Source organism: Sciurus vulgaris, assembly GCF_902686455.1.
Source record: "Sciurus vulgaris genome assembly, chromosome: 2".
NCBI classification, from domain to species: domain Eukaryota; kingdom Metazoa; phylum Chordata; class Mammalia; order Rodentia; family Sciuridae; genus Sciurus; species Sciurus vulgaris.
In genome coordinates, this window is record NC_136462.1 from 63,898,964 (window position 1) to 63,971,052 (window position 72,089).

The window sequence follows — 72,089 nt, forward strand, 5'->3', positions numbered from 1 at the left end:
AAACTTATTGGGGCTGGAGATGTAGTTCAGCCATAGGTCACTTGCCTAAAATCCATGAGGCCCTGTGTGTTTCCCCAGCACTACGACAAACAAACAAATATGTTGTTATATGTACACATGAACTAAAATATAATAGATGTTATAACAGACGTTTCAGTAAAATGATGTAAGGCATGGAGAAAATATGGCATCTGTAATCAGGTAAACCTCTGTGGAAGTGAGACCGCTGGAAGGCGATGTCAAAGGACATTGGCTATTGGAGACATGAGGTACGTGTTCCAAGTAGAGAACAGGATAAACAAAGTCCAGGACAGAAGCATGGGTATATGTGTGACAGCATGACTGGACAAAGGATCAGGCATGGGTATTGATGGAGATTATTGTAGGGAACCTTGGTAAGAAGCTGCTGTTAGGAGGCTTAAGTTCTGGAGTTTCATTGCACAGCAGGGTGACAATAACTACTAACAACATTGAATGTGACATTTCAGAATAGCTGGAAGAGAGGATTTTTGAATGTTCTTACCACAAAGAAATGATAATGTATAACATGATGGAGGTTTTAAATGCCTTGATTTGATAATTATACAATATACACACAATGAAACATCTCACTGTACCTCACAAACATATACAATTATATATCAATTAAAAACAAACAAAACTAAGGAGAATAAAACCTTTTTTTCCCTTCAGTCACCTTGAGCCTTAGAAAAGCTTAGAGCAGAGGAGTTATGTCCCTTTGAAAGAGTTATCTGGTGGTAGCGGAGGCTGGATTGAAGCAAAGAGAGACTGGGATTGGTAGAAACCTGCAGAGAAGTCTTCCTGATATAGAAAATGGAACAAAAGGGGGTATATATTTGTGAACAGAAGCTTTAGGTGCCAAAATCGTGCTGCCCACATGCTTTATTCTTCCACCTTATGGGTATTCAACACAGGTTTAAAAAAGCAATCCACAAAGGCTGTCCTCAAGACTGAGCCCAAATGCTTTGTTTGAGCATTCTTTTCCTCTGGCTGATCTGTAATTTCATTATCTCACATATTTTACATTTGCTGATTGAAAGTGACCAAAGTACCGGTTATTTTTAGCTTGTTACATAAAGGACTTGTTAATGAAGATTCACACAGGTTAAATTTGCTTAATATTCATTCTCACTTTTTTCCCCTGGACCTCACATGGTATTCCACTTTATTCCTTCTTCATATTTTTAAGTCTTAGAAAAATATATTTCTCTGAATTTAAAAACCTACTTCCAGTGACCTGAAAATTTTATTAAATGAAATAAAAAGGAGACATAAGAATTATATACAAGAACAAAAAAGGAATATTTGTTTAATGAATCTGAAACAAACTGAGGTAAACAGAGAACATGGTAAATAAATCATCATTTTCACAGTGTGTACAACATCGTACATATTTCTGTCACTTTGAGAAATGGCTTTTAAATTTGGCTAATAGTGTTTCCAAATTGTTAAATTGATTATAATTTAGTAAGAAAGTCATAATTATTTTCTCATTTTGCAATGCTTTCTTGATGCAAGAAAGGAAAGCAAAAGCTATGCAGACCAGTCCTGCAGACATACGGGGAATGACCAGGAAAAAAAAATGTGTCTACCCCTTAACAGCCTGACCTGAAAGGTATTGGTTTACAACATCTTTAAATAAAAATTAAAAACATGTTTTTGCTTAGTCATAAAATGCTAAATCAAACACTTACATATGAAGTTATAATGTGTATAATTCATGGAGAAGAAAATATACTCTGTGATTAAGTTAAAATGGGAAGGTACCCTGCCATATTTTATCAATTCTAACTACAAAGTTTCCACACTGCGTATCTCTGAAGTCAAGATTTAATGCCCAAAACTGTCTGAACAGATCAGATACAGAGTTAATTTCTTGCTTATCTGTGGTACTAAGAGACTACGATTAGACAAACACATAAAACAGGCAAATAACATAGGCTCTTCATTTCAGTCAAGATTTTCAGCTCTTTCCTATGAATTATATCGTGGCAACCAGTCAGTGACAGCAAATTGAAGAGATGTCAGTTTTATTCTCTGTATTTGTACTTCTTCTCCAGTGAAAATGCCAATGCTCCTGAAGTTCCTCCTTCCTGGAATTCTTTGTCCCTGCTTTTTAACTGCCCAAGGATCAGCAGAGACAGGATTTCAGGGCCTAACGAGGGCATACATAAACACTCATCTGTGACCTTTAGGGACTTGGGTCTTCATCTTTGCCTTCCTCACCATCACTTCTAGTGATCACACAGATGAACCACATAAATTCTTTCCAAATTTTTCTGCTTTTAGTCAAAATTCCAGTCACCAAAACTTATGCTGCCAAGATTGCCCTTTCCACACCTACATCCTTTTCTGTCAATCACCTCATATCCTTTCATTTCCTTATTTTCTTATACTATACCTATTATTTGACACCAATGCGTCCATTTGCTGTGTTGTTGTTTAGATGTGGTGTCCTGCAAAAGCTCATGTGTGAGACCATGCAAGAGGCTTTGGAGGAGAAATGATTGGGTTAGAACCTTAACCTAATCAGTTAATCATGGGATTAACTGAGGGGTAATTGGAGGCAGGTGGGGTGTGGGTGGAGGAAGTGGTTCATTGGGGATGGTGGCTATGGGGTATATATTTTGTATCTGGCAAGTGGATTCTCTCTCTGCTATCTGATCATCATGTGACTGCTTCCCTCTGCCACACTCTTCTACCATAATGTTCAGCCTCACCTGCAGCCCCTGGGGAGTGGAGATGGCTGTATATGGACTAAGACCTCTGAACCCTGAGCCCTTAAGTAAGCTTTTCCTCCTCTACCATTGTTCTGGTTGGGCCTTTTAGTCACAGTAGTAAAAATAAGGTGACTGAAATATGCTGATTATAAAATCATGATGGTAAAATTCATGTTTGATGTGTTTCCATGTATTCCAAAATGTCTTACATATATTTAGTGCTTAATAAATTTGGTGAATGAAACAATGAATGCATGATAGAAAATCTTTACTCTAGCAGGTCTTAGATTTCCCCTTTATCATCATTCACTTCTTTATTGTCTTCTAATTTATCATCCCTAAGCACAGATTTCTGGGTCTGTTTTTCTCTAACTCCAATAACTTCTTTTGGTTGCTTTCTGAAGAAAGCATCAGTGATTTAGATAGGGACTCTAGAATCAGGGCTTTAAGACTAAAAGTGGTAACAAAAGTGTGTGTGTGTGTGTGTGTGTGTGTGTGTGTGTGTGTGTGTGCATGCATGCGTGTGCACCTGTGTGCATGCGTGCTCATGGGAGATGTTTCAGAGCTGACAGCAGAGACTGGGATTTCAACAGCTTGGAACCACTGCTTTAAGGCACGCCAGGTTCTGAGTGCAGGCCACAAGTGCCTTTTCAGGGAATGCAAGTGTTTGTGAACTCTGCCCCTATATATGCACCTTGGATACAGCCTAGAAATGAATATTTTCCATACAGGAAATTACCTGAAAATCACATGATATGAAACTTCTCTGTGAGATAGGTGATACTGAAAATAATTTTAAATAGTCACATAGTGAAAACCCTAAGCTACTGACAAGATTAATATTTGTTATTTTTGTTTCTCAGGGAAATTGCCTTATTTAATGTGTAAGCCAGTATTCTCTGGAGAAACAGACTATATATATAAAGAACTTTATGATAAGGAATTGGCTCACAGGATTATGGAGGATGAGAAGTTCCAAGATCTATAATTGGCAAGCCAGAAACCAGAGCAAATGGTGTAGTTTCCATCTGAGTTTAAAAAACCAAGAATCAAGAGAGCCAGTGGTCTAAGTTCTCATCCAAAAGCCAGTAGGATAAAGACATAAGAGGAGTAATGTTTCAGTTGGAGTCCAAAGACAATAAAAGACTGATGTCCCTGCTCAAATAGTTACAAGAATTCCTTTTTGTTGTTGTATTAAGGATTTCCATTGATTGGATGACAACCGCCCATAGCAGGGAGAGAAATTCACTAAGCTTAGTCTCTTTTTTTTTTTTTTTTTTTTTTTTTTTTTGCGGTCCCGGGGATCAAACCCAGGGCCTTGTGCATGCAAGGCAAGCATTCTACCGACTGAGCTATCTCCCCAGCCCTAAGCTTAGTCTCTTGATTCAAATGTCAATCTCATTCAGAAGCACCTCACAGACACTGGCAGAAAAATGTTTGACAAAATTCCTGGCTACTCCATGGCCCAGCCAAGAGGATACATAAAATAAACCTTCACACTTAAGAAGGAAACCTGAATGTCTTTTTAGTATGGAAGTGTTACTTAAGGATTACATGGAAAATTGAGTTTTTGCTAATTGACTTTTTTTAAGCCATTTAAAAACTTATTATTTATATTTGAAATACTGTAAAATATCCTGTTATATAAAACCCCCTTTTTTTTAAACTTCAGGACCATTTACTGATAGAAAGGATATGGACATTGAAGCCTAATAGATCTAAGTTCACAATCCTGACTCTGCCCCACCTTAGTAACTATACCATTGGGCATTTTACTTAACACATATGAGATCAATTTTGTTTGTAAATTTGAGGAAATAACAAACTCTCCATAGGATTGAGGATAAGATTAAATGATAATGCATTTATGTTTCTTGTACATAGATAAACAATGAGTCAAAAGTCCTCACCCTCTGTCCTCTGCTGGTAATTATAAACCATACTTCTTGAAGTTTGGAACAATTTTAAATGCCACACACATCAAAATTCCTTAGCTTAGATTTTGAATAGAAGCTAGAAATAATGCTATTGCATCAAAGTAAATCACTCATGAATTTTGAATTATATGATTTTTTTCTTGACTTTCAATTAACTTTGTTTAATTGTACAACACAGGACAATGAGGTCTTACTCCACTTTGCTATAACAAAATAGCTGAGCTGGACAATTTATAAAGAGCAGAGATTTATGTCTTACAGTTCCACAGGTTGCAAATCCAAGGTCAAGTGACCTTCATTTGGCAAGAGCCTTCTTGCTGGTCATCTTATGGTGTGAGGTAGAAGGGAAAGAGTACATGTGTGAACACAATTGACAGAGGATGGCAGGTGGGCAGTGAGGGCATAGAAGGGAAGAGGATGGAGCTAAACTATTCCTTTTATTAGAAACCACTCCTGTGATAACGAACTCACCCACATGAGAACCACATTAACCAATTTATCAAAGCAGAGTCATCAAAACCTAATCACCTGCCCCCAAAAGTTCCATCTTTCAATATCATTGAATTGGTAGAGTGGTTTATATATGTATGAAGTGTCCCCCAAAAGCTTATGTGTGAGACAAAGTAAGAAAGTTCAAAGTAAAATGATTAGATTACGAGAGGTACAACCTAATCAGTGGATTGATCCACTAATTGATTAACTGGGCAGTAACCAAAGTTAGGTAGGATGTGACTGGAGGAGGTAGGTCACTGGCGGTATGACTTTGGGGTTTATATTTTGTCCCTGTCTCTCTCTCTTTCTCCTTCCTGATTGCCATGTCCTGAGCTGCTTTCCTCTGCCATACCTTTCAGCCATGGAATTCTGCCTCACCTTGAGCCCAGAGCTATGGAGTCAGTGGACCATGGACTGAACCTCTGAAGTGGTGAGCCAAAATAAATTTCTTCAATTCTGCTCTTGTCAGAAAAATCTAACTAAAACAATTGGGGATTAAGTTTCCAATACTTGAACTCTGAGGAACATGTTCAAATCATAGCAAGGTCTAAATCAAACTAAATCATCAGTTAATTCAAACTCTCTTGCAAGTTCCTTTCTTTATCTAGGGCTGATAAATTTCATGGATATTTTGGCTAATGTACCCATTGATTGCTTTTACCTTATAGATTAGAGTTTCTTATCCATACAGGACAGACAGATGCAAATGTGGGAACACAAGGTTAAGGAAATGATTCTATAATTGGAGCCTACTGTATTGACCCCCACATGCTTTCTTTTCTAAGAAGCAATTTACCTGTAGCCCTGGCTGGCTAAACTACCAAACTACCTGTTATCTGCAGGAGAAATGCAGGCCTGAAATATGTCTATAAGAGGAACCCAAATCCTGAACGGGGAGACTTTTGTGACCATTTTCACAGACCAGGTCCTGAGACTCAGGAGGTAAGGATAATTCCTCCTAATCTTACAATCAGTAAGAATTTATGGTTAAGAATCTAATTAGAACTGGTCGGCAGGGCCAAAGTGACCTGGAGTTGTCACAGCAGTGGGGAAATGAAAGTCAGATGTCATCCTGCTATCAGTCAGATGTCAAGAGGTGGACCTAGTGGGACTCTCTCCGGAAACTTCTCTGGGATCCTCACTAAAACGGGAGTGCAGGAGAGGCATGCTGTCCCTCTCCTCTCTGAGAGAACCTACTCTCTCTCTTGAAAGTGTATCCTATCCTTTTCCTATTCCTCCAATGAACTCATGCCTGCTACTCTGAATGTCATGTCTGAACTATTTCTGACTTGATAACAGAATCAGGGTTGGGACAGTCTTCATGCTGCCTCAGTTTCCCAGAAGACCTCAGTCCTGTAACATTATTATCAAATCATTTTAGTACTATATCTAAAATGTATTCCTATCACACATTCAGTATATCTTATTCACTGAAAAACAACCATTAGTGAATAACAACTTTTAGCACTCAATATCTACTCTGTTTGAAGCAAATTCAACATAATAGAATTTTTATTTTTCAAACAGAAAAGTGGCGAAGTTACTGAACTGACAATTACCATGTGTGTCTGATGTGACAAGCACCAATCAAGGCATTCCGATGTTATTTCAAGCTCCCATTCTGCCCAGCATCACATTCCCTCAGAGAACATCCTAGAGCCTATCTGATCTGACTGGTGGGAGGCCAAAACTGTGGAGTTGAAATTTGCAATCTGATAGAGGAGAATAGAGAAACTTTAGGGTCAGAAACATGTGATTTTCCCCTTGGGTTCCATTGGAGACCTGGTGAAGAGAGAGAGAGTTTGTTAAAGTAGATTCTATGGAAAGCTAAGTTCCAAAAGATTGTCCTTGAGAAAAAGAACTCTGTAGTCACAGTGGAAAGAGGTCATACCATTTTCCTTCCTGGATGCAAGTAACTTATTGAATACAAATTAGCAAATGGCAGTCTCTGAGTAGCACTGGGGGGTGGGGAACCCTGTTAATCTTAGATTTAATATTCCCTAAACTACTGGCTTTTGAAAACCTTTTAGTAAGTAACTCATATCTTCTGCAGATAAAATAGGTAATTCTTCAGTAAAATGTCTCAAAAAAAGAAAGTTTGGTGCATTTTATGCTTGAAATTCACATGTATAAAAGTATTCACATTATTTACCTCTTAACTCGTAGAATCTAATTAATTGACGCTATTAAAACATTCCAATAATTTAAGGTGTTTCTGCTAGATGTCCATCACTAAAAAATAAACAAGCAGATGAATAAATTAGTCTCCAAACCCACAAATTCTTTGGTTATTAACCTACTTGAAGAAAAACCTTGAAGAAGTTTTTTATAAGTGTCAGAATAAGAGCTGTGTTCAGGTCTCTAAAGTACTGGTAAGAACTCTGGTTTTGCAGGAGAAATTGGGCAGAGGCAAAATATGCTAGCACAAATCATGGTAGAATCTTTTGGCTAAAATGCCACAGCAAAACTAAATCACTTAGCATAAACTTAATGAAAACATAACTAATGTCTGATTGTACCATTTCCATTAAAACAGCTGTTCTTTGCTCTCTTTAAACTGCAGTCTGGATTATTCAACCACCTCCTCACCTTCTCACTAAATCTCTTTCCTCTAACCAATTGAATGGAACCAGAGAGAGTGTTCAACACAGGATGCGTTTTTTTAAAATGTTAACTTTTGTCCTAGAAGGAAATGACAAGTCTCGTTTTCTGTTAACTGCTGCAGAGGTCATGGCTTAGAGAGGCTGCAGGGTGAGTAGCTGGTTCTGTGTGATATTTTCTTAAACAGAAGGAATCTATTGGTACAAAATCAGTCAATTTACCATTTTATAGGACATTCACCATACATTTGTTGGAAACTCGTTGAATGCTTTATACATTTTCATAGATATTTCCTTTAGAAAAGTTTTTAGAAAGCCAGCATCCTGGCCAGCATAAAAGGAAGTCTTGGGACATAATTGATAATAAAGTTATTAATTAAATTTAAGTTTAAATTTAATAAATTTAAATAATTTATTGATACATTATTTTTTGAAGGTAGAAGACACTTTGTTTTCACTAAATAGTAACTCATTTTTCTATTCCATCGGACATATTAAAGATAGGCAATTGTTCATATTGGGTACAGACACTAAGGGGGCACATTGAAAGTAGGGAATTTTAAAACCTTCTAAAAGTTGGTTTGCTTTTTATTATCACCATGCAATATCAATGTTAAGCATTGTCAGGGATAAAATAATAATTGCTGATAAAGAATGTATTTTGTTAGTTTATGTTCAAACAGTTGTTACAGTTACAATTGGGTTTACTAATATTCTGTAAAATTCAAATGAACACATTTTTTATTACTCAACATTTAATAAAAAGCTATTCTCTATTTGGAAGTTAATTTAGAGGATTCCCAATTTACTTTTCTTCCAAGAGTTAGCTACACGTCTCTAATTCAAGAGTAAACTTGTTAGGGGTCAGAATTATTCATATGTGCTTCAGATTTGGTTTGCATTTCCTCCCGTGGGGTACTACCTATTTCTGCATTTGTACAGTAGCTTTGAAATGAATGGCAATATCATGGTGATTGCAAAGCAAGGGATAGCAGGTGTGCTTCTTTGTTCCTGTCATTGTGCTTGCAAATCATTCATGGAAACTTATGTATTTCAATCTTCTGCTAGCATTTTTTTCTTTTATTGTTCTTTTTTCATTCAAGAAGAGACACTAATGTGATTAAATTGTATTAATCCAACACTTTTTTTCTATTTTGGACTTAATATCTTATTAATTTTTATGATTACAAATCCAAATATCTTTCTGGACATTGCTGTTAATATTTAATTCAGTTCACATTTTTTTTTTTTTTTTTTTTTTTACTGAAAAATCACTTTGGCAAAGAGAGGACTTGTTGAAAAATGACCTTCTCTGATTGTCAAATACTCCAGTTCAGATGAAGTTTTAAAGAATGTTATTGAATGACTTAGAAAAATGTATTTGAAATCCAGATAATAGTGCCACCTCAGGTGACCTAGTCGGAGGAGGGGTGAGAAAAGTGTGCCTCTCATGATAAAGTTCACAAGTACAAAGCAAAGCATGGGCACCAAGAAACTCACCGTGCATCAAGACAGTTGAGGCAGAGCAGGAACAGTTCATTGAGACCATCTGGAACACTGACACTCAACCTTTATTGGGTCCCTAAACATGGATGAAAGTGTCAGGTCCCATTTCTAGAATGTTGGCTATATCTATGCAAAGCATCCCAAGATTTTTGTGACTTTTTCATATTATATCTAGATTCACCAGACACCATCCTTGTTTCTGTATTCAGAAATCCTGGGCGAGTTCCGAAAGGAGGTAGAAGACCTGTCTTGAATCCCTGAACTGAGCCCTCATTACTGGTCTAGTGCTTTGTGCTATACTACTTGATCATCTGCTCTATAATAAGCCCATAAATAAACACTTACCAAGATAAAATTAGGCAGCACATTTAAAATATAGAAATAATCCATGTGTTGCTGATTGTTAGCTGTTGGGCATGTCTCTTAACATTTTATGTCTTGTTAAAACATTTCACATATAAAACTTAGGCCTGTGGACGAGCAGTGGACCTCCCTGAGCCAACTCTCTTCATCTAAGCATCAGGAGAATAAAGGTTGCTGGGGAGAATTATTTCAGAGAATTCAGAGCAGGGGCTCAGGAAATAAAAACAACTATTATGTTATTGTTGTCGTTATTACTGACTCTAAAAAAAATCTCAAAGATCACCTCAACTTTTTAAAAACAAGAAAACGGAGACTAGAGTGGTGTTTTCTCCACGGATATGCAACTGATTTATAACAGATTGCTGATAAAGAATTCACCAATAAAACACATATGCTTCTCAATCTCCTCTTTTCCCAAAGTCTTTACCCTCACTCCATCCAGCTCCAAAAATAGAGCTTATCTAGACTTCATTACCCATGAAGTATGTGTTTTCTATTTTATTACTTTCTTCGATTTTTTTCTTTTGTTATTTTATTGTATCTAACCCACCTGAGAGGGTTAAGTATGTCTCCTGCTCATTTCTCTGGCTGGTTTTTTTTAAGACCTCCCAAATCAATTAAAAATAGATAGATAGATAGATAGACAGACAGATAGATAAAAGGACACCCAATAGAGTAGAGGAAGAGAATCAGGGAGAGAAGAGGGGGAGAAAGGTATTAGGGATTGAAAATTGAGAAAGCAATGTTATATCCATTTATCAATGTGTCAAAATGAATCCCTCTATTACGTGTAACTATAATGCACTAAATTTTTTTTAAATTAAAAAAAAAAAAGATTAGGACAAAGAAGAATGCATGTGACAATTGGGCAGAGTGTTCCAAGTGGAAGAAATTCCACAGACCCTGGAGTCCAGATAAGCTTTTCAGGTTTAAGGAATGTAACAAAGGCTAATGAGACTGGAGTAGGGACTGGGGAAGAAGAGACCGAAGCAAGGTAAGGTACGAAAGAAAGGCAGCCCCTGGATCATGAAGGGGCTTGCCTTCATTTTATTCCAAGTGGAAATGGAAGTCATGGCATGGTTTATAAGATAGCACCTTATTTAAGCAATCATTTGCCATTAGGTATGTGTGTGTGTGTGTGTGTGTGTGTGTGTGTGTGTGTGTGTGTGTGTGTTTTCCACGTATCTCTACATTAAATTTTTTTTACATAATTTATTGAGCATATCAAAGCATTCATTGAGCATTCATTTTCCCTTAATGAATTTACAATAAAGTCAATAAAAATATTTGAAATAGCTAAAGGAAAAAAAAAAAAAGATCTCCTAAGCAATTACTGGTAGAAGATCTACAAGCATGAACTGAGGAAACACAGGTGTCATATTGAAAATGAAAAGCACTAAATGTATACAGAGGTCAAAAATCTCCCTATGCAACACAATACTGCTTAGTAAAGAAAAAGTGACAGTTTTTGCCTGGACCAGAAAAACAGAAACAAAACAAAAGAAACTAAGACAAATGAAATAGTACTGTCATACAATAACTGTGATGTAACATCACATACCTTCCTGCTGGGGGATAGGAAGAAAGACAAAACTTTCTGAGAAAATGTGTTAGGAAAACAACATCTTCAGTTTATACCCAAAGGACTTAAAATCAGCATACTACATTGATGCAGCCACATAAATGTTTATAGCAGCTCATCCACAATAGCTGAGCTATGGAACCAACCTAGATATCCTTCAACAAATGAATGGATAAAGAAAATGTGTTATATGTATACAATGGAATATTACTCAGCTGTGAAGAAGAATGAAATTATGGCATTTGCTGGTAAGTGGATGAAACTGGAGACTATCATGCTAAGTGAAATAAGCCAATCCCCAAATACCAAACCTGAATACTCTCTCTCTGATATGTGGATGCCAACATATAATAAGGGTGGGGCAGGGAAGAATAGAAGTTCATTGGATTAGACAAAGGGGAATGCGAGGAAGTGATGGAGGAAGGGAATAGGAAAGACAGTACAGTGAATCAGACATAACTTTCTTATGTTTATATATGAATACGTGACCAGTGAAAAGCCACATCATGTACAACTACAAAAATGGGATCCTAATTAAAATAAGTTATGCTCCATGTATGTGTAATGTGTCAAAATATACTCTACTGTTATGTTATCTAAAAAGAACAGATTAAAAAAACTAAACAGGAAAAAAAAATGAAGATAACATCTTGTCTCTCTACTCCATTAGCATTTCCATTCAAGTACCATTAGGCTAGTAGCAATTTCTAGAATGAACTGAAAGTGTATTCTCAAAACCCTGGCTCTAAGGAGGCCACGGAGGCTTCTGTGCCCTGGAGGCATAGTAGGCTGAGACCGGCTGCTTTGGATTGGGGGTGGTAACATGGAAGAGACTGAGAGAAGGGATAGAAAAAGATTGTTTAGGCAACAGTCTCGCCCACTCTAGAAGCAACTGAAGGAACAAGTCTTTTCTCCTCTGCCCACTTACAGCCTAGGGGCTGTTCCTGCAGTCCTGCCAATCAATCAGGTAAGTGCGAGTGCACATAGGATAGAAAACTACCCAGCAGAGGAGCAACTTGAGTATTAATAATTTGCAGGAAGCAAAGTTTTAGCAGACTCATTCTTATCTGTTGCAGAATGCTTTTTTATCAAATACATTTACTTATTTCAGCTACATGAATTCTGCAGGTAGTTTTTCATTGAGATGTTCTTTCTTTGACATAATTCAAAAACTGGAAGAATCTTCTGAACTCTCTAATACCTTCCTCCAAGTAAAAGATAAATGCTAACTGTCCTTTCAAGATTTTATGCTGTCACAGATGAGCTAAAATTTTCTATGCTCTGTTAACACTCAAACACAAGTCCTTAGCTAGCTGGCTCATTGTTATTTAAGTCAAATGAAATAAATCTAAACCCACTATTTGCAGCTGGTATTTAGGAAGTGATCAATGTATATGTATTGCACGAGTGACTAAATAAATGACACCCTGGACTTGATACCCAAATTTAAACTATTGGTGAAAGTTTGATTTAATATTGTGTTTCTAAAATTATCTTTTTCTTTAAAGAGGTTAAAACAGAATGGGTAATACATATGCTTGCACAGATGGCAAAATGTTTAAAAATTGAAATTGGATCCTTCTGATTTGTGCTTTTTAAAAGTTTTACATTATATGTTTTCAAGAACCATGATAAGAAATTTTTAAAAATTGCCTCTTGGGTATGAATAAATGTAAATACCGATTCCATTTATTGTTCACTAAGTCATATCTCTATGAGCATGGTCTATTTTTCATCCCACTCTGGAATCCTAGGAAAATGGACACTTTTTTTTTTCTTTTACCTAATGTAGACTAAGTCAGACTAAGTCTTTTACCTAAGTCAGACAGCTGACTACCTGACATATGTGTGTTGATGGCATTTCAGTATTCAAGCACAGTTTCCTGATAGGCAGAGGCCTTACCTGTATAACTTTTTCTTGTGTGATACCTTGTCCATCGTATTTTAAACCCTATACCTATATACAAAGGTCATTTGGCTGCATCTTGGGTATATAAAACCTAATCATCCAATTCCTTATGCACAACTCTTTCCACTTTTCATTTCTAAATAGCAGAATGAACTGCTTTTACGTAATAGGTAATATTTCCATAACTCCTCATAGGTATCGATGACATGGTCATTTAATTATTTTTCCTGCTAAAAAATCCATCAAAGATCTAGCCTTCTATTTATCACCGGATAACTGGTCAACGTGCAATAATAATATAAATTGTCCTTTATTAATTTAATGCATAATTGAAAATTCATTTGAAAATACCAAATTAGAAAATGTGGAGAAAGTTCAAGTCAGAACAAATTTGAAACTCATAATAATTATGCTACCATTTTCCTCTGGATGAAAACTACCCTTTTTGAGATTTTATTAAATCAAACTATAAATGAAAAGTGAACAAAGCTAAAGCACTAGCACTCTGATAATTAGTTTTGTTTTTGCTATCGGTACTAAAATAACTTAGGAATTGAAATATTAAATGATTTATTCAAAAAGGACAATAAAATTCAATTTTATAATGAAAATCTTTACTAAATTATTTTTATTATAACTACTAATGCATATTAATTGTATACATTGATGGGTTTTACAGTGACATTTTCATACAAGCGTGCACTTTGATCTTGTCCACCCTCCCTTTGACCCTCTCTAATCTTCCCCTTTCTTTCCCCCCTACCTCAGTCCCCTTCCCTTTCCCTGATAGTTCCTCTTCTGCTCCCAGGTCATCTCTTTTTAGGGGGTGAAGATTCTATATGTAAAAGAATACATTTGGTTATTTGTCTTTGTATGTCTGACTTTGTTTAATGTGAGTCCTCCAGTTTCATCCATTTTCTGTAAATATCATGGTTGCATTCTTCTTTATTGCCAAGTAATATTCCATTATGTATATATACCATATTTTCTTCATCTCTTTGTCTGTTGATGGGCACCTGGACTGTTTCCATATCCTAGCTATTGGGAATAGTCCCTCAATAAACACTGACAGGTATCTCTTTTGAATGCTGACTTCACTTCCTTTGAATAAATACCCAGGAAAGGCATAACTGGATCATATGGTAGTTCTATTTTTAGTTTTTAAGGAAATTCTATATGATTCTGTAATGGCTGAACTAATTTACATTCCCACCAACAGTGAAAAGGGTTACGTCTCCCTGTATCCTCAACATCATTTATTATTATTATTACTTGGATAATAGTTGTTCTGACTGGAGTAAGAAATCTCAATGTAGTTTTAATTTGCATTTCCCTGCTGGTTAAAGATATTGAGCAATTTTTCATGTGTTCATTGACCCTTTCTACTTCTTTTGAGAACTATCTGTTCAGATAATTTGCCCATTTTTTATTTGATTACTCTGTCTTTTGTGAAGTGTTTTGAGTTATTTATGTATTCTGAATATTAATTCTCTGTCAGAGGAAGAGCTGGCAAAAATTTTTTCCCATTCTAAAGATTGCTTCTTCACCCTTTCGACTGTTTCCTCTGCTGTGCAGAGTTGTTTTTTTTTTTTTTTTTTTTTTAATTTGATGCAATCTCATTTTTCAGTTCTTTTGTTTCCTGAGCTATCGGAGTCCTATTTAGGAAGATGTTAACTGTGCCAATATCTTGAAGTGTTTCCCCTATGTTTTTTATAGTAGTTTCAGATTTTACATAAGTCTTTAATCCATTTTTAAGTTAATTTTTGTACAGGGTGAAAGAATAGCGATCTAGTTTCAATCTTCTACATGTGGACATTCAGTTTTCCCAGCACCATTTGTTGAAGAGGCTGTCTTTTCTCCAGGGTATGTTTTTGGCAACTTGGTCAAGAAATCAGTTGGCTGAAGAGGTGTGGGTTTATTTCTGTGTCTTCTATTCTGTTCCATTGGTCTGTGTATCTGTTTTTATTTCAATATCATGCAGTTTTTGTTACTATATGAAAATTAAGAAAAAATTAATTAAAGGAAAAAAGAAAAAAGTTAAAAAGTGGAAAAAAATGATGAGAAGAAATTAGAAATTAAAAATTAAGACGGAAAAAAGAAAAAAGATAGATATACAAATGAAAACCAGCAACAACAGCAAAAAGTATTAAAAAAATAAAATTTCCCTCTGCCAAGGTGCTCTATTCTGTAGATAACAGTGGACGATCTCAACCTATGCTGGTCAGAGCTTCTTTCTATGTCTTCTTGGGCCTTGTGCCCTCAGGAGAGATCAAAGACCAGGAGTTATTCACCCCATTCTTTCCTTTGTTGTGCTCACCAGGTGACCAGCGGAAGTGGTTTGCAGCTAGAGTCAATTGCAATATCTCTCAACTGCCCCACATACCAAAATGAGCTACAGCAGAACTCACAACTCCAGAGGCAAAATTTGCTCTGGAGTTATGTGGGCTGCACAGTTCAAGAAGGGGTCAGTCTCCAACACTGCAGCATGTCAAAGACTCCAGTGCCTTTTGTGTTGAGCACTCCAAGAGCAGGAGGGGCTATAGGCTTGCAACCATCTCTGCTGGAGGTGGGTCGTGATTGATCCCATGTAATCCAACACCATGACTCTGGCATTCTGGGATTTAGCTTCCTCACAAATCACATGAAACCACTCATTCACCTGAACTCTTGTAGCTGGTTTTCTGAAGTCATTTTTGAAGAAGGCATGTGCTTCTGTTACCAGCATCCGACAAAACAGGCCCAGCTACTCTCATTAAAACCCAAAGAGAGACAACTTATTTTATTAACAATAAATTTGAAAACTCGTGTTTGTGACATTCTCAGCTGGAACGCTCAGGTCTTTACTGTGTGATTTGAAATATCTCTTGGCAGAGTCAAATAGAAAGGTAATGAAAAACTTTGCAAGCTATGCCCACAATTATTTAATAAGCATTTTGTAGAAAGACAGGCAAAATCAGGGGAAAATTTTTAAAAATGTGGAAGAGTTCTGTCCTCGTAATTTAAAAATTAATAAAAGGGGAAGAGGGAAGAAAATATCAGACATGAAGAATATTGAAAAATAAATATTACTTTCCTATAGCTCTTGAAATTTCACAGCTATATCTTGAATCACAGGATTTAGACAATTCAAATCCCTTAAATGTTTTAGATAAAGAAAGTAAAAGTACCCCTCTTTCCACACCCGACTCCTCTCTCTCTCATTCTGATCAGGCTTACTGAACTTTGTTCTCATGGACAAAATAGGCACTATCTACCATGAAGAATGCCCAACTAGGGTGCAGAGGTGCATAACAAGTCAGTTTACCCACAGATCCAAGATAATTTTTTGAGTCAGGTCAATACTAATTTCTATAAATAAAATCTTCCAGTTGATTTGCTCACTATGAAAACACTGTCTTTCACTGTTAGAAGTAATTTCTTTTAACTTCTCTCTACATATGAAATGCTATAAAGCTCATTCATGAATGAGCTCATAAAGACTAGAGAAATACACTGTAAAAACTAGAAGGAGAAAGCAAGAACAAGGACAAGGACATGCAAAGGCATTCTAGTCCAGCTCTGTAACTCTGTCCTGTCCAAATCTGAAGTTCCCTCCTTGTGTTGATGAAGCGGCAGGATCAGGGGAGGCTGGCGCATACACCTTTAATGATCTGTAATTTTAAATATTCATGACTCTGTGTGGTTCTTAATTTGTATGCCTGACATTCCCTTTGCTTTCACAAGAGTGAGGGACCTATGTCCAAGGGTCTAATCAAAACATAATATCTGAAAGTGATGATTTTCATGTGTGTGTGTGTGTGTGCCTGCTATGTGTTGTGTTTGTGTGATGAGGGTATAGTCAATGCTAATGTCATTTTTTATTGGAAGCAGAAGGAAATAATATTATTTATGAATACATTGGAAAATGGTTCTTTCTGTCACACATTGCACCTCTAATGAGAACAGAAATGAGAAAACACTTTAGAAATATTTCACCAAAAAATGAACATGCAGTTTACTTGATTTTTTTTCAGAATCTCTATCTCCTTATTAAACTAATCTTTCACTTCCTGTATTTTCTTTCTGATTTAATTCCTTATATCATTCTTTACTTTGCAGATCAGTTAACCAAGTACATTCTAAACTCCTTCTCTGACATTTATTCCACTGTGGTGTGGATGAATTGTTAGTGAGGTATCTTGGTTTGCTTGGGGTAATTTATTCCTTTGCTTTTTCACGTTGTTTGTGTGTCTACCCACCTAACACTATGGATCTGAGGCAGTAGAGTTTCTACCCTGTGGACTTGGAGTGTCCCTGAAGGTTTCCAGTACCTTACTGTTTAGGGGGAGACGAATAATAAAAACAAGCAATGCAAACAATATTCAGCATTAACCCAAATAGTTCCTACTCTTACATCTTACAATGTTAATTGTCACAATAAAAATAATTTATATGATCAGTTATTGCCCACAATACAAACAGCAAGTTTGCAAAAGGGTTAATTTCAAATGGTAGACAGGGAGAGAACAGAAGTGATATATGATGTGATGGTTATGAGGGAGGAGGAGAGAAAATAGAAGTGAAAAATTAAAGGAAGAGTGAAAGAGAGAACAATAGAGATTGGCTGTTAGCAGGGAAAAAAGAGAGAATCAAGGGAAACAGATATGTAAGAGAAAAAATATATAAAGTAAAATTTTTCAAAATTAAAAATAAAAAGAATACAAAACAAAACTGAAAGATATTAATCAAACATCCTAGTCCTCAAAATACTAGTCCATGAAAAATAACTGGTTTCAAAAATGCTAGGTAGCGGGGAGTGAAAGGAGGGGAGGAATATGGGGGTAGGAAGAACAGTAGAATGAATCAAACATTATATGTTCATATATGACTACATGACTGGAGTGATCTATCTCATGCACAACAAGAAGAATGAGAAATTATACTCCATTTATGTATGATGTGTCAAAATGCATTCTACAATCATGTATAACTAATTAGAACAAATTTAAAATGCTAGAAATGAAAAAAAGTATGAATATATATGTGTCCATGAACCATTAAGGTCACAGTTAAACAGAGAAAAGAAAAATATTAAAATAATAATTTTAAAAAGATAGCAATGAGAAGTTAAAGAATTGTTTCCATTGGAATTAAAACGATTCTCAGCTTCCCTTCTCAGCAGTGTTAGGTGGAAAGGGCTGCAGTGTGATGTCTGCTCCACCTTCAGGGTGGGGTTGCTGGAGTGGGAGAGAAAATCCCATAGGTAGAACTCCTAGAGTTGGGGTTTAGGCTTAGGTATGATTCAGGTTCTTCCTTGAATGCCAGTTGCTCTGGAGATTTTAAATCAGTACACTTCCATGGCCCAGCACTTGCTGGTCCACACTGGAAGACTGAACCCCAGGGATATCCCCTGGCTTCCTCTCAGGTAGTGGAGGAGCAAATTCTTAGTCCCCTCTGTCATATGTGGACCCCATATTTTCTGGTCTCGGGTTGTCTCTAAACTCAATCTCTCTGCCCCTGCCCTTTCCAATTCCTGGCCAGGTGTGTCTCTCCTAGCTGGTCTTGGCAAATGGCGGGATTGGAGGGGGAGAGGGAAAGTTGGGTGAGTTTCCATGACCACTATTCCCCTGTGTAAACATCTCTCCACCTTTGATTTTCTCCTGGTCTCTTAGGTACACTCTATGTCATGCAGTGTAAGTTTTCCAGGCCTATATTTTGGGCCAAACTTGGGTTTGCCAGGAACTGGATCCCTTAGCTGCCAGCCCCCTGCATCGCGGCTGCAAAATGGTTCCTTCCTCTGTTCTCCACAGGAAGCCAGGAGAGATGTGGCTTCTTTCCCACACAAGGATATTGTGCAGCATACCTTTCAGTTTAGTCAAGCAGTGTTTTTGATCTCTGAACTCTCTGTAAGCAGACATACCTCAGGCCTCCTAAAAACGTGGTTCCTTTAATTCCCTTACCCTTCCACTTTGCTGGTGGAGGGACTGCTCTGGCTGTATTGAGAATTTCTTCCTTCTTTTATTATATCCAATCTCCTGAGTCCCCAGTTGCATTGAATGTCCCGTATTAGATCTTAGTAAAGACCTCCTCCTGTTTTTCCTACCCACCTTGCTGAGAAGCTGCCTGTCTGCTATCTTCCTTTCACACCAGGAAAGCAACCTTCTCTATTCTGCCATCTTCAAACATGCAGTTTTGAAAAAGATGTAAACAGAACTTCTAAGCAGGAAAAATATAATCATTAAAATGAAAGACTGAAGGTCAGATCAACATTATAACATACACACATAATTAGCAAACTAGAAGAGGCACCTGAATAAATTACCCTGGATACATTAAGGAAGACTAAGAGATGTAAGATAAGAGAAGTTCAGAGGCAGAGAATAGTGAAAAGATCTAAAAATATGTTTAATCAAATTTTCTAAAAAAGAAGAGAGAGTAGAGCTAACATTTGAAAAGAAAACAGTTTAGAGTTTTCCAGAAGGGATGAAAAATATCAATCTGCAATATTAGTTTTTGTTGCTACATAAACAATTTTCAAAATTTTAGCAGCTTAAACAACATTTTTTTTTTCTCACCATACATCAGGAATCTGGGCACAAGTTGTTTATATCTTTTGCTCAAACTCAGTGTTGTTGGCAGAATTCCTTTCCTTACAGCTGTAGGAAGAACTAAAGTTCTCTCTCTCTCTTCCTTTCATTTGCATGTAGATATACTTGAAATATTTTTTAACTGCTAGAGACCAGACTCAGATCCTTGCCACATGATCCCTCCTTTGGAAGTTTACATCATGGTCATTGGTCATTGGCTTCTTCCAGGCAAGGAAGAGAATATCTCTTACTCCGAATCTTTTTTTTTTTTTTTTTTCCAAGTATAGCCTGGGCTCACTTTTAAAGTATTCACATGGGCTGGGGTTGTGGCTCAGTGATAGAGTGCTTGCTTAGCATGTGTGAGGCACTGGGTTAGATTCTCAGCACCACATATAATAAATAAAAATAAAGGTTCATTTACAACTAAAATATATTATAAATAAAATTAAAAAATAAAATAGAGTGCTCACATAATTATTAAGTTATGCCCACCAAGGACAGTTTCCCCCTTGATTAACACAGTGAATTGATTAGAGACCTTACATTTTCAAAATCCCAGTGTCTTTGCCATATGATATCATCTCACTGCAATAGTAAAATTCCATTACATTCACAAGATATTTCCACTCTCTAGAAGTGAGGATTACATAAGGAATGTATCTCAGAGTGGGGGAACCTTGAGGACTATTTTAGAGTTTTGCCTGCTATGGGCAGATTCAAGAATTCCAAATAAATCTCAAGAAGGGTAAAAAAAATGAATCCATACACATCAACAAAACTACAAAATTTGAATGAGAGAGAAAGGATCTTAACAATTTACATAGAGAAAAGAACTAAGCTCAAAGAAACAGCAGTGAGACCAAGAGTACTTCTATACGATTATAGTGGAAGCCAGAGAAGTGTTACAACATAACAAACTGAAACAAATCAATGCCATCCTGTAATTCTATAACAAATGAAAAATACTTCAAAAATGAGAGCAAAAGAAAAAAACACTTTCATACAAAAACCAAGAATACTTCATCAGTAGAACCTCATTAAATGAATTTCTAAAGCAGAAGTAATCACCTTAGATTAAAAACAAACATGTAGAATGAAAAAAATTATAGTAATAACTATGCACATAAACAGCAAGCTCAATAAATAATAATAATTCAATAGCAAATAGCTAACTCATAAATAATAATAGTCTTTGGAATTAAAGAAAAAGTATTGATCAATGTGTTTGTTGGAACAAATTCATGTAACAAATGCTATAAATATTTTTAAGGTTTAAGGAGGGTGAATATTATTTTTATAGTCTGATAAATTAGTTAAATATATCATAATTATAAGGGTAAGCACTGAAAAAGGAAAAATTTAATGTATAGTTCTGGACTAGTAGATGAAGCAAAAGTGTTTATAATACTTATTTAATATGAAAGAAAGCAGGAAAAATCACAATAATAAAGTAGAAAATAGACGATAGATTTAAAGACAACTTGTAAATAATATTATATTAAGTATAAACAAACAAAATAACTTGGTTAAAAACAAATATTATTAAATTAAATTATGAAACAACTACATTTTGTTTACAAGAGACATCTAAAATCATAAGAAAACAGAAAGATTGAAAGTAGCAGAAGGAAAAGGCAAGTCAAATCAGTAGTAATCAAACGAAGGTTTTTAAAGTTATATTAATGGGAGACTAAGTAGTTATTTGGCAGAAAAACAAAACAAAATAAACAAATAAACAAAAAACTTTACAGGTTGAGTGTCCCTGTATGTATATACTTGGAAATAATAGTGTTTTATAGTTCAGACTTGTTGAAATCTGAGAATCACGAAAATGTTAATTCCAACAAGTATGTATGTGTTCCTTGAGAAACTGATTTGGAAACTTATACAGATGAGCCAACATTAAAAAGTCAAGATGCTCATAAGAAAGAACAAGTTAGAAGATTTATTCTCCTCTATGTCCAGTCTAAGTATAAAGCTATCATAATAAGGTCTTAGGATTGGGGAAATAAATAGAAAAAATGATATTAAAATAGAGCCCAGAAGTAAACTCAAACATATATCAATGGTTGAGTGTAAACGAGATAATATTCCAGACCGGTGGCTAAAGGATAGACTTTCTTATACATTGCTGTGGGACAACTGATTGTCCATTTGAGGAAGAGATGGGAGAAGAAAGTGGATTTCTGTCTCCTTCCTATTGTCCTATACACACAGAGAAAAATCAGTTCAATGTAGATTTAAAACCTAAAGCATAAGGCTCTTAGAAGAAAAATTTGGAGATGTTGGACTAAGAAATTTTAATAACAGAAAATTCTTAAACCATAGGCCAAGTCACTGACCAATTCAACCACACTAAAATCAAACTTCTCGTCATTAAAAGAGAATGAAAATACAAAACATAGAGTAGGAAGAAGATATTTTCAATAATATATTTGACAAAAGGCAAGTGCTGAGACTATATAAAGAACTCCTACCTCCTGTTTTCTCTGCCAAATGAGAATTTAAAAGGCAACTTAATAAAAATGTCAGAGTCTTGACATGTGCTTCAAGAAACAAGAAATAAATTAATATGTTCAATAAACATATTGAAAGGTGTCAGTTTCATTATTAATGAAGAAAATATAAATTAAAAACAAAGAGAGATTGCCTTTTATAACTGCAAACCCAGAGAAATCAAAGGGTCTAACTACATCAAATGTTTGCAGAAGAAGTGAGTTTTTTCTTCTTGTTGCTGAACTTTGTAGAGCCACTTTGGAAAACAATTTTCTCTTCTTTAATAAAGTTAAAATACAAATAATCTATGACACAGAAATTCCATTCCTAGTATCTCTCTGTCATAAAATTTTATGTAAGCACATGACCATACAAATTAAAGATGTTCAAGGATACATTCTATGTAACAGCTTCAATTTGGAAATACCATTGACACTCCGGTGGATGAGACTGAGGTATATTCACACAATGAAACAGAGGTGAAAATGAACTATAGCTTTATACATAACACAAACAAATCTATGAAGCAAAAAGCAAGTTTTAGATGAATGAATTACATCTAAAGCTTGTAGTTTTCAATTTAAACAATGTTCACAAAGAGGTAAAGCTAATCCATAATAAAATGATAATGCTGTAAAGAGCCAAGAGGATCTTTATGACATGGTGGAATGGTGAGAACCAAGGACGAATGAGATTGGGGAGGGGCATACCTGTGTGAGGGCTGGATGGACAGCATATGGGTGCTCTCTTTATTAACATCTCCACTTAGAGTGAATATGCTCAATTGTAAACTGGAATAATAATAGTACCTTCCCTTAAGGATACTTTGCCTAGAGAAGTGATACAAATAAAGGACTTAACATAGTCTGTCACATAGCACTAGTCCTGGGAATTCTTTTTTACTCTTTGCTTCTTTTTTATTAGTATTTTTTAGTGATACATAGCATTTGGATTAATTTTGACATAATTATAAAAGCATAGAATATAATTTGCTCTAATTCAATCCCTAGGACTTCCCCTTTCCCTCTCCTCCCTCTCCCCCCTGGTTCCCTCCCCTCTACTCTTCTGATTTTTCTCCTATTTACTTACAGTTGTTTTTTTTTTTTTTTTAAATTAGTGCCTTGTGGGTGTACATAAAGGTGATATTCACTGTGCTGTATTCATACGTGTACATAAGAAAGTTAGGTCAGATTCATTCCCCTGTTCTTCCTGCATCCTGTCCCTCCCCAGCCCTCAATCCCCTTCCTCTACTCCACTCAACTCCCTTAGGAACTTTCTACAAATAACTTCTTTGTAGTAATATTTGTGTTTGATCCATATGGATGTATTTTCTTAGTTGCTTAACTAAGTTCAGTTAATATTACTGACTAACCAGAGAAGTCATAGAATATAAAATTTAAAGGAGTATAGAAGAGCTAGGACTAAAAGCCAGTTTTCTTGATATTTTTTCCATTTTTTTTATATCATATGATAAACAGGTATTTCCTGGTGTTGATTTCCAGCTTGATTAGGGAGAGTATTTGGGTACAGGCATGTGTATGTGTGCCAATACATGTTCATGAACTACATGAGGGCCAGGACCGTATCTTTCTCATCTTTGTGTTCATAGAATCTAGCAAAAGGTCTGACACAATAACTTTTGAATGTTTAAAAATAACATACATATTTCACTCATTCAAATATATGTATGTCAGAATATGTATGTGCATACACACAGCTGTATATACACACATACAGTTAAGAAATCCTTGCATATACATTTACACACACATCATACACACTACACAATGAAAGCTGACAAATATCACAGCTGACATTGTTTTGAGTGCTATGTGACAGACTATGTTAAGTCCTTTATTTGTATCACTTCTCTAGGCAAAGTATCCTTAAGGGAAGGTACTATTATTATTCCAGTTTACAATTGAGGAAACTAAGACTGAGCCAAGATGCTATCCATGTCAGTGTGCTCCAGAGCAATGCTCTTGATCAGTATACTGTACTATCATAATTTTAATATGAAAATGAAGGTCATGATTCAATTCAATTCAATTTAATTCAATCCACTAAACATTTATTGCATATCAGTATTGATCAAATACTGGTTTTGAAACACGAAAAATGGATAAGACTTTTTCTAAGATTGATCATTATTTAGCCAAAGGATAGAAATTTCATTTTAAAGGTCTTTCCAAACAGTATATCCAGTAAATGGTTCATAAATGAACATATAAACCAGTGAAACCAGCCAGTTCTTTGGAATTGATGTATAGATGCTGGTAGAAAGATGTTGAAAGAGTTTCCCTTTCCCTTAGACTGCTAAAATCAGAGTGAGAGGTTGGGAGATTGGGGGTTGAATATGAGACATCAGTAATTTTCCCCAGAGGATGTTCGTCTGCAGGAAAAAAGGGCCAGGACAAGGTTGGCACACAGTGGGAGGAGACTTACGAGCTGGAGGAGCTAGAAAGAGGTATGACTGTTTGGTATCAGTCCTGGGTTTTAGTGATGCTTAAAGCCTGGACATTCTGGGTGAGTGAAAAAAAAAAAAACAAAAAACTATTTTCTGCATGGACTTGAAATCATTCTGTTCCTATGGCAAAAGTAAACCTCAGAAGGGCATTTGCTACTCTGTTCAAGCAGCCAAGTCAGAAGACGGAATTACAATATATATACTGGTTATAAATAAATAACTTACTAAGATAAAAATGTATCTTATCAAACTTTACATGATAACTATCAGTCAGAGTTTAGAAAAATTACAGATAACTCATACTTCCTCTCCTGACTTAACATAGAATAAGACTGTGACTTGCAGAGTAGTAAATGAGAGAATATACTCACTGTTCTGTGAAAGAAAACAGAATGTTGGTGTAGAGTCAGGAGGTGGGTGTGGGGTGTATGGTAGCATGTGGAGTAGAAATTGTCTACATGTGGGAGAATAGTAGCTATGCAATCTGGTATAATACTTCACATTGATTAAAAAAATACAAGTGACTCAGAGTCAGGCAATTGACCTGGGAAATATTTTTGGAAGAATAAGCTTTAGCTCTGACTCCAGTCCTTTATAGGTGGGCATGGTCAAAAAAGCATGCAGGGCCACAGTTCAAAAGGGTTACTGGTATCAAGTGAACCTTTGTGTTTCAGCTCTTACTCTATATGCATATTTATTTTGTGCACACTACACATTTACCTAAATAATGGTAAAAGCAATTGGATACATTTTAGGAAAACAAAACTCATTTTATGTAAGATTACAAGGGTGTATTCAATAAAATATATAGAATAATGATTCCTTTTCACCTCTCAAATTGGAAGGTATGTAACAATAGCTATAACTACCTTACTTTTCCCAGCCAGACTTCTTTTTCAAGTCACTTGAGCAAAAAGAAACTTCTGGAAAGACTAAGATCTGAGATACGAAAGCAGACAGATTCAGAGACTGGAATAAAAATGAAGACCTATTTACCAGTTGTAGATCACAAAATCAGTCAAGACGGGCAAAGGTAAGGGAATTCGAGGACCAGAGAAACATTGCCCATATTGTAATAAGTCACCCAAATTTGGTAGCTTGAAACAACAAATGTATCTTACAACTATGGAGGTCAGAAGTTCTAAAATTAAGGTGTTAGGAGAATTCATTCCTTCTGCAGGTGATAGAGGAGAAGCCATTTGAATTTTCCTGTTTCTGTATAGATTCTCATGATTACTCTGGGCCCATGTGAATAACACAGAATGACCTTCTGAGCTCACGATCCATAATCACATCTCTAAGTCCCTTTTGCCACATAAAGTAACATATTCTCAGGTTCTGGAGATTAGGATTTAGACATCATGCAAGGGGATGCAATTTTTCTGTCTACCACACCCAGATTTATGGCTACCCTCCTATATTACCTTTCTAACTAAACCCAGAAGTGATTCGAGGAATGAGTCCACACTCTTCAGAACATCTGGTTTGGGAGCAGAAAGTGGGGACTGGAGATCAAACAAAGCTCAGTGAGTACAGTTGCAAATTCAGTGATAAATTGTTTTTGGCCTCCAGTCTGCTAAAATAGTGTTCTACAATATTAACTTTTAGATAAAATTATCTGAAGACATTTTGACTCTCTAGCCAATATTTACTGATATTCTGTTTGTGGTATATTAGGAAAAAAAATGGCAATAATAATTTCTACCTCAGAAGATTGTTCTGTGGATTGAATGTAGTAATTATGGAAAGTTTCTACACAGCACATGGCCTGGCATATAGCAAATACACAGTTTCAGCCTTTCTTGCTTGAGAACATGTGAGCTTTCTGGTTGTGTTGGCAGGCAGTCATATTTCAAAAACTTTCTGAATTTTGATTGTTAGTCAAGATCCATTTTTTTTCCCTGTAAAGTTATTTTCTTGAACACAGGAAAACTTATTTGAACTTCCCTTTTAACTCTGCATTCAGAAAAAATTTCACTTCAAAATTATTGGTGCATTCACCAGATAAATTTGAGCACAATTTAGTTAGATCCAATATTTATGCTTTTTTTTACTTTCTTTTTACAAATATTGATTTCTAGCATTCAAATTGGTAGTATGACTGGAGAGATGACTACAATGATATGGGTTCACTTTTGTAGCAGGTTTCCAGTGTTTCATAAAATCCCTTGGGAAATGTTTCAAAGATTTCCAGTAATCCAGTTGTTTGGTGTAAATGCCTCTCACCCGCCCAATGATCTGGGAAGTCATTGTTATTTCCAAAAGGCTTTCGTGTTATGTTCTTGTTTAACTGAAGCTTCCTTGTGAAGAAAACATATTGTATGTTCACAGTGAAGCTCCCAGCAACTTCTCTAAGATTTTTACCTTAAAGAAAATCATTGGTGTTTGTAATTTAACAACTGATGTTTTGAAAGTAAAATTATAAAGGCTGTCTTAGTCAATAATGGGTCGCTGATTAAATTCTGATGCAGAATAGTGAAGCCTCTTATGAGAATCTATTGCTCTTTATTATAATATAAATAATAAGTATCAAGGTTTGAACACCACAGTTAATTCTACTGGATTTTGAATGGCATGCTCTGCAAGCGTCTTTATTCTGCCTCCATAACTCTTCAAGCAGAACACCAACACAATTCTCTACAAAGTTATCAGGGTTTCTCATGACTAAATGAATTGTTGCTTTTCTCAAATGAATACACTCTGCTTTGCTTACCCAAATGGTAAGAGCATTATTATATATTGAAAACTGTTTCTTCAATTTGAGAAAATTAGCAATGCATTTTCTTTTGCTAGATCCTTTTCCTGGATCATAAAAATTATCTAATGTAGTTCAGTTGAGAAGCAAATAAGAGTCCTTTGTGGGAAACCCCACATAATAGAAGATTACACAGCATCTAAAATATCCCAAATGTTCTTTGTTGAGACAGATGGTGAAACTATTCAACACAAGCTGCAATGTCTCCATTTGTAATATTTAAACATCTGAACAGTGATTGATGGTGCTTCTCTTAGTAATGTAATAATTTCATCAAAAGTCTTGTTTTTTAAGTGTAGTAAGAGTAGTAAGAGATCTTAGTTTGCCATATGTTTGGGTCCCTTATATAGTCAATAGCACCACACTCCAAAATACCTCTGTATATCATTTCACTGTAAAATAAAATTAAAGTCTCACAGCATGTGAATCCTAAGAAGAGTAATTTAAAACATCAAAATTTTCACTGGGCCCCAGAGCAGCCATTTGAAGTCTGCTCAAGTTTTGTTGTGGAGGTTGAATTCAATTGTCTGCCAAGACTATTTCAAAATAAATTTATACTGCCAGCTGCTGTCCAGCTTTTATTGCCAAATAAAGCACATTGCTTTATTATAACTAAAAATTGACACAAATAACTTCCCCCTCTCCAATGTAGCCTACCCAATGAGGAAATGCCTAAGAAGAAAAAGTTAAAACAAAAATTCAAAAGAAACAAGAACTAAAGTTCACAACACAGTACAAAATTCAAGGTACTGAAAATAATATTTGCATTCAGAGAATCAGGTCAATTCAACTTTTGCTTTTGTTGTCAAGTAATGATTCATAATGGAGGGATTTTTTGTTTGTTTTGTGAGACAGGATCTTTCTGTGTTGCCCAGGCTGATCTTAAACTCCTGGATTTAAGTGATGGTCCCACCTCAATTCCCAGAGTGCTGGAAAGACAGGCAGGTATGTTTTAAAATAATACAATATTGTCTTTATTTATTTGTTGTTTATTTTTATTTATATTTTTACTTAGAAACTCAAATAAATTGCAAGCATTACCTTGTGATTGGCTATTCAATGCATATAATCCTCTGAGAAGTTGAACTGGTGAATTAAGGAAAGTAGGGTCTCCTCTTTCTTAAAAAACTTCCTCGGTGATTTTTTTTCATTATGGTTCAGTTTGGCCCTCAGTCTCTCAGAATGAGAAACTAAATTGTGTTTCTACTTCTTATTTGTACCTACATCTTGAAATACTCAATACTCATGGGTTGAATGATAATACCAATTTTGTAGATGATTGTCTGAACCTGGAATGATTACATTTGTAAGACCAGTACCCTTCTTCAGGAGTGCAATTACATAAGAAATAAAATTATAATGTCAAGTTACTAATTAATAATGATTAATAGCTATTATAGGGATAGCCACCCTTAGAATGTTAATTCTTTCTCTATTGGAATAATACTGGAAGCCAGCTAATTATTAGAAGGTTGACTACTATTTGTATTCCCTAGGGTACAGACTAATATTTTAATTTTAATATTAATATTATAGAAACTCCAGAATACAATGATTTTTACCTAATAATTCTGTAAAAGCTACCCTGACCCAGGAAAGCCATTTAGGGGACCTAGATTCCTGCTGTGGTGGCTTTCCATTACTTTTCAAAGGTTTCCCTTTCTACCAGGTTGGAGTTGTCTCTTAACCATGAACATAGTTGGATGTGGTGGCTCACACCTGTAATTCCAGTGGCGTGGGAGGCTGAGGCAGGAGGATTGTGAGTTCAAAGCCATTCTCAACAAAATCGAGGTACTAAGCAACTCAGTGAGACCCTGTCTCTAAATAAAATACAAAATAGGGCTGGGAATGTGACTTAGTGGTTGAGTGACCCCGAGATCAGTGATTGAGTGTCCCTGAGTTCAATCCCAGGCACCAACAAACAAACAAACAAACAAACAAAACCATGAACATCTTCTTAAGGGACAAGAAAGAGACTGTAGGGATGAGGTGAGAGAAGGGACACATCTTTATTTTGAAGCTATTATCAGGAATATCACAAAATATTCTTCTCATATCCAATTGACTTGGACATTATAATATGATCACCCTGGCTTCAAGGTAGGCTGGAATACATAGTCTCTAGGGAAATAGTCATGTGTCCTGCTAAAACTCATTTGGGCACATAGGTGAGTTTAGCAGAGGACAATTAGGAGTCTTTCCCAGCATGTGGTATCTGAACAAGCAAAGTCAGTAGAACTAAATGGTTAATAGAATTAGTTTGTCACAGGATATTCCAATTATAATTGAGTATTCAGCCTCCTTCTTTCCTTCATTCATTTGTAATGCAGCTTTTGACATGAAGTGAGCATAATAAAATATGTAAAATATCAACAGCAGTGGTTGTTACCTACCTCTTGACATTTTTATGAGGATTAAATTAGTTAACACATGCCTTTAACACGAGTACCTGGAATAGAGAAAGAATAAAACAAATGTCAAATCTTATTATTGCAGACATTACCACTGTTATGTATATTTAAGATATGTGCACATACATGGCAAGTTCTGCTGCACTACCAGACTCTGTGGATCATACTGCTTTAGAGTTACTCTTAAAAAAGTCTTTTGTTATTTCTAAATGATTATTTTGTCACTTTAAAAATGAATTTTTCCCCAAAACTGTATATCAGTTTGGTAAAAATAAGAATTTGTTTTAATAATTTATTTTCCTATTCATACATTTAGTTTATTTAGGTCAACATGCTGTTTTGATAGACTCAGAAAGCTCTTAGACAATAGTATTTATCTTCAGAAATTGCATGACCCCCAAATAACATGCTGGTATTTTTTGCTTTATTAAAGCTTATGTTCCTAACAGATTGACTGACTTGTTGGTTGCAGATATTGCCATTCCACTGATGAAGAAGTGTGACCACAAGTACTCAAGACATGGATCCATATTGTATCATAATCTTTCTCCAATTGTTGGTCTTGAGTAAATATCTTAGTATCATAATAACCAAATTGTTCAATAGTAAAATGTAATGGAAACTGTTGTGCAAGTGTTATTCACAAGACTATCAGAGATCAATGTCTTAAAATATTGTAGATAAAGTGATTTTGATGATTAAGATAGATGAAATGTTCCTCCTACTTTCCACTCCCTTCACCAATTATTTATGTTCCACTTCTCTTCCTCTTCCCATATCTATTTATATTGCTTGATTCTCTCCCTTGTATTCTTAATGTCTTCTACTAGTTATTTCCTAAGAGCATTTAAATATGCTCAAATAGCTCCTCCAATTAAAACAAAAATTAAAAATTAAACAAAAAAATCTCTGCTGTGGTTTGAATATTTGTTTTATTCAAAACATTTTGAAATGGTCTTACTGTTATAACAGTATTAAGAGGTAAGATCTATGTAAGGTGATTAGTCCATGAGGGGTTTACCCTCCTGGATGGTTTAATGCTTTTATAACAAATGCCTTTCAGAAGTGTCCTCCCTCTTTGCTCTTCTGTTCTACTACCATTTGAGGAATACTGTTTTTCCAATTCAGAGGATGCAGCATCTCAGTGCCTTCTTGGAAGAGAAGATTAGGCCCTTAGTAGTCAACAAACCTGCTTCACATCTTGATCTTGGACTTTCCAGTCTGCAGAAGTGTGATAAATAAATTTCTGTCCACTATGAGTTATCTGATCCCAGGTATTCTGTTCCAGAAGCACAAAATGGTCTAAGACAGCTTCTTTCAATCCCATATTTCTTTACGTATTTCTGCACTATGATTACATTCTCCACCCTTTCAATTTGGAATCCATCTCACCAGTCTATGAAATAAATCAAAATGATATTTCTGAGTTTTTATTGTAATGTTCTTCTATTGCAAGTGCAGACTCTGTTGAATATTCTCTCCTTAAAATACTATCTTTGCTCTGCATGACCTCATTCATCTGGTGTTTCCTTTGTCTAGCCCATCTGTTTGGAAGTCCTCCTCTTATTGCTTTTCACATTGAGCTTTCTTCTCACTCCACAGAATCTCTGTGACCTCAATCAATCCCAAAGCTTCAATTGTGGCTAAGGCTATAAGATATTAATCTCAAGTCTTAGACACTTAAACTCCACATCTGTATATCCAACTGCCTACTGAATATTTTTCTTAGGCATCTCAAAGTCTAACATTTCCCCAAGTGTGCTTTTTCTTCTATCTTTTCAACCTCATTTCTGTCATCTACCCCTTTGATCAAGCCAGAAATCTGGCAGTCATCCTCGGTTCTTTCTTCTGCACCACTCTCAACATGGAGCGAAACATGAGGTCCTCCTGAGTATATCCCTTACATGCATCTCCAATCCATCCCCTTCTTTTCATTGTTACTACCACTAACCTGTTTTAAGTCATCATTTCTCTCACAGTCACTTACCCCAGGCTCCAAACTAGTTTTCCATCTTCCAATCATGAGTTTGAAATATTTTTTATCTCAATGTAGACAGTGTCATATCACCATATCTGATCATGTTACCACTTGCTCAAAATCCTTTAATAAAATCACATGACTTTGAATGAAAAATCCAGACTCCCTCTTTAATATGGCATCCATGACTCACAGAGTTCTTTGTGCTCCTGCTTACCTATGCTGCTTCATCTCTCACTGCTTGACCCCTCCATTTCATATTCTAGTCATGATGGACTTCTATCAGTTCTCTGAACATATCCTGCTCTATCACCTCCCGGTCTTATGAACCACATTGTCTGTGCATCTCCCTCTGTATGCATCCTTTCATGTAGGCAACTTCTGCCAATCCCCAGGTCTCAGATTTTTCCTTTAGAAAACCTTCCAGGTAACTTCTCCTTCTACAGGTCCTTATAGCATTCCATAAGGATGCTATAAGGATGAATATCCTCAATATTCATCCTGGTCCCTCAAAATTACTTGCTTATTTATCTACCTCTATCATTAGGCTATTAAGTCCTGGGAGAAGAGAGATTTAAGTACTTTAGCTCAATATCTAACAAATTATATGGACCCAAATTAACTGACTGAATAATCAATGGAGGAACCAGCCTAGCCCCTAGAAGAAGGCAGTGAAATGCCCCAAGATACATGGAAGAGAGAATAAGTTCCAAAGAGAGCAGTGATGGGTTTTCAAAGAATTGAATACAACATGTGGCCAACAGTCAGAAGCTCCATAAACAATATACATACACATAAGAATCTTTGAGTTGGTTAGAGTCAGGAAAAATTAGGAAATATTTGAGCTTTAGTAACTAACCAATTTTCATAGTCAATGACAATTCTTTTACAGAGGGTAGAACTTAAGGGAAGTTTTGGTCTCTCTCACCATCACATAAGGAGATTCTGATTTTTGGTGAGCTCCACTCCTATGCAAGCAAGAGCTTTGCAATTTTCTGTTTATGTTTATAAATTACACAAGATGAAACTTAGGATGGGCCTAAGGCAGATTTGTGTCATTTTGGAATACTGACTTTGCCAAGAAGGGCAAACACCAGTCTGTGTACTCTACTCATAAATATGCCAGGAGACCATTACATGGAAACTACCATTGCTGCAGCCTGGCATACAGACAGGTGTAAAACAAGTGACATGGGACCTCTAGGGAGCATTCTGTAAACATCAGAGATCTTAAAGGGCTGGAAGTACATGCAGACACATTTTTCTAGTCCTTTCTCCAATATCAAATAGAACTCAAGGTCTGAAGAGAAGACAGCACTTTTACCCCATTTTCTCAAGAATTCACTGTGGTAGGAAATTAACAGGGAGGCAGACTTTACTGCAACATATGGAAACTTTTACACCTTTGGAGCTGCCTAGGATAAGAGTAAACTAACTGCCTTACAAATATTGAAAATCACTTCACTTTCATGAAAAGAGGAAAAGCTACACCTTCTGTGTGAGTTGAAGTGGAGGGGACATGATGACCTCTAAGCTCTATTCTGATTATGAAATTCTATGATGTAATTTTTCTTGATGACTCAGAGGAGCATGATGAATAGGAATGACTGCAGTGTACGGTGAGGCCTTGAGGTCCTGAGGATCAGTGAATTCCTCCATATTTTCCTATAAGGCATTGCTCCAGGACTGGTGTTTGCTTTAGGCTGCATCCTTCTACCTCAGTACATCCCTCAGCCCAGGCTGGTCTGCTAACATTACAGATTGTCTCTTCATTTGAATGAAAAGCCTTGGAGGACAAGAAGCAAACCTATTTTCATAAGTAAGACAGGGTTTTGCCCTAAGAATGCTGTAAGTGTGATACTCCAAGACAATTTGGTGAAGGAATGATGAGTGATTTCTTAGGAGGGAAGGCTGCAGCTCCATGCATTCACCCAAAACCTAAGCTATGTAGATTCTTTGCTCTTCTCTGAGAATAACACCATGCTCCATTCTTTCTGTGAGTTGGATTTTCAACTACTTCTTCCCTGAGTTCTGAATGCTTACTTATCAGTTAAACCTCAGTTTAAAATTATTCTCTGGGATGCTTTCCTTGGACATAATTATCTACTACTATGTGCTCTTAAAATTTTATACATATTTTTATCATAAAACTTTCAAATTTTATCATAACTATTTATTCCCATTTATTTACCCAGTTAACACTAAGACCTTCTTGAGGATAGACGAACTCAACCCAGGTACAATCCTGGGCAGCTGAGTGACTGAGTGAGATAATAAATGTGCCACTTCTGACAAAGAAAAGCATGTGGCTGTAAGGCATTCATCTTATGGTGTACTTTTGTCCACTTTTGAATTCTCAACTTTGTTCTAAATCTAAAAATCTGACATCCAAATTACTTAGTGGAATGAGAATTTACTGAAAATACAATACATATACACACTCAAACCTCCCTATCATATTTTTTGGCTTTTTGTTTGTTTGTTTTGCGGTGCTGGGGATTGGACCCAGCACGGCAAGCACTCTGCCCACTGAGCTATATCCCAGCCCATCTACCATGTTTTAAACATTTTCTCTTTTGACAGATTTTGAGAAAATCATTTGTCATCACATTAAGGATCATATTTTATGAGATAAATGTGTTGTAATGAGGCCAATTCTATTATTAGATTTAAACTGACTACAGAATTATAAGGTAGAGTAAAACAGAGAGTTTTAGGCCATAAATTCAAAGTAATGTGTGAAACCATGAAGGAAATTTACCCACTAAATGTAAAGTTGTTAGAACCATTAATACATAAATTCATCAGATATGGGCCCCTGTGAGCACTGTAGTCAGGGACACAAACATCACTTCTTCCCGTCATCTGTCATTAAATAATTTCAAATATTTTGTTCAAAGAACAACTTACCTCACAATTGTTAAAAACAATTATTTGTTTAAGTAAGTGCATCTTTACTCTGAAAGGAAAATTATGAAAGATGATTGGGAGCCTAAAGTTTAAAAAACTAGTTCTATTAATTAATTACATTAGTATTTACATAAGTAATTTCAAAACAAAAGCCTTTACAATATAGTATTTCTAATGAGGTCTTAGAGTACTATTTGTAAAAGGGAATAGCAACTTTGATAACAATAATACAACTCTAAAGATATATAATACACTTTTCCAGCAACAATGAACTTCATATAAGTAAAAGAGTATTTCCTACCCTTGACCTTAAATAGATGTTTATTGCCATCACTAGACTTTTCACTTAAGATTTGAAAATGAGGTCATAGTTGATTTTTGTAGCAATGTTAAGTCATTTACGTTGAAAAGACTAAATGTCTTATAGATTAGAGATAGTCTTTAACTTTTTAATAGTTTGGCAAATTTGTCAATCAATTAGAGTGCAGAATTAGTTTTTTCCAAGTAGATAATGCTGTACATGAGGTTGGTGTGCTGGTCCTCCCTCAGCAACATTTTCAAGTGGTAATATACATTAAATACTACCAAGTTGCATTAAGACCTAAGTACTGCAAAGATTATGCAAAAATGAAGATGCTCTTATGCATGATTCAAGATAACACGTGACACAAAATGTATCTACATCTCAAAACTGAAATGACCCTTTACTTCTTGGATTGAAAACATTTTGGATAAGTGCATCCTAAGAGGAGAGAGATTATTTTTCCTCCTGTTCCACAGCTGTGCTGGTGTCCTGCGTAGGAACATAGTTTGCTGCATGATCACAGACTGAGCACTTGTAGATGATAAAGCTTTAGAAACAAATAGGTCCTGGATTCCATGTTGAGATGCTGGGAACATGTCTGCTTAATAATGTATGATGAGGACCTGGTCTATATTGGGTCTCGCACCTGTTCCATTGTCCTGGGGCAAAGGTACCTATGAGCAGTGAAGAACCACAGTGGGATATGAGGGAGGAGGGAAGAAGCTCCAAAGAATAGACCATAGAATAGCTCCATAGATTAGCTCCAGGAATAGACTCTGGACCACAAAGAGCAGAGATGAGATGAGATCACTTACTTCACACAGGGCATTTAGACCTCTCTGTGCTCCTTTCTGGGTATTTTCTGAAGGTGACATATTAGAAAGTTTTTCTCTATTTTTTCCAGTTTCACTCCATTATCCATCTCAGTTTTGTTTTAAATGATATAATTTTTCTTGGCCACAAATAGGTCTTAAAGGAAGGTGGAGAAATATTGAACCAAATCTGGAGAAAACTGGACATTAGATAAAGGGAACGAAGAAGCTGAAACTGGGAGAGAAAGTCAGAAGGGAGGCAGAGTCTACAGCCGAAAGGAAAAGGAATGGGCTGAGCATGGAGAAGGAGTTTGAGGATGATGTGTGAGAGAGGACGGAGTCAGCATGGGAGTTAAGAGATCACCTCTACAAATACTGGCAGAGTAACTACCTCTATTTTGTGAGAATTAGAGATATGAAGGCCATATTCACACTAAATTCAGTGCAGGATTGCACAACAGGTAAAGTTTGCCACACTTGGGGTCCTTTAACCTGAACACACCAAACAAGATGCAATGGATGTCTGTGGCAGACTCCACTGAACTAATGGTCTAGAAATCTGAGAGTTAGTCTCCACTTTGTCCCATCAACTCTCTGTATGATTTTTTTTTTTTTTTTTTTTTTTTGGCAACTCTCTGGGCTTCATTTTCAGTGTGCTGGAGACTGGACAAAAGTTACATCATCTCTTGAGGTCCTTACCACTCTTCCACAAGCAGATTTCCTATTTCTTGCCTGAGCAAACAGTTTTACTGGATTATTAAGCAGTCCATAGAAATGATTCCAGGAAAGAATGGAATTGACTGACTCATTGAACAATAGATCCCATTAACAAGTCTTTGAAAGCAAGGAAACTCCTGTAACCACAGAGCCACAGCAGATGTAAAATGGATATTTTTCTATTTAAAAATTTCTAGATGTGAAGTCTTAACCCTCTTCTAAATACTAGTATTGGTATAATGATGCCATGTTATTCAAAATTGACTTTAGAAAATAGTCTAAATGCTCCTTATTTTCCTGATAGAGTTGTTCACTAGACTAGAAGAAGTCAGTTTGCCAACTGCCTTATACCCATTTTTAAAAATATTTCCCATTAGGGAAGTCATCACATAACTCCAATATTAACAAAGTGACTTTCATCCATTATAAGATATATCCTAAAATCCTTATTATAATCTCATCCCCTTTCATGAATCACAAAATCCTTCTGAAGTTTAAACCAAAATGAGATATGAGAATGACTTTTCTAGTGAAATGTTATCTCTGTACTAAAAATCGAAGCTAACATTTACTGAACATTTTGTTTTGTGTAGGTTCTATACCAGCCAGAATCTAGTGGACCAAGTAAGACAGGCAGGTATCAGTATGTCTATGTTATACAAGATAACCTGAATCACTTGTCATAAGACAAATATTGAGTAAGTAACAGAAGTGGGATTTTACCCAAATCCATCTGGTTAAAATAGAATTATAGACAGGCTTCCCTTTATGACAGGAATACATTCTGGAGAAATGAGTTGTTAAGAGATTTTGTCCTTGTTCAAATATCACAGAGTGCACTTTTCCACAGTTAGGATGGTATAGTCTCTCATATACTTAGGCTGTGTAGTGTAGGGTATTGCTCTGTGGATACAAAACAGTACAGCATGTTACTGTATTGACTACCATAGGCAACTGTAATACAATGGTATCTGTGCATCTAAATGTGTGATGGCTATAAAGTTACTAGATGACAGGAATTCAGCTCCACTATCACTTTATGAAACACTTTATGATGTGTGGTTCATCATTGGTGTCAGCCTCATTATGCCATGCATGATTGTACTCAACAGGAGGAAGAAACACTGTTCATTTTCTGTGGTTTAAGATTTTTCAGTTCAGGTTCTCGTTTGCACACTGATGTTCCATGATGTGTATAGGTATCAATGTGCTTAGTACCTGACTCCAGGGACTCCAGTATGTCTTCTGATTACAGATTCAATATGCCTCTAAATAACAGGCAGTCATTAATGGGCATAGGCTCCTTGAACCTCTGTCCCTATTCTCTCCCTTACCTTCAGAGGTTTAAAAGCCAGTGATATTTATTCTACCTTTCAGCAAGAAAAAGAGAAATTAATACCCGTCCATCCTCACAGGTTTGTGAGAAACTCCTCTCACATGAGGCAATTTCTACTAGGGTGGAAATTAGTGTGTCAATTTTTTTTTTTGGGGGGGGGGTCAAAACAAAAAACTTTTTACAGCATGAAATACCATTCCATAGTGCTCACTTATGTTTGAGCTATGAAGGTGTGACCTGGTTTTGAGGTCAGTCTGAGTGATTCTGACTCATGATATTGGTAATTTAGCAACAAAACAAAGCTTCAAATTGGCAAAACTAAGGCTGACAGTAAATAGCATAGAGACCTCTGTCACTGTCAAGACTCATATATTTTTCCCTTTAGATAAGGACAAAATAGTTCATCTATTACACACATAATATTTAGTTCGACAAACCTAAGTAAACAGAAATATAGCTAAAGGTTAACTATGCAAATCTTCAGCTTTAGTTATCTTTAAAATTTTTAAAGTACATGTTTCCTTATTTAATGGTGAGACATGAGTCACCATAGTACAAAATTAGTCATGACTGAAAGACTAACTTTGAATAATTACATTCATGATAAAAATAATGATATTACCATAACATAAATCTTCTCAGCAAAGGGCATTACTCACATAACTTTATAGAGCAAAGAAATCAATGGTGCAATAGGTACTTCTCAGCTACTTCAGACAGGGACATAATTTTTCTTAAATATCTCAAGCATTAAAAAATTCATACCTAGTGAGAGTCTTTCAGTTTTAATTTTGCTCCAAGAGAAAAATCTCTTCACTAGTATTATATATTTTACATTAATCCTTTAGATGTGATTTTATTTAATATTAACTGTGTGGTTCATACAAAGAGCTTCCAAGCTCAGGTTAATATCAACATTGATATTATGATTTTCATTGTTCATGTTAATGAGTCATACTTATTTTCAAATTTTTTAAGATGCAGCCACATCATTCATTTTTGCAATGGGTTCATGTAATAATTTATTTATTGCTGATATTGGTAGCTTTATCAATTCTCAGGGTTTAATTAAAATACATCATAATATAGTATACATATCTGTAATACATCATACATATAGTACTGTGATTTTAGAGTCAGAGAAATTCATTAAAATTCTGTATACATCACTAATTAGCTGTGAGTTTGTGGAATCTAACAATTGATGTAAAATATAGATATTTGTCCTTAACTCTCTAGAGCACAGAAAGAAGTCACCTGGCAATGAGGCCACCGGAGAGCCTGCTGCCTTGAAACTGTTTGTGCTGTGGATTCTAGGGGACACTGCTTCACCAACTCTTCCTCCTCCTCCTGCTCCTCTTTCTCCTTCTTCTTATCCCAGGAATTGAACCAAGCATCACTTAACCACTGAGCCACATCCTCAGCGCTCTCTCTCTCTCTCTCTCTCTCTCTCTCTCTTTCTCTCTCTCTCTCTCTCTCTCTATATATATATATATATATATTTATTATTATTATTATGAGACAGGGTCTTCCTACATTGCTTAAGGCCTTGCTAAGTTGCAGAGGCTGGCCTTGAACTTGTCATCCTCCTGCCTCAGCCTCTCAAGTGGCTAGGATTACAGGCATGGGCCACCATGCCCTATGACTTCACTCTTTACTTGTTTTCATTGTTACTATTAGTACCTCTTTTTTAGTCCATTTTCCACAGAACTGTATAATGATGTTTATGAAATGTAAAATAGACTGTATCTTTCTCCTGCTTACCATCCATCTAACTATCTATTCATCCATTTTTCTATTTATTCTTTATCACATTGCCTCAGGTTTTTTTTATAATTCAAGTCTACAATTTTATATTATTAATATCTTTTCAAAGGTCAATACATATAAAATTAAAAAATTTAGAACAAAAATATAAAGAATGAAATCTATAATTTAGAAAAATTATCTTGGACTATAAGACTTGAACTTGCATTAATTATTTTGTTATCTATTCAAGTTCTTAATTTGTAAAAAATGATTTTTAGAAGTACAGTATAATAAATTATTTCAAAACAAAGCTCTTAAATATCATATACAAGTAATTCTGGCTTTATCATGTTATAAAAGTCCAAATTTGATGGCTGTGCTCTAACAGTAGTGTAGACATGGGCTTGGGTGTTTAAAACTTGTTTGTTTGTTCACACATTTGCTTGTTACTGGATTCTGTAATGTGATTTTATCCTCTCGTAGACCTAGTTTCTAGACCTAGCCTAAGAAAGCCAAGATCCTGGATTATCACGATCACTAAAGGGAAACATAGGCTCTGAAGTTCAATTTATAATGCAATACAAATGGAGAAAATGACACACTAGAATATACCAGAAAACATTTTGCATTGTGATTTCTTTTTAAATTGAAGAGAAAATAATCTTTATAGTATAATGTATCCAAACAAGATTCTCATATCCTCATTGCATTCGTTTGCTTACTCTTTTCCAGAAAAGGAGCATCTATTTTATGATACATTAAGACAAAAATATGCAGACTCGTATCAACCCAGTCATTTTAGCTGTAGGAGGTAGCCCACTGTGGAGGAGTCAAATATCCCTTGAGAGATGGTGCGTTTTCTTCTGCTCTGGGAGGGGTGAAGGCCCACTTTGGGCAATATTTTGGACATTTCCTCAGTAGTGTTACCCATAGTTCTTGCTTCAGATTGTTCTCAGAATAGGATCACATAGGTTCAGATATAAACAACTCATTTAAGAGCTTAAATATCTTCAGTTTTCCAAAGTTGTGCCCTTTAATATCTTAAGTGAAAGAAAGGCTTCTCAAATTTGGTGAAGTCCCAGAAATACCTGCAGTCCTTGTGAGGAAAGTATATTTCTAAATCTTTTTCCTGTTCTTTTGAATTCAGCCCATCTCTGGTAGGGTTGAAGAATCCAGTGACTGAAACTCAACCAACCTTGGAAAACACCAACTCTTGAAAAATGACTGTATATTCCAGGCATCAATGAGTAAGTCACAGATGCTTTCTGACAAAGCTGTCATAGAGGTGTGGTCATGGGTTCAAAATTGTTTACTCCAGGGTACTGGGGATCTAGGCTGGTGTGTTTTGCATTTTCAATACAAAATAATTGTAATTGCTTATATTTAAGATTTGACTTTTCCATTTCCTACTTTAGCCATGTTTATAACTAACAAATAATAACTGAAGGACCTCTCACAGGAGCTGGAATTTGCTTTCCCTTAAAATTAAAATGTGGTTATGAGTATTAAAATAATCTCTATTAAAGACCATTTTACAAATCAGTTAGAAAGTAGCCCCTAGAGTTTAATAAGACCTTTTAAAGGAATCTGTGCTGATAATCAGCACCTTAATTTTCAAAATGGAGAATAAAAATGGAAATAAAAGTGATGATTATGGAGGTAAATTGAGTGTGACCTGGAACCACAGAGTCTCTCTAGAACAAGGATTGGACAGCATTATTACTAGCAAAGTTTGGCTTATTTTCCTGTCCTGATGCTTGGGACACTAGATTTAACCTTTTTGTCATGAACTGTGAGCTACAGAACTGCTTCTCTCTTCCACTTTCATGTAATGTTATATGAACTTGACTTGTGTCAGACCCAGGGAGATGTGACTATGAGGGCTATTTCATCATGGTATCAAAATTTTTTTAAAGTAAGTGGTAAAGAAAATTTGAAAATGACATGTAAATATTTCTTTCATTTACATATTTTTAAAGATACTTAGCATTAGAAAATATGTCATGTTCAACTCTACCACAAGGCAAATAGCCTAATGGCTGTTATTCATTTTTATTGCTGTCTTTGAGAATAATCTTCATTAAAAGAAGAAGAAAGAAACACTTTAATTGTCTGTGTATCTTTAAATTATAAAGGCCATATCAACTTTGAACTGCCCACCAATTATCTTTTTGAACTTGGGGAAGTAATTTTCCTCTGTAGATGAGATCAGAGTTTCCTCATCTGTAAAATGAGAATTGGATTAGACAAACCTCAGTGTCCTTTATGGTCATGAGCTAGTAGGGAATGATTCACCAGGCTCCTGGTTCAGCTCTGAGAGTTGGCATCGAGAGCGGTTTTTAGAAGTTTCATGAAGACATATTTATGGATCATACACAAGTGCACTGTGTACCATACTAGGTAACTATTCTTGAAAGCTTTAACAGAAAATTGGCAAACTTTATAGCACTCTGCTCACATGAACTTATTTAGTTCACACACCAAAACTATAAAGTAGATTCTCTCATTATGTGTGTTTCCATTTTATAGACTGGGATTCTGAAGTATAGAGAGGTTAAGAAACAAACCCTCAGTCACCAGCTAATAACTGGCAAAGCCAAAATTTGAATCTGAGCTGTTTGGTTCTAGAGTATGCGTAGTGCTTGATCACTATGCACAGTCACCACTCTGCTACATTATGTAGAACAAGTTTAGATCTCATTGCTGAAGCTGCATTGTGAGTATGCTGAGGCTGGGACTGGCTACAGCACTGATGTGGGGTCAATAATTTTATTAATAAGAAAATCCAGGGCTACTAATTTTATCTGGAGAAGCAGAAATGAAAAGTCAATTTCAGAAAACTGAAATGGCAGTTCTATCACGTCTAGAAATGCACAGAAATATTGGCTGCCAAAGAGCCATCAGGGACCTAATCAAGACAAAGGACACCTAAAGGATTGATCTCTACATCTAAATCCAATACCTTCAATTTTACTATTTAAATTATTAGTTCTTAATAAACTGCTATACTTGTTTAAAAACTACCAAGCCCACCAAAAATGGTGTCACTATACCAACTTATAAACCAAATAAATACCATATGTGTGATAGTTTATACTTTAACTTTTTTTCAAAATTTTAGGCTAAGTTAAATAGCAGCATTGATATTATTAGACCACTATTGGTCTCATTTTAACAGAATTATTTTCATGTTTCCTTTTTAAATATATTGGATGTTAATTTCCAAAATATATATGTGTGTTTGAGGTGTGTGTGTGTTTAATGCTAACGGTATTTCTTCCTCTTCCTTTCCTCAAGAATCTGTATTAGGAATTGTTGAATTTTACCAATTGCCTTTGAGTTGTTACCACTATATTCATGTCTGTTTTTATTACTTCAATAATAATATTTAAGGAAATTTTTAAATAACTGAAGCACAGATAGATTTTATAATAGATCATGTTGGGCTGATTTGACTATACATTGTGAAATACTATTGAAATAAGTATTCACATAAAAATAAGCTTCATTCTATGAAAACAGTTGTATAGATGTGTAAGACAGCAGAAAACAGGGAGGTAATTTTAGGATCATATGTAAAAGAAATACTAGCTTGTTCCCGTTTCCCATTATCTTTCAGAGGCTTTTTTCTCATTAAATTATGTCTCTAACCACTAATAATATCTAAATTAATAAAACAAAATAAAATGAAGCAGACTGACTCCATTAGAATTTTTCTCTTCGGAGGTCTAATAGAACATCAGATTCCAATGTTGTCTCTGTGTAAGAAAATCTGAGATGTGAGAGGGGCAGCTCATAGCTAGAAAGACTGATCCATCCTTTTTAAAGAGATGATGTACTAAGAGTAAAGTGGAAAACTTAGTTGCCCCTAAGTTGTAAGTTGCTTTCTGTGAAACTGATTTTTAAATTTTTTTAAGGTGGTGGGTACCAGGGATTGAACTCAGAGGCACTTAACCACTGAGCCACATCCCCCGCCCTGATCTGTATTTTATTTAGAGACAGGGTCTCACTGAGTTGCTTAGCACCTCGCTTTTGCTGAGACTGGCTTTGAACTCATGATCCTCCTACCTCAGCTTTCCAAGCCCCTGGGATTATAGGTGTGTGCCACCCGCCTGGCCTGATTTTTTTTAAATTTTTATTGGAAAATTTTAAATTGTATATGTTATGGTATAAAACATAGTGCTATTTTTAATGTAGGTATATTTCATGTAATGATTCTTATAATCAAGCTAATCAACATATCACCTCACAGTATTACCTTTTATTCGGGAGGGATAATAGCACCTGAGATCTTCTCTCAGCAAATTTCCAGTATATAATACATTATTATTAAGCATGGTTACTACGCTATACATTACATCTCTAAAATTTATTCACCTTATAATTGAAAATATGTATCCTTTGACCAACGTCTCCCCATTTTCTCTGCCCCATTCCCTGGAAATCACCATTTTACTCTACTCATTTTTCTTTAAGTTTGATTTGTTTAGGTCCTACACATAATTGCCTCTTGGTGCCTGGCTTATTTCAATTATTTCACTTAATATGTGGTACTCCAAGGTCATCCAAGTTGCTGAAAATGGTAGGATTTCCTTCTTTCTAAGACTGAATAACATTCCTATGTACATATACCATAATTTATTAATTTGTAAACACTCAAATTGCTTTCCATATCTTGACTGTTGTGAATAATAATAGGAGTAGAGACATCTCTTCAAGATCCTAATCTCATTTCCTTCAGGTACATAGCTAAAGGTAGGATTAGTGGATCAATTGATAGCTCTAACTATAATTTTTGAGGAACCTACATACTATTTTCCTAATAATTATATCATTTTATACAGTGTGTAAGGGATTACTTTTCTCCATATCTTCAATAACAATTATTATCTTTTGATATTTTTATGATAGCCTCTTCTAAAGGTATGAGGTGATATCTCCCTGTGGTTTTGATCTGTATTTCCCCGATGACTAGTGATTTTGAGCTTCTTTTCATGTCACTCTTGGCCATTTGTATTTCTTTTGAGAAATATCTATTTAGGACCTGTTATGGTTCAGATATGAGCTGTTCCCCAAAAGCTCATATGGGACAACATAGGAATGTTCAGAGATAAAGTGATTAGATTAGGAGAGCCATAGCCTAGTCAGTAAATTAATGTTTGATGGATTAATAGTTTGAAAGAACCAGTGTACTGGGTGGTAACAGTAGTTAGGTGGGGCATGAAATAAGTTACTGGGGACATGCCCTTGGAAACCACATTTCTTTCTCTTGCTCTCTGTCTCTCTTTTTCTGTGTGTGCGTGGGGTGGGGTAGGGGAGGGTCTGCTTCCTGGCTGTCATGAGGAGAGCAGTTTGCCTAAGCAATGTCCTTCCAACATGATGCTCTGCCTCACCTCAGGCCCTGAGCAATGGAGCTGGCTGACTATGGACTGAACCTTTGAAACTACCAGCCCAAATAAACTTTTCTTCGTCTAAGTTGCTCTGATTAGGTATTTTGGTCACAGTGACAAAAACCTAACTAATAGAAAACTTTTGTCCATTTTTAAAATCAGCTATTTTTTTTCTTACTATTAGGTTGTATAAATTCCTTATATGTTTTGAATATTAACCTCTTATCAGATGTAGTTTGTAATTATTTTCTCCCTTTCCATTATTTGTTTCATCTTCAATTCCTTTCATACATGTTTTATAGTTTTCAGTGCATATGGGCCTTTCACTTCCTTGGTTATAATTATTCCTGAGTGTTTCATTATTTGGAATTTTATCAATTTCTTTCAAGATAGTTCATGTGATTGTATAGAAATACCACTGATTTTCGTATGTTGGTTTTGTATCCTACAACTTTACTGAAATTGTTTATTAGTTTTACCATTTCATTTTGTTAGAGTCCTTAGGCTTTTCTATATATAAACGCTTGTTTCCTTTCCAATTTAGATGCTGTTTGTTTCTTTCTCTTGTTTAATTGTATGGCTAGAACTTTCAGGATTATGTTAAATTAAAATCATAAGAACGACCATTAGTCTTGTTTGTGGCCTTAGTGCAAAAGCTTTCAACTATTTTGAGTATAACATTGTCTGTGGGCTCGTCACATATGGCTTTTATTGTATTGGGATACATTCCATCTATACCTAATTTGTTGAGAGTTTTTATCATGAAAGGATGTTAAATTTAATCAAATGCTTTTTCTGCATCTGTTGAGATGATCATATGATTTTTTTATCCCTCATTTTGTTAACATAGTGTATTACAGTTATCGATTTGTATATGTTGAACTATTCTTGTGTCTCTGGGATAAATCCCACTTGCTCAGGGTCAATGATCCTTTTAATGTGCTTCCATATTCAGTTTTCTAGGATTTTATTAAAGATTTTGCATCTATGGCTATCAAGGATATTGGTTGCAATTTTTTCTTTAGTAATGTTCTTATCAGGTTTTGGTTATAACGTGAATTTGGAAGTATTCCCTCTTTAGTTTTTGTTTTTTTTTTTTTTTAGATCTTCACTTGTTTGATAGGATAGTTTCTTTCTTATAGCTCTCCTTTGATCCTGGAAAATAGATGAAAAAAAAAAAAAACACGAAAGCAGTTGGTCCTAAGCAAGAACTGAATCCTTATCTTTTCTATCTTTCTTTTGTAATTATTTGTATTTTATAATAAACAACAAAATGTGGGTACTTGCCTTCTGGGTAGAAATTAAGTGATTTTTAATAATTTAGAAGTTGGAGAGCTTCTTGTGAGAATGCCATATCTATTGTAAAACAAGATATAACTTCTTCACAAAGAGAACAGCATAGCGTTCAGTTTGAAAATATGGGTTCTGAACCTCAGAAGACCAGTTCCGCCATCAGCTTACTATGCAACTTCAGGCAAGTCACTTTACCTTCTGTGGCCTCAGTTCCTCATTTGTAAAATGTGTATAGTGCCCATCTTCCCAGGGTAAGTTTTGTGACGTGATTAACTCACTACCTGGTACATAGTAAAGTGCTCAATAAACATTAGTTGAATATATGTTATACATATTCACACATGAATACATAATGAAATATTTACAAAGCATTGAGAAACAGCCAGAAATGATTTTTTCAAGTCCTCTAGTTCTCTGAGACACAAAATGAATTGCAAAATTCAGATAATTCAGAAAAGTCAGCTTTGGGACAAGCAGTGCTTTGGAAAAAGTTTCAAAACTAAGGACATGATTCCTGTTATGAATATTTGCTAAAAGTTATGTCCTCCCCAGTGATTAGTCACCTTTGCAGTGGGAAAGTGTCCCTTGTAGGAAGACGTGACTTCTTTCTTGCTTATAAACTAATTACAGATCTTTGTCATGAGAAAAAGCACACAGAATGAGAGAGAAATTTAACAAATATTCTATCCGTCCTGAAAGTTAAATATTGTCATATTCAAAATTAAAAATTAAGTACTGATCAGGTTAAATACCAATTGATCTAAGTGTTATTAAATTAAGTATCAATCAGATTAAATATTGATAAAAAATGATTCATACATTCCAAATGAATAGCCCAAAACTTTAATTTTACTAAAGACAGACTACAAGGCAGCTGGTGTCCCAGTCTAAGTATCATTACCATTCTTGGGAGTGGTAGGGCTTATTCTTGGCTTCACCTTTTTGAGATTTGGAGGTATTTCAGGAATACTTCTTAACCTAGCTGTGTAAGATCCTGAGGAAGTCCTCTATTTCTTTGGTCCTTAGTTTCCTCCTCCAAGGATTGGACAGGTTAGGCTAAAAGATGTTATCTTCCTGGCAGTTCTAATATTATTTGATTCCATGTTGTGACAGGGCAGGCTGCATTATGCAATTCTGGGTGGAAAGTCTCCCCTGAAGTTTGGTAACCCAGCAGAGCAGATTATAGGATAAGCAGAATGAGCACTGAGGAAACTAACCAGCTCTGAAGCCCACTTGATTATATTTCCTGCATCTTGACTCATTGGTAAGGTGAAGGGACTGGACTAAATCTTCTTCCAGGGTTCCTATGGGTTCTTGCATTCCACATGAACAGCCCAAAACTTTTGCTTGTGGAAAAATTGCAGTTAAGTTCTACATAGAACTTTCAAATTAGAATAAAAATGAATATTAAGAACCGGCATCTGTGAGTCTTTTCCTAATAGATGCATAGCCGAGTTTAAAGTTGCTGACACATTTAGACAGAGTGCTAAGTCACCGACCATCTGGCTCTAGGACAGTTATGCAAAGGGCTGTAGGAAGGGCATTCATATTAACATCCTGCCAGGAAGGCACATGCAGAAACAGAGACTGTGATTGGTGCAAGGTCAAAAGCCTTAAAGTTTTGAAAAACAGTTGACTTGTGAGAACAGCAGAATGAAAACTTGCCTCTGATGAGAACTACATGAAGCAGAAAACTAGAGGTACAGAAAATCCTAGCGGCTAGCAGAGGAAGGTATGTGGAGTAGGCCACAATGAAAGAAGCCTGTCACTCAGGCTTCAAAGCACTACTTACTCTGTTGAAGGCTTATCTGGTCTTTTACTTATGAATCCCTTCTCCTTCAGACTTGCTGGAAAGAGTCAACTGAAAATGTTCCCCACATGCGACTTGATCGTGTTAACATTACTTGTCACCCTCACCTTATTCCATTTGTTGCCAGCTGACCTTTCGAAAATGTGTTTGCCTAGAAAAATGTAGTCCATGATATATGTTCATCATATATTTGTGCTTCAGAGTTAACTCACACCTTTATGTTTGATTATATTTCCTTAATTAAATACAGATTGCTATGGCTCCTAAATGTCTGGAAGAAATTTGATAAAAACAAGATTCCCACCTCCTGTGCTAGGCTGTGCATGAGGCTGTTCTGTATTACCTGTCAGTAGAATAATCACTGGGATGGCAGATTACGCTGCCACACACTGAGTTCATGCACAGAAAAACCACCTCCCTCAATATCATCCACTTGTTGGATGATTCCTTTAACTGGGAACAGAGTGTGTCATTTGGCCACACTGAAATTCAAGAAACACTGGAGAGGCGATGTGTTCACTAGAATTCAAAGGTTAGAAGTACCAGAGAATTAAATTTCATCTCCTATATATTTCTTTAAAAAGGGATTTGAACCTTTCTTGGCTATTTCTATATTATCCTGGTGGTGGAGGGGTCAAGAGTGTGTGCTGAATTTCCCAGAATACTGAAATGTGTCAGATGCATATTGTTCTCCTAGATCTCTCAAAGCCTGTGAGGTACGTGGGCACATGCCTCTGCCCCAGCTCAGCTCCTATACTTGATGAGAACAGAGGTTCCAGTCAATGTCTGAGCTGTGGCTCAGATTGCATGTGGCAAAACAAGAATAAGCATTAGTCACTATTTATATGATTATCGGCTATTTTCAGGACTTTGTTCTTTGTCTTCCTCATAATCTTATTTAATCTTTATAACACTTCTGCAAGGAAAGGATGAGGGAAACTTTCATGTTTTACAAATGAAGAAAATGAGCTGTGTTAGTCTGGGTCCTCCACAAAGCATACAACTAGTTGGGATTAAAATTGCAAGGATTTTATTAGGGGAGATGCCTTAGCAAAAAAGGATAAAGGGAACTGGAAGGTTTGAAGAACCATCAGACCACCAGTCAGGTCTGGCTTTGAGTGAAGGAGAGAGGAGAAGGCATCCCAGAGTACACTAGAGTCCAAGGAATGTTCTGCCATGTCATCAGGGAGTCCTTGAGTCAAGGTCACCCACCAGGGTGTCCCTTGCCTCCCAGGCAATGTGATCATCCTTGTGATGATTTCAGTAGCTGGGACCTTGAGTCAATCATCCTCCCTGAGGTAGGAAGTCTCAGGCTTAGTTAGTAGGTTCAGCCACTTAATTTGCTTCCAATCCCACAGCTAGTTATTGGAAAATTAATAAGACCTCTTGGTCTCAACCCTATCCCCAGACATTCAGGGATGTGTTACCAGAGTCCCACAAGTGCCAAACACTGGACACTGGCACCTCACACCTTCTCCATCTCATTCCAAAAGTCCAGCCTACAACGACCAGTGAGGTGAAGTCAAGCACCCCAGGGAACAGGAGAAAGCCCCCGACAGAGACAGCTCCTTGCTACCTAGCACACTGCTCTCTTACTGCTTTAATAATTTGTTATAAAACAAACAAAGTCACCAGGGGAATTGCTGCCAGTAGATAATGGCCTCCTGCTTTGCAATTAAGCACTGACATTCAGCTTTGCTTCACCAGCCACAGTATATTGCTGCTTCCTGTCCCAATGTTCTCACCCACCAGCATTTTCTTCTAATCAAATTTATTATCCTATATAGCAGATCTTGACATTTGTTTCCTGTTCAACCTGGTGGTGAATGTTTAAAGAATATAATTTCCAAGCAACCTGTTCTCTCCAGCTTGACATTCATATGGTCTACAAAGAAACACAAATAGGTTTATATAAAACACAAGAGCTGAAGCCACTGATATTGGTAAGAAACAGAGTTGTCAGTGAGATTCTGTTGCAAGACAGTCTTATCAAGTGGAAAAGGAAATGGAGACCTGTGAAAGTCTTTTTAATGCTTGTTCAGATTATTCCCTACTGACCACTTGACTCCAGGTTTGAGTTCATAAACTTTGCCTTCTGATATGTTATCTTGTGGGATCCTATGGGATCTGTTAATTCAAACCTAAAGCGTCTTGTGGCTCTGAGATCATGGTTCAGTTCTTTTATCAGAAATATGTAGCACCCACATTGCAGTGGTAGACTCAGACTCACTCAAAGTCCAGTCACCTCATGGGAACTGTCCAGGGGCTCAGAGCTATGCACTGCCCCATGCCTGTTCCCCTGGGAAGAAAGGATGGTGAGGGACACTTCCCATATGCATATCAACGTTTAGATTGTCTGTGCAAGAACTAGGAGACTGAGTTCTCCATTGAGGATCTCAATGGCCTCGTTTGTAAGTTGAGAGCAGTTGACTAGGTGATATCATGGACCTTTCTAGATCTGACAGACTATGATTCTATGATAAACAGGAGGTCTTAAGGACAGCCACGAAAGCCCATTCTTCCCATTTCACCATGTCAACCTCCTCCTTGTCCCTGGATAAAGCCATACTGAGTGTCCAGCCCCTTCTCCTCCACTGGAATGGCATCCGGCCTCTGGTATTTGCTTTCTCTAAGCCCACAGCTGCCTTTTCCTGTTCCTCCTCCTCCTCCTCCTCCTCCTCCTCCTCCTCCTCCTCCTCCTCCTCCTCCTCCTCCTCCTCTTCTCTACCTGTTTTCCTCTCTCATCACTTCACTACCCTGTAAACCAAATTTATCCCCAGCCTACTTGAGAGACCAACTTGGTCCTTGCTTTCTACTTTCTTCGCCAAAGGAAAACAAAACAAATTTGGTATACAACTAAATTCGAAGAACCTTGAGAAAGTTAGAATGTCCTTTTAAATGCATACTGAATTTTAAAGGGCGTAGAAAGTCCTTTTCTGAGAACAGAGGGGAAAGCTTATTTGCTACAAGGATGAGAAGGAGTTTGTAAGGGAGGAAAGGAATAATTATTTATTGGGCAGCAGATAGGACCTGCAAATGAACTAGGTATTTTTCTTTTTAATAAGTTGCTATATTGCTTTTCTAGATTTCAAAAGTAAATTGTACATCTCACATAATGCAAACACAACCAGATGTAAACAATTAAAGCCAACCAAATTCTTATTCTCCCCCTCACTCTTCTGCTAAGTTCAGGAACTTGAAGAGTTTTGAACCTTGTGGAGTCAATGAATATTTACTGACTGTTCCCTGTTTGCCAGGCCCTGTTCTAGATTCAGTAGTGGGAAAAACAGACAAAAACACCTACCTTCTGGACCTGATATTCTAGAGGGGAAAGACAGACCATTAAGTACCCCTATTTGATCATCACATAATGTATAAATGCATCAAATCTTCACATAATACCTCATAAATATGTTCAATTGCTATATGTCAATAACAATCTTTTAACTTCATTAAGTAAAATAAACATTACATCAGAGACGATAAGAACTATGAAGAAAACTAGAGCAGGAAAGGGACTGGCACAGAGGTGTGGGCAAGTGAGTGATTTTGTTTGGTGCCCTTGGAAGACATCTTGCTGACAAGGTGGCATTTGAGTGAATACCAGAGGTTGATGAAGTGAGTGAACATTTTTTTCTCTGATTTTCTCCATGCTCAAATTCTCAATATAAATATATACACATGGTTTTATTTTAATTCATTTTACAAAGTGGAATTATATACATTACTTTCCAATTTGCTTTTGGCATTGAATAGTAAATCATTGACATCTCTAGGGTCAATACATATGGATTTCATTCATTGTTTGAATAGCTAAATAATTTTTCATAGTCCAGTTGTACCGTAATTCACACAAATGTTCCTTCATTAATGAAATTCAGGTTATTTGTAGTTTTCCCATTCTTTTTATTCTCTTTGCAAAAACAAGCAGTGTTGTGAAGTTTTCCAGGCTTTATTTGTTCATGCCAAAGTCCTATTTTAAAGATTTCATTTTATTCAACACAGCTAAAGTGAGAGCTAGATTATATTATTTCCGTTTTTAGAAACAAAGAAACAGACATTAAGAATGGTTCAGGTGATTTGCACCAGGCTATTTAGCTATTAATTGGAAGTACAAGGATTCAACTTCAGGACAGGAGATTTCCAATATTTCCAATATTATCATACTGAATCTCAGAGCTGACAGTAGATTTCAGAGGATGGAGGTACAGTACTGTCCCAGGAGAGCAGAAGAGTAAGAGCCAGGAAGTTTGTTTTTCATAGCACTAAATTTATTCAGTTTAAAAACTACCATTTATTTTGAGAGTATGTCCTTCCTGTGTTTTTTGGCACTAAATTGACATGCTTTAATGAAAGAAGGTGACAGCAGATGGTATTTTCTAATATTTTCTAATGAACTTACTTAGAAAAGGAAAACTTTTCAATTCCAGTTTGTTTCCCCAAATACACATATTGTTCCACGAAACTCTAAAAACCCAGGAGAAGAAAATACAGTGTGAAAATTCCTGGTTAAGGCAGCAAAGATCCAGAGTTGTAGCTTTACCTATCTGCCTCAAGACACAATTTCGTATTTTGTAAAACCAAAATTATAGCACTTCTCAACTCCACACGTGGAATATTTTTATTTGACCTGTGCTTATTCACTGATATTATGTTTTGAATATTAGGTATCCTCCAAAAGCTCATGTGTGAGACAATGCATGAAAGGTTAGAGGTTAAATGATTGGGTTATAAGAGTCTTAACCCAATCAGTGAATTAATCCATTAATATGGATTGACTGAATGGTAACTGAAGGCTGGTAGTGTGTGCTGAAGGAGGTGGGTCCCTGGCAGTGTGCCTTTGGGGTACATATTTTGTCTTTGTGGAATGGAGCTTAGTCTGTCTGAGTCTTGGTGGCCATGTCTGAAGATGCTTTCCTTCACCACACTCTTCTGCCATGATGGTCAGCTTCACCTTGAACCCCAAGGAATGGAGTCAGCAGTCTGTGGACTAAACCTCTGAAATCATGATCCCCCAAATATACTTTTCCTCCTCTAATTGTTCTTGTCACATCTTTTGGTTGCAACAGTGAAAAAGCTGACTAAAACAGTTGATATCTGAAAACAAAGATTCAGTCAAACCTTATGAATGAAAATGAAATTTCCAAGCTTGAAAAAAATGAACTTAAGTAGCATTTGGAATCAAAGAATAAGTAACCCATAGTATAAGTAATAATAAAGTCAAAAACATTTAAGGAGAGTTTATTATATTCTAAAATATCCATTCTGTTTAATACATTTAGGAAACTTGTTTTTGTTTTGTGTTTTGTGGGGGTTTATTATTGTTGTTGTGTTCTTACCTACCATTTAATTGTGCTAAGATTTTCCAAACTATTATATACCTGAACTTAACTTTTGTGTTAGACAAAATGTTGACTCTGATAGTATTCCTAAATTGGAGGAAAACTCTTTCCATTAATTCTGAAATCAGAGTCTCTCTCTCTCTTTCTCTCTCTCTCTCTCTCTCTCTCACACACACACACACACACACACACACACAGATACACACACACACACATAGAGCCAGAGTCTTTGACATTGAGATGTGAAACAAAGAATGAAAGAAAGAAAAATACAAGAAACAATAGATTTTCAGGAAATATTCCAACAACATATAAAATGACCCAATAAGATTACTTTTCATGCATATGTAATAAAATAATGCACTGCTAAAAAAAGAAATTTACAATAATCAGCATTTAACTGCCTAATCTCCTAAGAAGGGAAGAGTTAGATCCCATGTTAATGTGACACCAGCTTTATCTATGAGGTCAGCCACATTAGGAAAAGTTTCTGGATTGATTGCTTCCTGATTTCTTGCTTTTTGCTGGATAGAAAGTGTGGATGATGTAAGTCACACTTGCCATCTGACTTCAGCAAACTAATGAATTTCTCTAATAAAGAGTTGAAGACCTTATTAAAATTTTGGAGTGGGGGAAGTGACTTACTAGGAAGTGACTATTAATCCAGAGTGACAGTGCCTCTCAAACACAAGTGATTTCCCCAGAGCATAAAGGAGCCAGAATGCACACTCATCTGTAATTACATCAAAGCAAATATCTAAACAAAAGATATCTGCCAGCAGTTTATTCTGTGAGATTTATAGTCCTAATCTGCTCTGTTGGGTGGAGTTGGCAATGTGTGCTGACTCTGCTACTGTCAGACCTGGATTCATTAAAGACAGAATCAAAATGCTAACTAAAGCGGCAAAGAAGGAATTAACATGGAAGGCAGTTTCTAGAGGCTCCAGCTGTTGTTACCACCACTGTAAAATTAACACTGCTGTCTCAGAAGCACCACGATGGTTGAATTCAGCCCAAGTACTGTGCAAAAATCTCCACTGAAAAACATGAGTCCAAATTTAACATTTTGCAAATATTTGATAACCAGAGAAGCAAATGGAATGGAATGCAATTACTTTGATCTTATGATTTCTGACATTTGGAAAAATATTTTTTTTCTGTAAGACTTTCTAGGTTTTCTTTGTTTACACTAAGACCTTGCTATAAGCCTTGCTGGAAAGTGGAAAATAAATTTGTTTTACTTTCTTTTTTAAAGGTTGGGTTTTATGAACTAACACAGTACTTCTCTATTATAAATCTGTAATTGTAGATTTGTTTATGGTTCCAAAAATAACATAATAACTACCTCAAAAGCAAGGTTTAAGGGACTAGGAAGGATGAAATTGAAGCAGATTTAATTTTATATGTGGTCAAGTGGAAATGCTATTAGCTTGAAGAGAAAGCTCTGTCTTCATGATGAATAGCATTAGATAAAGTTTAGGTCCCATACTTCCCAATTTCACCAAAAGTCCTAATTAATCTAAGTGAGTAGTTGAGATGTTTTCAGAAATTTTCAACCTCCTTCAAGAACATATTCATAACCAAGTGGTCCTATCTTTACTCAGGCTCATCAAAGAGCCCTTAGTATCTACATATGGAAATTACATGTGGAAGGTTCTCCGTTGATCATAAAACGTCATGAGTTTCCCTACTACCATTATAAATAAATAGTTATAGCTACTTCTTTCTTCTCATTACTTAGGCACAGAGTGGTCCACAACTTCTAATTAAAAGTATACCTTTATAGTTTCTTTAGGTAATTTCGACAGCAAACTAGTTGGTATTTTCACACAATGATGAACTTTGGTCAATTCAGGTGACAAAATCTGATGTCAACAAAGCAGTGGGGACAGAAAAACTCTATCCAGCATGGAGTAACTGCACAATGATGTTAACTACCTGTGCTTCCGAGCAGTAAAGATATCCTCAATCTATAGTTCTATCGTGTTGGTGTGTGTTAGAATCACCAAGGAAATTTGAAAACTATGAATGTCAGAGGCCCATAGATCCCAATTCAAATCAAGTGTGGGGCCAGGATACCAGTGTTTATCAAACTTCCTAGGTGATTCTACTACATTAAGAAAAATGGAGAAGTATTATGCTAAATGGGAGGTAATGATTTATGTTGTGAATTTCTTTCCAAACAATAAAGTATTTCTAATATTTTTTTTCAGAATCTGAGGGGTTTTCAAAGTACATTATCATATTTAAAAGCAAAACACTTGAACCTCCAAAAAATTTAATAAAAAGGTCTATGCAAGAGTCCAGCATCTTCCCTAATACTCCGCTCCACAATGAGTGGGGATATTCACACACACATACACACATACACATACACACATATATAAAGTTATTTTGTGGTCTCTTCTACTCGTCACTTAATTGAATTTACAAAGAGCTAGGAATAACAGGAAGAATATAAAGAGCAAAATAAATATGCACTACATAAAATTATGCAACAATTAATTAAAATAAAAATCAAAGAGAGGAAAAGTAAAGTATTTATTTATTTTTCCTATGGTTTATTCTCCCAAAAGCAGCAACAGTGATATTGCAGGTAGAAGGAAGACTAAGCTAGATGACATCAGTTTGGCCTATTGGGCCATGGTGGTTTGATTCAGCGGAATGAAGTCTCAGACTCTCTCCATAGGAAAAGGTCTTCATTTCAGGCAAAGCTCTTTTTTTGCTTTCCAGTTCAATGCTGCATTGCTGAGAAAAGCTATTTGTGCTCATTGCCTAACCTTTCTACAGTCGCGTTTATACTTCTGCAGAAGTGGATGCCATTACAAAGGTTTATTAAGACCTAATTTTGTAACACATACCACACAAGCATTCTATTCTCGTTAATTAAGTCACCTCTGAGTTCACAGTTAGTACATTCAGATATTAGGAACCTGCCATGGATTAGTAGTTTGAGCTTCTTGGTACCCAAAGATTTCTACCTGTGTTCTGGGTTTTTTGCACAAATTACCTGTCAATAATAATCAGTGTTCTTTCCTTTAAAAACTCTCCTATTGGCATCTGTCAATTTTTTTTTTTTTTTTTTTGTACCAGGGATTGAACCCAGGGGTGCTTAACCACTGAGCCACATCCACAGCACACACACATACACACCCCTTTTTGATATTTTATTTATAGACAGGGTCTCCCTGAGCTGCTTAGGGCCTCACTAAGTTGCAGAGGCTGGCTTTGAACTTGTGATCCTCCTGCCTCAGCCTGCCCAGCAGCTGGGATTACAGGCATGCACCACAGCTGTCATTTCTTACTCCTCAGATATCAACAGCTTTGGTTATTTCCTTTAGCATACAAAAAAGAATATAGATATAAATCCATAAATTCAAAAGCCATTTCTCATGGGAATATATAAGAGCCTGAAAATTGCATTCAACTAAAATAGGGAGGAAAATCCTAAATTTCTCTTATTCCCCTTTTCTTCAGCAGCATTATAGTATGTACAATAGAATGAGGCTTTTGCATGTAAATTGAGAATCCTAATGTTTCCAAGTCAAACCTGGGAAGTGCTGTTATCGGTGATTATGCTGCCTTCTTCATTGGTAAGCATAGTCTGAATAACGACTTTCCTTTTCACTTACTATTGTGGAAACCTTTTATTCTGAGCAGCTCCACGTGATTTTAAGTCTTTATTTAATTCATCAGGCTATGATGGTTTGCTTGTTTATTGTAGAGCATACAAAATATAAAATTTACCATTTTAAGTGGTCACTTCACTGGCATTAAATATACTCACATTGTTGTGCAATCATCCCACCAACCATTTCCAGAATTTTTTTTCACCTTCCAAAACTGAAATTCTTTACCAATGGGGGAAAAAAAAATTCTATTATTCCCTCCCCTCAACCTTGGCAGCTACCTTTCTAGTTTCTGCTCTTATGAATTGGACCACTCTACTCTAGCTAATTCATGGAAGTAGGATCATAAATATTTGTTCTTTCATGTCTGGCTCTTTTTAATTAGGCTAATATTTTCAAGGTTTCATCCATACAGAGCATTATGAGAATGGTATTCCTTTTCGAAGGGCTGAATAATATTCCATTGTATATACACACCACATTTTGTTTATTCATTCATATGTTAATAGGCATTTGGCTTGTTTCCACATTTTGGTTATTGTGAGTAATGTTACTATGAGCATGGGGGCACAAATATCTGTTCAAGTCTCTGCTTCAGTATGTTGGGTACATACAAAGAAATGGCATTTCTGGATATTATGGATTAAATTCCATCATAGTTTCCACTGAAGCTGTACCATATTATACTCCCACGATATACAAGGATTCCAATTTCTCCACATCCCCACCAACACTTGTTTTCTGTTTTTTTGTTTTGTTTTTGTTTGTTTTTCTTTATAATAGTCATCCTATTAAGTATGAAGGGGTATCTCACTATGATTTTAGTTTGCATTTCCCTAGTGGCTAGTGATGTTTAACATCTTTACACATGCTTATTGGTCATCTGTGTATCTTCTGAGACATCTAATTATTTGCCTTTTCATTGAATTGTTGGGGGTTTTGTTGTTGCTGTTGAGGTATAGTTCTTTACATATGGTGAATTTTAATTCCTTACCAGAAACATGATTCTGTGGACTTATCTTTTCATTCTGTTAAAAGTGTCCTTTGATATACAAGATTTTTTCAATGTTTATGAAGTCCAGTTTATTTATTTTTTTTTTTGTGGTTACCTATGTTTTTTGGTGTTATATGGAAGAAATCATTGCCATATTCGATATAATGATGTTTTCCCACTATTTTCTCTTAAGAATTGTAACTTCAGTTTTATGTTTATGTCTTTAATCCATATTGAATTCATTTTTATCTGAAGTGAATTAAAGGGCCCGACTTCATTGTTTTACACATGGATCTACAGTTTTTCCACCACTGTGTTTTTAAAAGTCTGTCTTTTCTCTTTTCCTGTTGAATGGTCTTAACAATATTGTCGGAATTCATTTGACCATACACATGAGTATTTATTCTTGGTTCCCTATTCTACTCTATTGATTTACATGTCTATTTTTATATCATTACTAAACTTTACTTATTTATGTTTGTATGAGGGATTGAATCCAGGGGCATTTAACCACTGAGCCACATTTCCAGCCCCTTACTACGTTTTATGTAGAGACAGGGTCTCACTAAGTTTCTTAGGACCTTGCTAAATTGCTGAGGCTGGCTTTGAACTTCAGATCCTCCTTCTGTTGCAGGAACCATAACAGACCTGTCAGGAAGCACCAAGGGACACTCAGAGAGTGGGAGAACTCAAGTTTATTGTACTGGTGGGCTCAGAGGAATCTCTGCTCCAGATTCTGAGCCGGAACCACAGTTTCCTCACAATATCGGGCCTTGCACAGATTTCTAGAAGGAAGCCTGTTTAGAGAAGGAAAAAAGAAAAAAGAAAAAAGAAAAAAAACAAGAGAAACCAGCTCTTCCCACAGGCATCCTATGAATTTCTAGCCTTCATATCTGAAAGCCTTCCACAGGAGTGTTTACATTTCAAAAGGGTGAAGTCAGACTCTTAGAAACTATTATTTACAATCTAAAAGGTAGGGACCCTAATTAACCTAAAAGGTTAATTAGGTTTACTAAGAAAGGGTCTCAAAAGGGGAGGGAAATTAACCCTTTCCCCAGGCAGTTGTTGTTCAAGATATCCTTGTAATTTGGTTTTGCCATCCCATAGTCTCAGCCTAGAGATGCTGGGATTGCAGGTGTGCATCACCAAGCCCATCTTCACTGCACTTTTGACCACTATGGTTTTGTAGTATGTTTTAAAATCAGGAAATATAAGATTTTCAGCTTTGTTCTTTTTTGAAGATTGTTTTGACAATTCAAGGTCCCTTGAGTTTCTAAATGAATTTTAGAGTGGATTTTTCTATCTGAAAAAAAAAAAAAAAAAAATTGTCATTGGGATTTTAATAGGGATTCCATTGAATCTGTAGATGATTGGGTATTATTGACATTTAACAATATTATCTTCCAACCTGTGAACATGGGATTCCATGTATTTGTGACTTTGTTTTTATGCAGATAAAATGAGTGATTCGTCAACCACTGAAGAGCAAATCTTTTCATCGAAGATCTAGTTCCAGAAAACACAGGATCTGCTATACTACGTATAAGTTCAGTAAATACAGAAAAGCAAATGAATGAATGAACCAGTGAGCACTAGCATGCTAATGGACATAGAATAAATTTTCTTGCACACATACCACTATGGTTTTAACACTCTCTCCATTCATCATTGTCTTTTACCTTGAAATATAACAGATGAAGCTTAATTTTAATAGATGAGTAAAACTGAAGGTGTTGGTTTGAGACCAGTGGTCTTTTATTATGGAAACTACAGAAGCCTTGCTGTAATCCTGGTTCAGTTCAGCAAATAACCCTAAGAATACAGTAAAATAAGCTTGGCTATTTGAAAATAATGGTAGGTAAACAGTCTTCCTTTTGAAAAGTTTTCAGTCTAAACTTAAAGAAAGGGAATGAAGATAATCATAATTTAGGGGTTTATTTGTATTTAAGAAATAACAGTTTTCAATGACAATGGCCCCAGAAAGCACAGACATAATCACAAGTCAGTTGTCTTTATCACCTTTATCCCTGTCACCAGTGGTTTATTGACTCTACCTCTGGAAATCTTATTTTGAAATTAATCAGCAGCTGTTTAAAAGACCTAATAAAAGAGTATATTTGATCTTGTATGTATATAAAAGAGTGTATTTGATCTTGATTTGATTTTCCTTTCTCTGGGAGTTGATATTCTGGTAGCCTTGGAATTTAGGTTAGCTAATTTTGTTGATATTGTTGTTAGTGTCCAAACTAAAAATGAGGAAGCATATGTAAAGGGACAGCATATCCTGAACTTTACAATTGTTTTTAGGTTTCTTTAATATTTTTTTTTTATAATACACACATAACCAAAGTTATTAGAAATTTAAAATGCAAGACTACTTTTAGAAAATTAAATATCATTTCAAATAGTCTTCCATTGGTTAAAATAGAGGTCATCAGTTAAATTGTCAAGGGTGAAAATGTTGCCAACTGTGCATATTTGCTGCAGAATGACCACAATTCATGAATATCTTAACACTGCCTATAATTTGGCACTTAGAATTGACAAAAAAGTCAATTACTTTTTTATAGTTAGTGATATTTTAAAACCACTTTTGATGCCTGAAATTTCAAAAGCCATATAAAATTAAAGCATATGTCCTTTTAAAATCCTAGCAATCTGTCATTTAATTGACTTGCTTGTGATTTTTTTAAAGTGAATAGCAAAAAAGGTCTAAAATGATTTGAGAATTCTCTGTGGCATACCACTTTCTTTTCTAACATTTAAGAAACCTGACTTTATAAATATATGAAGATACAGTATAGCTTTTAACTTCACTTCTCCTTTGCTTGTGCAATTAAATTGTAGATCTCGTGCATAACTTAATGATGTTCGTTTTTTCCTCTCTGGAATATCAAATTGAGTGACTAAATTCTTTAGTGTAGGGGACATGTGGTATAAAAGTATGCCTAGAAACAAAATTCTCATGAGAATGTACTCAAGCTGATATGTGTTTTAGATGTAATCTGGGTACCATACTTGGCTGGATGACTAAGTAATGCTCAGCTTTCCCATGCTCAGACTCACAAGTTAGCCTTCAAAACATGCTTAATGGGAAATGACCCTTAAACACCCAGGTCATCAGGAAAGGGAAGATCACAATGATGTGGAGTAACACTGGCATTCTCTAAGTCAACCTGCTCCAAGAAGCATGAGGTCAGGTCAGGGTCAAACTACTTTAATCAAACATCAGATTTAGTATAGAGACTTGGACCCAGGAAACACTAAAAGCATGATATGGTGGAGATATTTCCTTTTATTATTTAATAAAATTCAATCCATCAAGTGTATAGTGAGTGTTCACTTGATGCCAGGCACCAAAATAAGAATGATGTAAATGTACCATGAAAGGGCTCACATTTAGTAAGTGACACATGCGTGTTAATTACTACAAACAGTGCGTACTCTAAGGATGTAAAAGTTGCTATAGGTACCCAGCTAACATAGACATGGACTTCATCATTAGCATCACTACTGTTGTCACTATCCATTCTCTACATTTAAAAATAAAAACTATCTGAAATACTATAAAATTAGAATTAACATTTTAGTTTTGCAGATACTTATAATACAAAGTTGTATAGGCATATTCAAATATTCCAATGTGTGTATTACTCTCTATGGGCCTAAACATTCTCTCATGCGCTTCTTGACTAATTAATGTCATTTTTGGAGACTATGGTCTTGACATTTGTTAGCAAGTATGATGACTAGGGCACTGCTTAATGCTTTAATCTCATGATGGCCAATGTCTTGTACTCTAAACAATTTACCATTTCACAGAACAGCCTTACAAACTGAAAAATTATGACTACTCTTCATTTTTTTACTCCCAAGAATAGTACATAAAATATTCACCTATCACCTCCAGATATTAAATTCTGGCAAATGAAGTTTTAAAAGTACAAGTAATTGCCCTTGAGCAAGCTTGATTCCACTTTGACTCAATTTTTCAGGGTTTATTTTTAGATTACTTATTATTTCATTTTTCTTTCAAGTTGACCCTCTACCTCCCAACAGCAACCTGCTGCTATACCTCCAAGTGGTAGCATTTGATTGGGGAACCTTTCAGTACCTGTCATTATCACTGAGGTTTAGCTTGGATATTTTTACTTGGAGTGAAAATGTGTTCCAATTCTCTCCCTGTCACCCTCCATTATCTTGATCCTAACAATGGTAGAAAATGGCATTTCTCAATTTGATCAGGGGAGTGAAATATGGAGCTAGATGAAGATTAAGGCATACATAAGCAGATTTGAAGCATCCTAAATGGATGATAAGGTAGTTATCATTTATCAAACAACAAATAGGTGCCAGAGACTGTGGGCAAGTATGTGTACATAAAACACATCATTAAAGAATTTTGTGAGGTTAGAATTTATGTCTCTATTTTAATAGAAAATGAAAATTGAATCTCAGAATGTCATTAAGCAACTAAATGGCTGATACCAGATTCAAGTGCAATGGAGCAATGAATGAATGGCAAGTTCAAAACCAAAGGATGTTGGACATAACAGCATTCCTTTCTGCAAATATTGAAGAACACAGAATTGAATCCAAAAAGGTAGAAGTCAAGAAGGTAACACATAGACCTCCAATTAGCTCTCCAAATCTTTTTGAAAACTACTTTGTGAGAACAGTAAATCAAAGGAGACAATGACAGAGATAGGAAACAAGGATGGTATTTAAATGTTCTAGTGGGTGGGAAACAGAGGTGTAATTGGAAGGTATTTGTTAGCTTGAAAAGGAGCTGCCATTATTTAGGAATTATTATGAAAGTCCAAGAGATGGTTATGGGCTATGGTTATGCCTCAGTGAGTAACCTAAGTGGGTGTTATGAGTAACATTCCTTGCTTTACTTTGTTTTGCTATACTTTACTACATGGAATATTATATGAATAATGCACTGTTATGTGTGACTGTGCAAAAATCCAATGATGTAACCCTAAGAATGTGTAACCAGCTAGAGTTTAGAACAACCATACCCGACACCCCCAGTCCATCCACCTTATCAAGCGAGGAAGACACAAGAAGAACTAAAAGAAGACCAGTCAGAGAGCAGGAGATGGGACAGTGGAAAGCTGAGACAAGGGCTGGACCCAATGTCAAAGAGCTGAGGAGGACACCAGATAGCTGAGATCCCGGGCAAGCTGATCCGAGGACAGGAGGACATGCTGGAGAAGACGGCCTCCACTTCACTATTCCACCTCAATTAATCCCATCGGGGATTAAATCACTGATTGGGTTAAAACTCTAACAACCCAATCATTTCTCCTCTGAACCTTCCTGCATTGTCTCACATGTGAGCTTTTGGGGGACACCTCACATCCAAACCATAACACCAGCCTTTGGATTCAAGACAGCATCATCAAATTTTACTTCCATTTCCAGCCTGTAACTTGCTCTGTGGATTTCAGTCTTGCCAGTTCCCACAATCATGTGAGTAAATTTCTTGATTGATAGACAGATAGACATGTAGATAAATAATCTCCTGTTGATATTATCCTTCATAATTTCAGTACTTTGCAGACAGGTTTTCCACTCATACCCTAAAATGGTTAATATCTTTTCCTCCTGATTTTAAATACCCTACTTAAAACATTTATTTATTTCAGTGATTAACTGTTGTTAAGAATATACCTCATTCAAAAGAAAGTAAGAATTTGTAGATCAAAATAGAACATCAAATTTATGCACCTATGAATTAATCAAAATTCAAAGTCACAAAAACTTATTAGAAGAGTGAATACTTTATCAACTAGGGAAGAAGAAGATTGTAGATATAGTCATGCATTAGAAGATAATATGCAAATGGTGAATAAATTTTCTTTCTTTTCAGTGAGAAAAATATTCCATAAAGTTTTGAAATACGGGCAATTTCCATTTTTTATTGAATAATACCTCATATCTAGCTGACAATTTAAATTACTGATGTCTCAAATGCACCAGCAAGCCTTTTCTTCACTCAAATATTTACATCAACTCGATCAACTTTACTTTCAGCTCAGTTCTTCTTTGATTTGGCATATGAAAGGAAAACATTATTTTTATTTGATTTAAACAAGAGTTGATTCCTTTTTCTTCAGTTCTCTAGAATCGAAAAAACTGAAATGAGCTTTATTTGTGCTCAATTTATTCATTCATATGCTCACTCACTCATTTAAAAACTTAATATTAAGTTTCTACTGCATGAATTAAATCAAGAGGATTTTAAATGCCCAGAGTGTTTAAAAGCTCTAAGCTTTGGTCACTACCCTACAGGTACTTATTGCCTGTTTGAGGAGACAATGCACACACAGTTCAATAATAAGGAAGCCACATTTAATTAAACATCATGATAAGAGGTAATGTTAACAAGCATTACAATAACTCAGAGAAGAGAGTAATGTGTGTTTGGTGTGGGAACAGTATCCCTGACACCCAGGAACTGGCTGGTGGGAATGGTAAGCTTTGGTGTTGTTACATTTACAGTCAGACCCTGCTGTTCCTCTACTGAACATAAACAATTTCTTAGGACATTATTATCTGACAAGGTCACTCCAAGGCTGCGATAGATCAAGACAGAAACACAAGCACTCCATAAGCATGTCTGAACAAAGATGAAACAAGAGCATTATTCAAACCACAGAATGACCAATCATGCCCCATCCTGGCCTGTGAGTGGCCCTTGCTTCCCCCTTTCACTCTTTTCTTTGGGAATTTATTTATTAAAGAGGATAGGCTGTTTGTTCCTTTCTAGTTACTCTATAAAGAGTGACAGCCACTGTGAGCATGTACACATATGTAACAGCAAATGTCACTATTGTGTATAAAGATAATGCACTAAGAGAAAATTTTTAAAAGTGATAGCTGCTGCTCTGCCAACCACAGAGCCAACTTGGATCAAGTTTGCCTTCCTCCTAGATGCGACTTATTAATACACTCAGTCATCAACTCAAGTCCTGTAAGTCTTTCCTAAACCCTTTACTGAGGCACCCCATGGGGTTTCACTTACTGCTGGAATAATTAATCTGAATTTTTAGCTAATGATAATTAGCTTAACAATTATGAAGGTATAAAATGAATGACAGGATGAAGGTGTAAATGATGGGATGGATGTATAATCCACATTTAGAAATCAGACACCATGGACTTCAACAGGGCATGTGGGCTTGCTCTGCGTAACAGTAAATCTCTAAACAGCAGATGGGAGAGTATGGGAAGAGGTTACACGTTGACTACCTGGGCTTCAAACAGTAAGTATCCCAGGTAATACAACTGGCCTCAATAGAAGCCCAGGAAGGACAAGAGCTTCTGGGACTTCTGAGAGCAAAAGGCAAGTGTTTTAGTCAGCTTTTTCACTGCGGTGACTAAAAGACCTGACAAGAACAATTTTAGAGGTAGAAAAGCTTATTTGGAGGCTTATGGTTTCAAAGGTCTCAGTCCATAGACAATTGACTCCATTCCTCAGGGCTCAAGGTAAGGCAGGACAACGTGGCAGAAGAGTGTGGTAGAGGGAAGTGGTTCACACGATGATCAGGAAGCAAAATTTAATTCACAAAATATATATCCCAAAGGCACACCCCAAGTGACTCACCTTCTCTAGTCATACCCTACCTGCCTTTAGTTACCACTCAGTTAATCTCTCTCAGGGGATTAACTTGCTGATTGGGTTAAGGCTCTCATACCCTAATTGTTTCACTTCTAAGCTTTCTTGCATTGTCTCACACATGAGCTTTTGAGGGAAACCTCACATCCAAAATCATAACAGCAAATGACCAGAATCTGGTGACTTAGAGTTTTCAGACTGCTACAACAAATATGCCATATACTGGATGGTTTATTAACAACAGGGACTCATTGTTCATGTCACTGAGGCTGCGGGCTGGGGGTCCAAGATCAAAGCAGCAACAGAGTCGGTATTTGTCACCTCTTTCTCATAAGCAACATCTTTTTTTCGCATTCTTGGATGGTGGAAGGGGAAAACAAGTTCCTTTGTATCTCTTTTTAAAAAGAACTTAAGCCCATTATGAGGGTTTACTCTCACAAGCTAATCCCTCCAAGAGGCCTCCCCTTGTAACACTATACTATTAGGGATGAGGTTTCAACATATGCATTTTGCAGAGATCCACACACATTACGATCATAGCAATAAGTAGCTAATTCACCAGTTGTGATGAAAATCAACGTTTGTATTGCTTGGGAACCAGCTTATCACTTAGTACTAAAGAGACAAAGGACAGGGCAGGAAACCATAGGAAAATGGTGAAAATGGAAGCATGTAAAGAGAAGTTGTTGAAATAAATTAGATCCTAGGTCATTTGTCTCATAAGTCCTTGGGCTTCTCATCTTCAAATTCAGATTGTTTCTACATCACAGTATCAGGACGATTAAAAATAAGTTTGTTGAATATTCATCCACTTGTGTTTACATTAAACAGATATTAGGCACCTATTGTGTGTCAGGTGATATGCTTGGCACAGGTAAAAAGACGCAGCTATGAAACAGGTTCATTTTTGAACAACCTCTTATTCCCACCACTGCTATACCCCCTACTAAACTGAATTCTTTTATAATTGGTAATTATGATTTAGATATAAAGTGTCCCCCCAAAGGCTCATGTGCTGAAGGCTTAGTCCCCAATGCGGTTATGTTCAGAGGTGAAGCTTCTGGAAAGTGATTGGATTACAAGAACCCTGATGTCATCAGTGAATTAATTAATGGATAGCTGAGTGGACTCCTAGGAGGCAGGGTAAACTATGAAGTAGGACATGTGTGACATGGTTGGAGGAAGTAGGTCACTGGAGGTATGCCCTGGAAGGGTGTATCTTGTTCTCAGCACTTCTCTCTCTCTCTCTCTTGTTCTCTCTCTCTCTCTCTCTCTCTCTCTCTCTCTCTCTCTCTCTCTCTCTCTCTCTCTCTCTCTCTCTCTCTCTCTCTCTCCCCTCCACCATTACTGTGTGCTAAACAATTCTCCTCCCCACCCCCATACTCTTCTGCTATGATGTTCCTTTTATCATAGGTTCAAAGGCCCAAAGCAATGGAGCCCACAGGCCAGCGATAGAAACCTCTGAAACTGAGCCAAAATAGATCTTTCTTCCTTTAAACTGTTTTTCTCAGGTATTTGTCACAGCAACAATCAGATGACACCCTAGTTTTCCTGGTTTTGATATTTTGTTCTGTTGGGGGCTGTGCCATGGCGCCTGGCAGTGAGGAGGTTAATTGACATAAGCACACTCAGGTGATTTTCTCGTCCACGGACACAATGTATGCGCATGTGTTCTTGAGCACTAATTGCCTGCTCCAAGGCAGCTCGCCTAATCTTTGCGTAAGAGGCGTGGCCCTGCTCTCCGCCTCCTGGAGGTGATATAAGCATAGGCAGAGTGAGACAGAGACAGAGACACAGCAGCCATTAGCAGCCAGAGGGAAAAACACATGGCAGTAGCTAGTAGGGACATATGCAACAGCAGCCATCAGCAGAAAAACAGTAGTAGAAGACACGCGCGGAAGTAGCTAGTAGGGACATACGCAACGCAGCCATTAGCAGAAAAGCCAGAAGAAAGAACACAGCAGCAAGTAGGGGCAGCGGCGGAAGGCAGATCGCATAACAGAGAACTGAGACGCATCACTAGGGCACCTTAGGTAGACACACCCTTAGTTCACAGGATGCAGGACGCACCAGTGAGCAGTAGACCTTAAGCAAAGTGTAGCAAGTTTCTCTTCCTCTAAGCAAAGTCTGTCCTTCTCTCAAAGTCTCTCTTAAGCAAAGTCTCTCTTTCTCTCTGATAAGCAAAGTCCCTCTCTCTGATAAGCAAAGTCTCCCTCTCTCCTCTCAAAGCAAGTAAACCTCATTTCCTCTATCCTCTATGAACGAGCAAGAAGGCAGTGCACTAAAGAGAAAGATAGAAGTGCCTCAGTTTCCACTCCACCACCCATAAGACCCGTGCAAGTTGTTGCTGCAGGTGGTGACAAATATCCATGGATTTTGGAACCGCAAAGAGCCAGCGACGTTGTTCTCCCCCAAACATTTCCAACACTCTGATGTCAAAACAAAATGCTGCACATATCCACCCCCAGCTTTAGTAGGTCTCCTCCATCCCACATACAGAACTACAAATTCATTAGTACAACATCGAAAACTCTCCATGCTGCTTTTCCAATCTTATTTCACTACTTTCCTACAAGAATAGGGGACTCCAGTGAAATTGAACGAGGCCTCCAAGTATTTCACGAGCTCTGTGGCCTCATATCTTATACTATTTTCTGTTTGAAATGCCCTTGCCTAACTATGAAAGTCTAAGTCTTACCCATCTATTGCATGAAATAGTTTTCAATTTTCTCATCTCTAAATAAGTTTTCCTATCTAAACTACAATGTTACACCTATGTTTCTCTTTTATAGCCATGCTTGTACATGTTTCCATTTCTTTCTTGAACTTAAGTTTCTTTTGAATGTTTTATTTTGAGGTAATTGTAGATTCACATGTCATTGTAAAAAATAATGCAAAATGATTCTGTTGACCTTTGATGCAGTTTTCTCAATGGTAGCATCTTTCAAAACCATAGTACAATATCATAAAAAGGATGTTGACGTTGAGATCATCAAGATGCAGAACACTTTCACCACCACACAGACCCCTCCAGTTGCCCTTTTATAGCCACACCCTTCCCTTTCATCCTCGTCTCCATCGCCCCTGTCAACCACTAAATTGTTCTCCTTGCTATAATTTTGTCATTTCAGGAATGTTGTATAAGTGAAATCATTCAGTAAGTAAGTTTAGAATGGGTTTTGATGTAGTATGATTCTCTTGGTATTCATCCATATCAACAATTACTTTTTATTGACTGTTACTCCCAAAGCATGTACCACAGGTTATTTACTCATTCACTCATTGAAAGAAAGGTACTGCTTCCATTTTTTATTAATATGAAAAAAGCTGCTATAAAAATACAAGTATGGCCCAGCACAGTGGCACATGCCTCTAATCCCAGCGACTCAGGAGGCTGAGGCAAGAGGATTGCAAGTTCAAAGCCAGCCTCAGCAAAAGCGAGTTTCTAATCAACTCAGTGAGATCCTGTCTCTAAATAAAATAAAAATAGGGCTGGGAATGTAGCTCAGTGGTCAAGTGCCCCTGAGTTCAATCCCTTATACCCCCAAAAAAATACATGTGCAGATTTTTTTTTACAAATGTAGGACTTCATTTCTGTGGGATAAATGGCCACTATATAATTTATGGACCTTAAGATAGTTGCATACTTTTAAGAAATCACTAAATTTGTTTTCCAGAGTGCCTGTACCTCTTTACATTCCCATCAATCTCTCTGTATCCTTACTAGTATGGAACTATTGCTATTTTTTTATTTTAGTCATTCAAAATCATATGTGATTGCTATGGTCTGAATGCTTGAGTCTCCTCAAAACTCATATATTGGAATCTTAACCCCCCACAGTGATGGTGTTAGAAGATGGATTATTTGGAAGTTATTAAATCATGAAGGCACAGCTCTCATGAATGGGATCAGTACTCTTAAAAAGAGGCTTCAGGAAGTTTTTTTCCCACTTTCCACCATGTGGGGACACAGAAGGTACCATCTATGAGAATCAGGCCCTTGGCAAACTCTGAATTGCCAGCACCTTGGACGTGGATTCCCCACCTCCACACCTATGAGAAGTAAATTTCTATTGTTTATGAGCTACCTAATGCATGGTAGTTTGTTATAGCAGCCCAAAATGATTAAGACAGTAGTGATAGCTCATTGTGGTTCTAATTTGCATCTCCCTAATATCTAATTATGTTGAACATCTTTTCATGTATTTACTTGCTTGAATATAAGATACATGAGGAACTTACAGTTGCACACTTAAAGAGTTCAGCACCTGTTTTATAACCCATGGAGTTCAATAAATGGTTGGATCCATAATGGAATACTTGCAAAGGGCCTAAGATGTTTTGGAAGAGAGAGTGAAGCATAGAGAAGTTGGATACCTAGCCATGGGTCCGTCTACTAGCAGAGTTAAGAGATCTCAGTTCACGTGTCTCAAGAACAATGTTCTTTCCTTACACCACTTACTAATCTATATGCACTAAGTGCAAAATATCTTCGACCATCTTTACCTTTCTTGACTGTCAGCAGCATCCCATATAGTCATCTTCTTGAAACATTCTGTTCCCTTGGCTTTATTTTTTAGCTTTATTGAAGTATAAATGACAAACAAAATTTTATATATTTAATGTGTACAATTTGATGACTTGAAATACATATACATTGTGAAATGTTACCCAAATCGAACTAATATATTTATCATCTTGCAAGGCAATCTTTGTGTGTGGTGTGAATGAGAAATTTTAAGTTCTACTCTTTGTGTAAATTTCAAGTAAACAACACAATATTACTGTATATAGTCAAAATGCTACACATCAGTTCTCCAGAACTTGCACATCTAATCATGTAGTTTGTGCTTTCTGACCATCATCTCCCTCTTTTGCCCATCCCCTGAACTCTGGTAACCACCCTTCTACTATTTCTAACCTCACATTTTTCAGATTCTACAGTGAGATCTGCCTTTCTGTATTTGACTTATTTCATATAACACAATGTCATCCTGGTTCATTTGTATTATCTTAAATGGCAGAATTTCTTTATTTAAGGTTGAATAATATCCCTCTGTATGCGTGTGTGTGTGTGTGTGTGTGTGTGTGTGTGTTTTACCACATTTTCTTAACTCTTCATCCTTGACTGACACTTAGATTGTTCCCATTCTTGGCTATCATGAACATGAACAATGAAGCAATGAACAGGAGTACAGATATGTCTTCAAGATCGTAATCATATTTCCTTTTGATATACACCCCATGGTGTGATTGCTGGATTATAAGATAGTTCTAAATTTTGAGGAACTTCTATACCATTTTTTATAATGGCTATGCCAATTTACATTCCTGCCAACAATGTATAAGAATTCCTTTTTGCCACACCCTCCCCTGCAATTGTTGTGTTTTGATTTTTAAAAAAACTTAGTTGGAGATTGAACCCCGGGGCACTTTACCACTGAGCTACAACCCCAGTCCTTTTAATTTTTTATTTTGAGACAGGGTCTTGCTAAGTTGCCCATGCTGGCCTAGAACTCATTGTTCTCTTGCTTCAGATCCTCCTCCCCAGCTGCTAGGATTATAGGCGAGCATCACCACACCTGGCAATCTTTTGATATTTCTTTACAATAACCATCTTAACAGTTGTGAAGTAATATCTCATTGTGGTTTTGATTTAAATTTCCCAGATTATTAGTGATGTTGAACAAATTGGTGTTGGTTGTTTATATGTTTTCTTTTGAGAAATGTTGGAAACCTTTGAATATTTTTAAATCATGTTATTTAAGTCTGTTTGTTCTTCGACTTTTTCATTATTATTTTGGAGTTATTGTATTCTGTTTTGTCTTTTTTTATATTGTCTTGTTTGCTTGCTTGTTGCTAATGAGTTGTATGAGTTCCTGTTAGATTTTACATATCAACTCCTTATCAGATTTATTGTTTGCAAAGACTTTTTCTATAGTTAGCTGTCTCATGTTGTTGATTATTTCTTTTGCATTGTGGAAGATTTGCAGCTTGCTGTTGTCCCACTTGTTCATCTTTATTTTTATAACCTTGATTGCCAAGATCAACATATGGTTATTTTCTCCTGTTTTCTTCTCAGGACTTTTGCAGTTTCAGGTCTTACACTTAAGTCTTTGGTTCATTAACCAATTCTGTTTATTTATTTATTTATTTATTTTTTATTTTAACACAGGATCTCACATTACTTACGGCCTTATTAAGTTGCTGAGGTTGGTTCCGCAATTTCGATCCTCCTCTGTCAGCTTCCCAAGATGCTGGAATTATAGGTGTGTGCCGATGTACCTGGCAGGATTGTTTTCTTAATTTCTTTTTCAGAGAGTTCATTGTGTTAGTGTGTTAATTGTGTTAGTGTGTGGAAGCAATTGATTTT

The 72,089-nt window shown here is 36.2% G+C and overlaps 1 protein-coding gene across 1 annotated transcript; it reads left to right on the forward strand.

The window, feature by feature from the left end:
• The first annotated feature begins 24,151 nt into the window (after positions 1 to 24,151).
• On the forward strand, positions 24,152 to 41,043 carry LOC306649509 (uncharacterized protein). Its single transcript, XM_079120525.1, has 4 exons — positions 24,152 to 26,185; positions 28,270 to 28,359; positions 30,298 to 30,391; positions 40,779 to 41,043. Exons 1-4 carry the CDS (start codon positions 26,116 to 26,118, stop codon positions 40,846 to 40,848), a joined length of 324 nt encoding a protein of 107 aa, XP_078976651.1. The 5' UTR covers positions 24,152 to 26,115; the 3' UTR covers positions 40,849 to 41,043.
• The last annotated feature ends 31,046 nt before the right edge of the window (positions 41,044 to 72,089 follow it).

Coding starts and splice junctions, on each gene's coding strand:
- LOC306649509 (XM_079120525.1), top strand. CDS start 26,116: ATGAGTCCACACTCTTCAGAACATCTGGTTTGGGAGCAGAAAGTGGGG. Junction 28,360..30,297: donor AGTGCTGGAAAGACAGGCAG/GTATGTTTTAAA, acceptor TGTTGGTTGCAG/ATATTGCCATTCCACTGATG. Junction 30,392..40,778: donor TCTCCAATTGTTGGTCTTGA/GTAAATATCTTA, acceptor TTTTGAATTCAG/CCCATCTCTGGTAGGGTTGA.